Source organism: Trachemys scripta, chromosome 22 (assembly GCF_013100865.1).
Source record: "Trachemys scripta elegans isolate TJP31775 chromosome 22, CAS_Tse_1.0, whole genome shotgun sequence".
Classification (NCBI taxonomy): domain Eukaryota; kingdom Metazoa; phylum Chordata; order Testudines; family Emydidae; genus Trachemys; species Trachemys scripta.
This window is the reverse complement of record NC_048319.1, coordinates 2,162,521-2,232,290: the sequence shown is the minus strand read 5'-3', so window position 1 is coordinate 2,232,290 and position 69,770 is coordinate 2,162,521. Positions and strand designations below refer to the sequence as shown.

Below are 69,770 nucleotides of genomic sequence, written 5' to 3'. Positions count from 1 at the left end.
GAGCACAAAAAAAATGGTGATTTCACTCCACCAACTACATGGGAAAAACTCTAGCTGACTGAAGTACCTTGTTGGTTTACTGTTTCTTTTCTTAGGGAAAATTTTTCCCATCTTTCTCCAACAGAATCAGTTAATCTAGTTGGATGTCTTTTAGCCAAGTGTGTGTTTCTTTGTACTTCTGGGACACCCTGTGGTTAGGTGGCCTACCACCCTTAGTCTCCCACCTCCTTCCTTCAGATGGGAATGCCCTATGGGAAAGCACCCCATCTGGTCTGTAGCTTTCTACTCTCTGCCAAGATACTGGATCCTTAGCTTCCAGAACTCCTCATCCCAACACACTTGCAGTTCCTTGGTTTCCCCAGCACAAAATTAATAGCTGAGTGTTAAAACCTGTTTGGTCAATCCAGCTGCGAACCTACCAGGTTCTGAAGAAGGTTTAGATCTTCTCCAAAGGGTAGTGTTTTAGATATGAAAATATGCTGTTGGTTTTTGTTTTTTTCCCAACTAAAGTTAGCTGCTCTGTCACTTATGGAAAGGCACTTGCCAGAACAGACAAGTGAGAACTGTTTGTGAATGTACTCCTTGTACACAGCTCTCAGGAAAATTGTGCTGCTGTTTTTGGTCTAATGTACAGAGGGAGTTGCAGCTATGTCTCTAGGTAACTCCAAAGCACTAGATTCTTTAATGGTCTCCAGTGCTCTTTCCTTTCTCTCTGGAGGCAAGTCTCAGGCCCAAATCTGAGATTATCTCAATGTGAGTGAGGCTGTCCTGGGCAATTCACCTTTTTGTGTATCACTGTGGTGACCTTAATTGCTGTCCAGTGCAGCTTTTCATTTATTCAAGGTGATCCATGACTCTCCCTTTGGAAATGCTGCATGCTTTAGAAACCATCAGCCTTTCTGTGGACAAGTACTAGTTGAGATGTGGTTAGAAGGCCCACAAATTGGGTAATTTTATCTCACCAAAGAGAAATGGACAGAAGTAATATGTGTGAAGGTTTAGAGGCAGTCCAATGTAATGTTAGCATAGCCTTTTATTGCTGTGTAACAGCAACAAGAACATTTGCCTCCAGGATTGATGCACACAGAGATGTCAATCTTCTTGTATGTGGAGATGGAACAGAAGTTTGAGGCCTGCCTGTGACAGGGAAAAGCTAATGACTAGTCTTGGAAAGGTTCAGAATAACATCCCTTTTCTCCTCTTGGGTTTCTCTTCCTTCTTCCATAGCGGAGATAAGAGATGGGGAACATGATGCCTCCTGCTGGAGCCAGTAGTTACAGAAAGTTCAGTTATGGGAAGCCCCTGCTGGTCTTGCATTCCTCTTCCTGCTTCAGAGAAATGATTTGTGTCAGCTGTGGAGCTGGCCAGTCCTGAGATTGAACTGAGGGAAGGAAAATGTGAAGGCAGAAGAGTTTTAGATGATCACTCTTATAACCAGTCTAATCTCTACCTTCTCTGATTAGTCACTTGTACTCTTGCCCTGAAAGTTATCCCAGAAGGGGGACTCTACAATACTTATCATATCTACAATAAAGTCTTCCTGGTTCACAAATCCATTATTACCTAAGCACCAATGGTTGGCGCTGTACAAGGCAGAAAATGAAGATCGTCCTTGCCCTGAAGTGCTGACAACCTAAAAGATGAAACAGAAGGAATGCATTGGGAGGTCCAGAGGAATGATTAAGCTATGACATGTTACAGACACATTTATTTGTTCCCTGTTGTGGGCATCACAGAAATATCTTTGGGAAGATTTTTAAAGTGGTGACTTGGTGAACTAGGATAGTAATGGCATGTGTCTGTGGGGCATGTGGAAAAAGGCACATTATGGACAGTGGCCTATCCCTGCCAGGAAGCCACAGAATTGTTGAATTGGTTTTATGCTCTTCCTACAGAGAGTTTTCTAACTTGATCTTGCAGCTCCAAGGCAGATACTAATACTGCAGGGATTGCAAGGAAAAAACATCTTCCCAGGACTTGGTTGCAGGCACAAAAGTCCCTGCGGACTGCAAAGGCTCAGTCTACTATTAAGAGTGCACAAATATTCCAGGGCTATATGACCATATACTTGGTTTATGTGGCCATGGCTATATAGTTACAGAAATTAGATAGTGAGGATGGTTTCTTTCTTGATGCCACTTATGCCACCTGAGTTTCCACTTGTGGCACAGCAAGCCCAACTACAGTTCACCAGACCCTGTGGTTGTGTTCAGAGCTGATAACTTGCCCTTTAATTATTTTTTCTCCAACATAAAGGAAGGGGGCTTAGTTCCCAAGAGATCTGGTGGTTTCTGTGCCATTTTGGATTTTAGAAACCATGCTACTTTGGGGTGCCATCATTTTGAATTGGGACCATGTGTGTCATGAATCACATGATCAATCCAGAGGAGTCTGTGAAATTGATCTAGAGAACTACCTATATTTCCATTTATTCAGCAATATCACATGACCTTGGCTTTTTTCTGTTTCTGTCTGTGGGGAGGAAAAGCTATACACAGTTGGCCTGGCATATTAAGGGACACAGAAACTGAATTAGATCCTTACTCTGTAACTGTCTCTCTTTGAAACTATTGTTGTTTTACATCTCTTCTGCACTTTGTCAAATAATGTATTTTAATCAAATTGTGCTAACTATCCATTTTACTCCCTAGGGGTACTACCTCTGCAGGGGAGGGCTTGGGTGCTGCAGGGGAAGAAAATAAAGAAGATACATTTGATGTTTTCCGTCAAAGAATGATACAAATGTACAGGCAGAAAAGAGCAAGTAAATAGGTATGTGCAATGGACAAGTCTGGTTTATGAATTCCTGCAAATATTAAAATACTGCAGTTAAAAAGCCTTGCTTTGAACAGAGGTGTTACTGTGTTTCCACAAATGCACCTGGGTTTTTATTATTTCATGAAAATCCAGAACTACTTTGGACTGCTGAATTACCCAACATCTTACTTTCTAGGTTTGACGCAAGAGACTCGTTTGCTAGAAAACATGGACTCGCAAAAGCTGTTGTGTGAAAGGTTTTCGGCATGCTGCCACTATGAAGAACACTTTGTGCTGTGGCAGTGAACTTGAATACTACTGTACCAAAAACATTTTCCAAGATTAAAGTTAGCCTTGTACTTAGATGTGCAAGCTGACAACTTGGCTGTCATCTTCTGAGGAAGAAACAACGGATTTGCTCTCAGACGTGCCTGTTTACCTTTCACTTTGGCCAAGAATGCCTACTATGTGACAAGATGGTTTGCTCCAAACAATGTAAGCAACACAAAAAATATGAGCTGGAAAACCAGTCTGCCCCTTTCTCAGGCTGAGAAGATTTTCAAATTCAGATCTCTTTGAGAGACGGTTTTCCTCACTACCAAATGTTGCTTTATTTTACTAAGCTTTTTTTGAATGGCTGCATCTTTTGAACTGCTGCTATGATCTGGACAAAGCAGTTCTTGATATTTTTTTCCATTCATAGAACAATTTAAGAACAAAACCTTCTAAAATAAGCATGTAGGAATCCATGCCTACCTATGTAGGACTAACATAATGAATCCATATAAGAACACCCCAACTATACTGCCTAACAAAAATTTCAGCTGCTCAGATTTTCACTGTAACAAGCAAGCAGTACCAATTTCAAGTGTACTTGTTTTTACATGACTTTACAGGTCTTGGTCAATAAAATCTTGTATAGTTTCTTTCCCTCAAAGAAAGAAATCTGCAAACAAGGTGTAACTTGGATTCTGCAGAAGATTGGAACTATGTTTTAAAATAGTATTGGAAGTCAAATATAGAAGATCATCTGGAAGCCGAACATCTGTTTTTGTAAGTCAGAGCATCACTTTAGGGAGTCAGCATATTTCTAATCCTATTGAATATTGCTCTTCAGAAGTTCTTTGACTGCAGGACTCCAGGAAAATGAAACAAAACCTGAAGTTGTTAAAGAACTTTGTATTCCATTGTTCTCTCTTTATTTAAATCAAAGATGAGACTCCAGTAGTATACTTTGTGCTTCAGTAACTACAACAAAAAAGCATTCTTGGTGAAGCAGTTCTGAAGAAATGATGGAAGACTTAGCAATAGTATTGAAGACAAATGTTCAAGGTCTAGTTGGTCATTTATCTTTCACCAGGTGTGCATGTCAGTAAAGAATCCATGACTGGATTGCTCAAAGTGACAATTTAATAATATCAGTTGCACTTTTTAGCCTGCTCCTTTTTCTCCATCGTTACACTTCTAAAAATAGTTGAGCCTTCACTTTTTTTTAATGTGACAATGGCAGATTACTTCCTCTTGAAAGAGAATTTGTCTTGATCTGATGTATGTTTGGCTTACTAGGTGTGCAGGTTTGTTAATGATTTCATCTGGCACTATGCTGCTTGTAATGCAGACAGCTTACGGTACAATCAATACAAGTACCTTACAGTAAAGCACCAGTGTCTGGCATTCCTAAATGATGAATATGCAAGAAAACTTGATCTCTAGTTATCAACTCACCTGTGCCTATTGAGCAAAGGACAGTCATCGCCTCGTTCAAAAAATAAATAAACCTGCCAATTGAAAGTGAAAGGGAGTATCTTAATTTTCATTCTTTAGCACCAAAACCTTTCCATTCCTGTAAAATCAGTTTACTTAGTTTATGAAAGCAAGATTTCTCTTTGCTTTGTGTGTGTGTGAAAGCAATAAGCTACAATATCATGCCACAGTGTAATTTTCTGATCACTCAATTTCAGTAGCTTGAAAGCACATGACCACTAAAAACAGCCAATAGAGAAATGATTGTCATGTTGGTACAGTTAAATTTTTCCATGAACGTCACGCTTCTCCACCTTTACATTACAAGAAGTTAGAGCATCCAGGACCTTAAATACAAATGTATGTTCTCAAAGCTTGCCTGATTCATCATACTTTATTCAAGATATTTGGTGATATTACAAAGATTTATCCCATAGGTTTTGCTTGGAAATGTTTAGAAGCATAAAGCGCACAATCATGTTGGAGAAAGGCTGCCTTTAAGTTCAGCTGGTACAATATTTGGCAGTATTACACTTACCTGATAGGTTCCTATTTGGAGATGTTTTCCACTGCACTTTTTCCCTTTCCCATGATTAATTAGACATTGTGTTGAATGCAAAAACAGAGGGTTTTTTTTTTTAAAAGAGGAGTTCCACCATTCATGGTCTGTTGTAGAAAATGATGCTCTGGAACCAATAGTGTTGGCCGCAGAGTTATTTCTCAGACCCGCTAATCTGGGTTTAACTTTCCTTTGTTTCATTGATGAAGCTGCCATTGTTGCTGTTTTACAATTATTTTATTTTATTCCCACATGCTTCCAGTTCACCTCTTCTTTCACATTTACATTTTGGAAGAAAATCTCTTGACTACATGCTGTGCTATTTGCAGAAAAAGACACAAATCAGTGTGTGGCTTCACACAATGTTGGGATGCATTTTCTCAGCCCCCTCGACCCTGATCATTCTGGGCTGTTCTGGTTTAAACAGATTGGGCACAGTACCATTTGGGGTACATTTGCTGAACACCTACTTATCCAGTCTGGAAAAATTCAGTATCCAGATTGGAAAATGGTACATTCCCTGCTGATTTCAACTCAATTTAGAGCAATTTCCTTGAGTATTATGCACTCTTGAAAATGAATGTGAACAGTAGTTCCTAAGGGAATCTTAATCTGCTGCCCTGGATAACTAGTATGGTCAATCTTTCTTGTGCCAAGTGTTAATTTTGGACAAGATATCAGCAGAGCAACACTGGTGCTAAGATTCCAGTGTTGCTCTCAAGTGGGTTTCTGTGTACCACTTTTATCTTGTTTTACCAAGAGATGACCTTACTCTCCTTTGGCAAAAGGAATTCCCCTCCCCCCCCCTTTATTTTAACCTGCTTTTGCAGGCAGCTCTGATTTGAAAATTTAAATACAGGTACATATGTGAAACATTGTGCGGATACATTGCCTTGTTTACTAGTTTCTTTTCTGTTATTTTAGTTTCCAGGCTCTCTTCCATGAAGACTACAAGCATCAGTGAACATTTTAACTAACTTCAGTGGTGTGTCTGCTGTCTTTTGGTTGTTTTTACTGTTGATGATCTTGTAGAGCAATTTGCTAGTTTTTGTTCTGTGCAAATTGGCAGTAGTGCTAAGCTAGTAATAAGTAGATGCTTATATTATTGGATAACTAAAGTTTCTTTTTAGTACAAGTAAAGATGTTAGCATTGTTAATCTTTTAAAATCTGCAATAAATGTAGAGGTAAACCGTTTCCTTCTGGTTTCAATGATGTTTTGCTTGTGAATGTGGGAAATACGCACCACTTCTTTGGTACTGATACATGAAATTGGGATTATATAGTGTTATATCGCTACGAAATCACCCATTTACAGGGTTGCTTTTTGGATTATTTCAGAGCTATTTGATTTTCCTAGGGTTCTGGTGCATTAAACAAGGGCACCATGGTGTTACCTCTGACTTGAATGCCAGTTCCAGTTTGTACCAGCCAGAATGTGAGAGTTACGTTCTGGGCTCCTACATCCCAGGAGCCAGACCTTATCTCTGTGATTATCGCTGGAGCATTGAGCTGTTTCAAACAACAAGCAAAAATAGCTTTATATATATAAAAAAATAACTAAAATCTGACCATTTGGGGGGCAGGGTGGAGCCACAGCAAGGTGAAACATTTGATCAGTAATAGCTGCTGTACAAGAGTCATTGGAGAAGTAAAGCCTATTTGGTGTTTGGTAATTTGGGAAAGAGATCCAAACCCCAGTACAAGACCTGTCCCTTGCTCCGGTACTGACAGTTCCTGGTAGCTGTACGGAGGTGGGGAGTACTAAGTGTAGGGTCAGGGGAGGGAGACTCCACATTTGTTTGCTTGAAAGGTGCCCTAATGGAGCAGAAGAATCTCCTGTGCAAATAATGCACTGTTATTTGAAACAGATGTGTGGGACTAGTACAACTGTTCTTATTCTGTTGCTTGCATATCTTAAATGGTATGTACTACCAATAATATATTTTCTTCCTGTTTATAAAATTTACAAAAATCTATAGCATCTTTAATATATAAATATTTAAAAATGAAGAAATATTTAGCTTCTTAAATACAGCACACAGTGTTTTTATTTGTATTGATGTTCTGTTCTGCTGTGGCTAAAGTTAGTTGTGGTTCATTTTGCCCAAAATAAGTCTGGCCCTCTTCTAAATATAATAAATTTTGATGCATAAAAATACATTCTTAGATAATTTTTCATCTTCCATCTTGCATGCATGAAGATTCTGTACTATCCTCCTCATTCACCGTATTTCATGGCTGTAGCTGGTGAGTCACAGCCAGATTGCAGGGTTGAACAGTAGTCACTTAAATGAGAATACATTTAAGGACAACATAACGTGATTACTTTTGAAATAAATAGCTTTTGTGAACCTTGTTTGGATAAATTGCTAAATGAGGGCAGGTGTGGAAAATGTTTGCATTCGCTCTGGGCAATAAAGTCATTGCTGTTTAAAAAGCATTGACATCTAGTGTGCTCTGTTTAGCTTTGTGCCAGAAGAATGTATTTAAAAGATTGCAGTTTTGCCCTTGAACTACTGCATGGGCAAAGCCTTAACTCTGAAGGGCTAGTAGCTAAGGGAAGCATTATCCAGCTACTATCTCATTGAGTATTAATAAAGAAAAATTATTTGCATGTATCTTTTTATTCTGTCACTTTGCCTACATGTCCAAGTTTAAAAAAGACCAGCTCAGGCAGAAGCTAACGGTGGAAACATCTTAGACAGTCGGAATCATCTAGCATTCCCCATTTGAAGGAATTGTCGGACCTGTTATTTCAGAAAATACAATCATTTTTCCATATAGAGCATTAGGAACATAATCTATTTAAAAAAATTCCTGACTTTTATTGAGGCTACATAGTCAAATCACAGTACAATCAGTGGAAAACGAGCCACCTGCTATGGTGTTGTTTTAAGTCTGATCAGTAGCTAGGTTATTTACATATCTTTTTCCTCAGTGCTGGTAAAGCATGGTCAACTCTGATGTGCAACACCCCCCACCCAACACGCATACCCCATATATCAAATATAGATTGCAGCTGTATTCTGTCCTATTCTGTAACACTTTAGGTCTGGCTGATCAGGACTATCTAAATGCAAAACCTATGCACAAACCATTTATGTGTATTTATGTAATCTAAAAAAATGTGAAGGGTGTAAATATAAAGGAAGATAAACTATTTAAGGTGTATAACCTGAGATGGGATAAAGCTGAAAAGGAAATGTGCTAAATACTAGGAAAAACTTTTTCCACTCTGTCTACTTTATTTGAATAATATCTTACAAGAAGTGAGTGGGGAAAATACCATCTACTAAAGCACTTAACTGGAAGAGTCAAAACACTAGAAAATGTAGTGCAGTGGAGAAAAAAATCCTACATTATTAAGTCAGTGGAGTGGATGACTAATAGGTCTCTTATCTGTAATTGATTTTCCTTGGGTTCTAATACAGCAAATTTTTAGGGAAACTTTGGTAAATATACATGCAATGGTGTCAGTTTCTCCTGAGGGACTCCTTAGTTACTCTATGGTTATATTTCAAGTGGGAGAAAATGTACCTTTTTAGTTGACTAAACCTTTGAAGGTATTTGGATTTATCACTTGAAGAGGAGTGCTGTGTAGCTCAAAAGCTTGTCTCTCGCAGAAGTTGGTCCAAATACAAGATCTTGCCTCACCTACCTTGTCTCTCTCATGTCCTAGGGCCAGCATAGCTACAACCACACTGCAAACAGCTATTAAAGTAGGTTTTCTATCCAGTGGCTCTTCTGAGATGAAGCTGGAGTGGATAAAAGTTTATTTCATCACATGTATTTTAGTTGCTTTCCATGAGTACTAAAACAGATTATACAAAACAAGTTGACAGTCTAAGTTTCATAGATTCTAGGACTGGAAGGGACCTCGAGAGGTCATCGAGTCCAGGCCCCTGCCCGCATGGCAGGACTAAATACTGTCTAGACCATCCCTGATAGACATTTATCTAACCTACTCTTAAATATCTCCAGAGACGGAGATTCCACAACCTCCCTAGGCAATTTATTCCAGTGTTTAACCACCCTGACAGTTAAGTTGCTGTCCCATGTTGTTGTTTGTTTCTTGGTATAATCCCCCTGTGCTTTTCTAGTGTTCTTCCCTACAGAAAGGGTACAGCCACCAGGCATGAGGGAGGAAAAAAGGGCATTTAAAGAATTATGAAAGAAATTCATACCCGCTCAAGCAAAGCGCCACTTAGTTCAATGTAGTAGTATGTCACCTCCCTCCCCTCCCTACAATGCTTCAGCACTGATCAGTTTGGGAGTGTCACCAATTCCAAAGTGCAGCCTAAAAGCAAAACTGGTAGCCGAAACACTTCTGAAACGTGCCAGGTGCCCTAAATGCGGCAGTTGCAGCCAGCAAGCCCCGCACCCAAACGCAGTGACTCTGGAAGGTTATCCTCCTGGCTGACGCTCCTTGGTGTTATTTTTTGCAAATGAATAGTGGAGAACATACCTCCTTGGCCTTTGGGCGGTTTGCTGTAGCTCCTGGCGGGGTAGCAGTTCTTCGCGTTACCGCACCCACCGTCGCCCCCGGGGGCTGTCCGGCTTTAGGGGCACGAGGCGGGGCTGCTGCGAGGCTCGGACCCACCTTCCGCCTGCTCCCCCGCCACGGGCAGCGGGTGCTTTCATCTTGCGTGGGGCAGAGGCGAGTGGCAATGACTGCCCCTGTCCCGCGGGGGCCGGGCCGGGCCGGGGGAAGCTTGCCCCGGCCGGAGCGCTCCGAGCGGCGTGGGGCCGGAGAGGGCCCTGGGGGGAGCGGGGTTGTGGCGCCGCGGGAATCTGGGGCGCGTGGGGGGGGCCCAACCGTCTCCTCCCGGGTAATGCGGCAGTTGGGGGGCGGGGGTGGCTCCAGGGCTGGAGTGAGGTGGGGCTGGCTGAGGGGGTTCCCTGAGGGTTGGAAGGGGAGCTGGGGGGGGGCAGGATGTGAGATGGGGGGTGGCCCTGGTTTCCTGGAGGGAGGGGTGGGGCTGTGGAGGTTCTTGGGGGATTGGGGGGGGGATCAGGGTGCTGGAGGGGTCTCGCAGGCTCCATTGGGACCTGCTTTGCAGTGTATTTGCAAGTCACTGAGGCTCCATTACCATCTACCAGCCCCTCCAGGAGCCGTAGAAGGGGTTGGATTGGGGGGGCTGGGTGATGGCGAAGGCCCCCCCACCCACCAGGCAGTGTCCTGGCTGCTGGAAGGCCAGCGTGCCCTGGCCTTCCTTTCTCCTGCCAGGGGAAAACTGTGTTGGAGACGCCCCCATCCTGCGGGCGAGCGTGGTTCCCACAGCCCAGAGCCCCTTTCGGGTGCAGCCTGGTGAAGGGGTAAACGGGTGGGAGAAGGGACTGGAGGCTGGGATCGTTTGTTAGAACTTCTACTGAGTAACTGAGACCTTGTGGACTTCACACAATATAGGCTTTTGAGCTCTGTCCAGTGATGCCCTCCTACCAGGAGTGGCATTAGGGGATAGAAAGTGGGGCAGTTGCCAGGGGCCCCATGCCACTGGGGGCCCTGCGAAGCTAAGTTAGATGATCAAGCTTTGGTTTGAGCCCTGGGTGGCGGGGTTCGGGCTTGGACCGCTTAGTTTCTGGCCTGGGCGCCAGCAATCTAATGCCGGCCCTGCCTCCCACCTACCCACACGCCTTTCCGTTCACTTTGGTACAATTGCACAAAGAACATATTTCAGATCCTTTCTCTCCCAAAAGGAGACCATGGATTCAGATAAAGTCTACCACTGTGGAACAAAGACCTGAAACACAGCTGAAACACACAAAAGCAAAAATAATCTAAACGAAAGCTGCGCACATTGTTACGTTATCTCTGTTGTGCCTACTTATTGCAGGATGCAGTAGTTCTGATCAAAACATTCATCCATACAGACAAAGGTTGACTAGTGTCAGGTAGGAATGGCTACTGATGTACAAGGTAGCTGTAAAATACAAACGAAAAAAGCCTTTTAAGAGTGCAGAATACATTTTTGTTAGGAACGCTAAGGTAATTGATCTTTGTTTAATCAGTCGAAGGTAATCAGTTGAATTGATCTTAAACTGCTTTTAATTTTAGGGTATGTCTATTGGATGTTGGTGAAAAAGTTTATTTGCAAATAGAACAATTGAAAAGGCTATTTTGATTTGCACAAGCTTCATAAAATGTTAAAAACTACAGATATTTACATCTGAGACCTCCTAACAAGATATTTTCAAGAACCATACAGAAAATGCTGACTGTAAATATTCAAATTTCAAGGAATTAAAACTAGATAGATTATATTCTAACTGGATTTCTGAAAATGAGTGGCACCCCCGCTGTCCTCTGTCTCTCTCTTGTTTATGGATTAATGCAACAGATGGAAGCCTCTATCCTGAGCTGCATTCCCAGAAAAACAGTAACATACCAAAGTAAGTGTGATAAAACTCTTGTGTTAAAGATACATGCTGAAGAGTAGTAGGGTTCCCTCTGTGTGGTAGGGATGTAAGAATTGCCAGCTAAACTGACTGAAACAACAATTACTTTATTTTCAGTTAGCTTTTGACCAGGACTAGGATACTAGTATTATGAACTCCAATCTCTTGAATGCTATGATATCCTATCTTTAATCCCCACAAATTGTTTTCACATGTTAGGCTTTATGTGTCATCTGAAAGACGGTACTTTCAATAACACAGTGTCACCTAACACCAAGTTGAGGCATTGATTTTCAGTACAGGCTCAGAGAAAAGAATGCCACCTATTGCATAACCAACCCATCTTTTGTCATCCCTTAGCATTTCCCCATCCAAGTACTGACACATTCCAAATCTACTTAACTTGTGAGATCTAACAGGTAGAAGAGTTTCGCTTTTCATGCAAAGAACCCTTTGTGATAATCTTGAAGACAACACGGTTTTCAACACCATTGGTCACTCTTTCTCCCCCAAATTCGTGTATGCATGTTCTGCTGTGATTTACCCTAACATTAAATCTTGTGGCTGGAGACTTTGGTGTCCAGTTAATAATGATTTTGTGTTGGTTATGTTTCTATAGAACAGTGGAAATAAAATATCTATATATAATGAAAATTATTTAAAACACAATCCTGGAAAATGTGAATAAAATATAAGCCTTTGTCTCACTGCTATCCCTTTTTCAGTCTGGTATTTTTGTTTCATGGCAATGGTATTTTAGCAGCAAATAATTTTTAAAATAACTTTATAACTTGTATGTTTTTAGATGGAAATATAAAAACTTTTCTGAAACCAGGATTATCCAATTTTTCCACACTCTTGGTGAGTGAAGAAACTGATATCTTATTTGTTGGAGCCAGAGATGCAATATTTGCACTTGACTTGAATGACATCTCAAGAGAAATAGCCAGTGTAAGCTGAACTATTTATCCCTTTTTAAAAAACCCATCTTGCTTAAGGCTGTATTTTTTCTGAAATTTAATTTTCAGATCTTTAAAGACAACAAAGCAATGTCTTGCAACTGTTAGTAGGAGATGGATGTTCACTCCTCTGATCTGGGGAATTACAACTGTCTGTGAAGTTTTTCCGGTAGGAATATTGAGCACTGTACTTAAGAGGTTACAAATTCAGTGTAGTGCTCAGTGATGATAATGGACCTTTCAGATCTGGGAAAATGTAGAGCAAAGGCCAAATCCTTACTCCTGCGACGGGCCCTTCTGTAAGTAGAACCGTTGAAAGCAGCTGGACTACTTATCCTTATTCACATGAGTAAGAGTTTGCCAGATTGGGATCAATGTGCTTAATGCATATGAGTGCGTGTTGTAATGACAATAAAAGTAAGGACCTTTTTGTATGTTTTGCTTCTTGGTGCTGCAAAATGTTGAGCATCACTGAGTTTAGTTGGAAATGAGATTGCTCAGAACCTCAGGTTTCAGACTGGCAGCCATGTTAGTCTGTATCAGCAAAAACAACGAGTAGTAATAGTGGCACCTTAGAGACTAACACATTTATTTGGGCGTAAGCTTTCGTGGGCTAAAACCCACTTCATCAGATGCATGGAGTGGAAAATACAGTAGGCAGATATATGATGAGATAACTGGCTCTGTGGATGAGGGGAAAGCAGTGGACGTGTTATTCCTTGACTTTAGCAAAGCTTTTGATACGGTGTCCCACAGTATTCTTCCCAGCAAGTTAAAGAAGTATGGGCTGGATGAATGGACTATAAGGTGGATAGAAAGCTGGCTAGATCGTCGGGGTAGTGATCAACGGCTCCATGTCTACTTGGGAGCCGGTATAAGCGGAGTGCCCCAAGGGTCAGCCTGGGGCTGGTTTTGTTCAATATCTTCATTAATGATCCGGAGGATGGTGTGGATTGCACCCTCAGCAAGTTTGCAGATGACACTAAACTGGGAGGAGTGGTAGATACACTGGAGGGTAGGGATAGGATACAGAGGGACCTAGACAAATTAGAGGATTGGGCCAAAAGAAATCTGATGAGGTTCAACAAGGACAAGTGCAGAGTCCTGCACTTAGGACGGAAGAATCCCATGCACTGCTACAGACGCGGGACCGAGTGGCTAGGCAGCAGTTCTGCAGAAAAGGACCTGGGGGTTACAGTGGGGATGAGAAGCTGGATATGAGTTAACAGTGTTCCCTTGTTGCCAAGAAGGCTAAGGGCATTTTGGGCTGTATGAGTAGGGGCATTACCAGCAGATTGAGAGACGTGATCATTCCCCTCTATTCGACATTGGTGAGGCCTCATCTGGAGTATTGTGTCCAGTTTTGGGCTCCACACTACAAGAAGGATGTGGAAAAATTGGAAAGAGTCCAGCAGAGGGCAACAAAAATGATTAGGGGGCTGGAGCACATGACTTAGGAGGAGAGGCGGAGGGAACTGGGATTGTTTAGTCTGCAGAAGAGAAGAATGAGGGGGGGATATGATAGCTGCTTTCAACTACCTGAAAGGGGGTTCCAAAGAGGATGGATCTAGACTGTTCTCAGGGGTGGCAGATGACAGAACAAGGAGCAATGGTCTCAAGTTGCAATGGGGGAGGTTTAGGTTGGATATTAGGAAACACTATTTCACTAGGAGGGTGGTGAAGCACTGGAATGGGTTCCCTAAGAAGGTGGTAGAATCTCCATCCTTAGAGGTTTTTAAGGTCGGACTTGACAAATCCCTGGCTGGGATGATTTAGTTGGGGATTGGTCCTGCTTTGAGCAGGGGGTTGGACTAGATACCTCCTGAGGTCCCTTCCAACCTTGATATTCTATGATACACAGTACATGAAAAGATGGGAGTTGACTGATCCCCACTCGGTAAGGCAACTCCCATCTTTTCATGTACTGTGTGTATATATATATATATATATATATATGCCTACTGTATTTTCTACTCCATGCATCTGATGAAGTGGGTTTTAGCCCACGAAAGCTTATACCCAAATAAATTGGTTAGTCTCTAAGGTGCCGCAAGTACTCCTTGTTGTTTTTTTTCAGAACCTCAGTTGATTTACTCTCGTCCTTGCAGGATCAGGACCCAAGTCATCTTAGTTAGTGATAAAGCTATGGGTTATAAAACCTCAGGGGTGCTGTTAGCAGCACAGTAACTACCACTTAAAACCTCTTGGCTCCCTTACTGTAGATTGCATCTCAACCCATCAATGCCCTCATGTGGAACAATGACCTAAATGACACAATACGATTATTATTTTTGTTGAAATATTTTCATAAATGCAAGGTAAATAGATACCTCTGTTCAAGGTGGTAATATGCATCAGTCATTGGCTACCTATCTCTTTGTAATTCCTGTTTTTAAAACTGAAGACACAGCTGTGCCATGAAAGATACAAATCTATAAAGTCTGCAGCTACTCAGTGTTAGCTCTGTTGGACAGCATTGTATTATTTTTTCTGTTGTGCAGTTCTGTATCATACTGATTTGTGCCTTTAGATTGTAATAGTTTAATTTTTAAGGTGCTGCGTACCCACAACTCTCATTGACTTCAAGTGAAGCGGGTTTAATGATTCTTTTAGGTTCCTCTCTCATGAAACCTGTTTTGTGATATGGCATTTTTTTTATGTACATAATTTACAAGAATAGAAGTGAAAGGACACCAAGATATTACGAGGCTTATAAATTTAGATCCGATTTGAAAGACATGCCTTCTGATGAGGAAGTTGTGTGTTCTGTGGGGTTCCTGTATAAACTGGGGCCCTCCTCTTGTAAGCTGTTCCATGTGGGTGAATTCTACATGCCTGTGCAAAACCCCAATGAAAGTGCGGCGTTTGCTCACACAGAACAACTTACAGGATTTGGGTGTGGCTGAGCATGTTGCGGAGTCTATAGGGGAAACTGCCTGTGCTTCGTGACGTCCACTACAGTATTCTAGTGATGTCATTGGATGTAATTCATTTTCGAAATGTGCTTTTAGCATCTTGTGTCCCACGTGACAACCCAAAGACCTTCCATAAAGGCCAAATCCAGGAACTCATTGCCCAGCCCAGTCAGAAAGCCCTGCTTACATGGGCTCTGTGTTCTTCTGGGGGCACTTACCCCTGGGGTAACTCCTAAATCTAGCCCCCTCTCCTGATGCAGGGGCATCACACCAGCACCACTGCTAGGGGAATCTCCATGAAGGGGGCAGTTGGGTTTGCTCTTTAAACCAAAATGTAGATTTATTTTGGTTTTGATTTTACATTTAGAATTTTAGACCAAAAATCACAGTGTGCTAAATATGGGATCTTTTTTGGGTTCCAGGAGGACTGGTTCGCAACAAGGGATAGACAATTGGAATGCATTCGCAGAGGAAAGGACAAAGTAGGTAAAGTGTTTGTTTTCACTGCCTAGTTATTAAATAAGTTACCATATTGAATAGCATTTTAAAAACAATAAGCAAGTATATAGGAATCTGGTTTTGAAACTTCTATTCCTTTACAGTGACTACACTTCTGACACACCCCACACTGCATGCATTTGGTCTTGCATTTATTTTCAGACTATTGTCTGTTTGGCACTACCCTCTATCTATATAGTGCTATGCATATTTAAGCCCTGATCCTGCAAAACACTTTTGCATGTGGGCAGTAACACTGAAATCAATTGGGACTACTTACATGCTTAAAGGTAAGCATGTTCTTAAAGTGCTTTTCTGGGTTTGGGCTTTGCACAGCTATATACGTGATTAGTAATTTCTGTAAACATACTTTTAAGATCTGTATTGAAAATTGTTGAGTATTAAAATTTGTGTTACTCTTTAATTTATCTGTTGAGCTTGAGCCCAGTGTATTTGGACACATTTTCTGTGTTTTAAGGTCTTGCTTGCTTTTTGTGAAGGCAGCTGAAAGCCTTCATGCACTCGCCTCTAAGGTATGAAAATTTACTATTATTTTTTCTGTTTCAGGTAGATTGCCGAAATTACATCCTCCTCCTTCATAAGATAAATGACACTAACTTATATGTTTGTGGAACCAATGCATTTTACCCAGCTTGTGATTACATGGTAAGCATTTTATATACTTAAATACACCCTTTATTGCGTGTGCATATAATTGTTTGAATAGTTTGGTAGATCTTTAAGCACCTTTCCAAGTAATGTTCCTATGGAAAATTAGTATTAATTATTTTATTGTAATTATTTTTAATTTTAAAAATTAATTATTTTTACTATATGATTGGTCATAATGAAACAAATTTAGCAACAGCATTAAGTGCTTGCATTATGACTTCTGAATTTTCCATCTTTTGCTAGCAAGTTTTATTTCTGGAAACAGTCATTGTCGTTTCTTATTTTGTTGCCTTATCTCTGTGCATATATTTCTGAATGCTTTTCATGCTTACTTACTGTATGTATATTTCACTATTCTTAGTTCTTTCCTTTGTTCATCTAGTCTTGTTTTGCTTTGAACAAATTTTGTTTAAAAATAAAAGTTAAAACAGGATTACATTTCAGTTGAGTGCCAGGAACACCGTTGAGGCTATATAAATAATAATTAATAAATGCTGACAGTAGGTTGCAAATCAGATGAATGCTGTATTTTCACCAAATGCACCTATAAAAGCCTAGCTTTTTCTTTGAACTTACTTTCTCACATAGCAGGCGATTTATAAAGACTGAGGGCTTCGCTGTAGTGGCACTTGTACCAGTTTTTAAATTTGCTCATCAATATTTAGGGAATTTGCATTGTTACTCCCAATAGAAGAGCATGCATTCTAAAAAGAAATACATTTTCCAAACCAAAATGTATTTACTTGGTTTCTTACCCTCTACATAATCTCAGCAGATTTAAACTGTGACTCTCGGCAGGGTGTTTTGACAGTGGCCAATTAATTGAAAGAGGAGTTTTCATAGTCGTTAATTAAAAACAAAGAAGCCCAGTAAAAATAGACTGAATACATTTCTATTTGTACAGATACTCACATTTCCATATTCACTCCATGATTATTCTCTTTTAAAATAAATTGTTAATCATTTTATTTTATCAGATGTGAGTCTTGCTTTCAGCCTGATAGATTGATTGTTTACAACAGGTCATCAACAGTACAGATATTCACCTGCAAGGGAAAGCTGAAGAAAGCAGAGGAAGATGTCCTTTTGAACCTACTCTGAAGTATGCTTCTCTGCTAGTTGGTATGTTTTGGGAATTCCGTGTAAGACTAAATCATTTTTCACTGCTAATCAGATGTCAACTACTATAATTCTAATTTGATGTCGGTGCATGTTCATGAAGTGTTAACCTCTGATCTGTTGTTTAAAAGTTGGAAGAGAACACAGATGAAACTATTATATGAAAAACTAAATGGAGCAGTTTTTAGTGCATTGATATATGTATCTCCTTTTTGGCCTCTGCTGGCTCATTGATAGGGATTTTTTCAGAAAGATTAATTGCTAATGATTTTCTTAGTATGACTCTTGCAACCATATCTGATATCCTTGAATCTAACTGCTTACTCTTGAATTTCTTAGGTTTCAGATGTTTGAAGGTCGCACAGGCACTGTGAAATCTTTCAGATGTAATTACTAGAAAGCCACATGGAAAAGATTTTCTTTCTTGTGCAAAAACTACCCTTGAAACCTTATTCAATGTCCCTTAGCAACATTTGAGATTACCAGAGTGGTCGTCTGGGTCACTTCTCTGAGAGTCCACCTAGCAATTGTTGGCTTTCAAACATTCATTGTATGTTTTGTCCTTTGCCTATTAAACTATATTCTTATAGTTATCCTTTGATCTTACTGGAACTTGAAATTCACGTTGCGTCCTCTCCATGTCAACTCATTTTGGACCTATGCACAAATACAGAGTGAAATCTATTTTTAAGAGACTGCTCAAGGGACTGGCATAAAGTTGCTTAAAAAGAGGTGACCTTCAAATAATGATAAAACAGATTTGTACTTGGTAGGTTTTGGGGATACTTGGCTGTTTCTTAAGAAAACAATCTGCCTAGCAGGATTGATGTCTGGTGTACATAGTTCACCATGATTCATTATAAACGGTGATGAGGATAAATATAGAGCTCACACAGCAATGTTCTTCACATTTTCCTGTTAACTCGTCTTAAGGTCCACTCTAGGGGCCTATAGATACTCTGAACAATATCAATGTATAAAAGTGTCACATTCCGAGATCTTCAGTTACAAGCAACATGTAACTTGTAGCTAGTTGAGCCTTGATTCATTTTAGACAAATGTCTGCAAAGCCAACAAAACAAAATACCTTTCTGCCCCAGTATCTCACAATCTTACGGCCCTAACGCTGCCTGGTGCTGCGTGGACTCAACTCCTAATGAATTCTGTAGGAACTGAGGGTTCTCAACACCTTACAAGACCAGCAGCCTAGACTTTTCAGCAGGTAAAATCATAGCTATAGCTGCTCCTCCAGTTACTTTTGCTATAAATATTTGCATGTGATAAATACATATAACTTATGACCGTTCCTTTGCATTGTAAGAAGAAGTATTTTTTGCACTTTTATTTCTTTAAACTCTTCACAGATGGTGCATTTTATTCAGCCACTTCAAACAACTTCTTGGGCACTGAGCCTATTCTACTTCGCAGTTTGAGAAACCATCTAAGGACAGAGTTTAAAGCATCTTGGCTAAATGGTAAGATGTTTTTATACATATTTTAGCCCCTGCAGGGCAAATAGTCCATCTTGCTTGACTTTTTTTAACACAAAATTAAGAACTGTACCCATTTTTCTTCCCAGTGTAGAGTTCTGAAAGTCTAATGTGGGGTACTCCCCCTTGCTATATATAAAGATTTAGATTACATGTCACTGTTTGTTTTTAAAGGCAGCTGCCACTTTTAAGATGCCTGAAGAAAAGTGACATAGTTTATGACTCTGGAAGCATGGGAGCCAAATGTTAGATCATAATTATTTTCAGTCTTTCTCGATACTAGTTTAAAATTCAGTTGAATTTTATTTTATTATGAAACTTTTTAATATGTTAACACCTTTAACATTTGTTGATTACTGAATAAGTATCACAAGAAAGCAGAGGCTGGTTTAGGACCTCATCCCAATTCTGTCAGTATTGTAACTAACAACCCTCTTTGATAAGCACGGGCAGCAGTAGATTTAGCAAAACAGATTTTGTGTGTGTGTATTTCAAATAAAATGTATATCTTATACACAGTAACAAGTGCTTCACACTGTGAATAGTGTGCCAAGCAAAAACTGGTTGGTGCAGCTTTTTTCTAACCACCTTCCATGGCATGCTAGACTCCACTAATTAATATAGGATAGGCTAACAAAATGCAAATAGACAAGCATCAGTAATGTATTTCAATATTTCTCTAGTCCTGTTATTAATCTTGGATTAATCCATGGATCTTAAGGCATCTTTGTAGGAATTGCTACAGTTTATTATATCAACTTTTATACAGGTCCTAAACTCAAAGGCAAATAAACTGCTAAAAAAATCAGATGTTGACTTTGAATTTCCTAGTTTTTTCAGAATTAAGTCTGTCACTCCCATCTTTAACTTACTTCATCTTGCATATCTGTATTGCAGGGTCTGTAAACACAAAACCTATTCTAGGCGTGCTCACTTTTGTGGAGTGTTGCTTTTTTATTTCTTTAGGCCCCTTTATTATCCATAAAATTGTTCCTCTCTCCATACAAACCTTATTCTGCATAAAATTGGAAGGGAGATAGATGAGCATTAAACTCATCCATAAACCTTTACTTTAGGAAATGTAAAAGGTTCTCATTTAGCATTGGTGGTAATAAATTTCATCTCCTGCAAAAAGTTAATATAGGCATCAGTGTACCTCTAACTGTCTGAAAGTAATATGCATTGATTTTGCTGTGTCCAGAAAAAGCAAGCTCCTAAATTGAGGACTAAAGATAAAAGTGAGCTTATAATTAAGGACTAAGGTGAAGAGGCAATTAGTAGTCCATTTTCACTTATGCAAACAAATTTTTAACCCTTTGATAGATTTTTTTTTTAAATTGTATACTAACTCATAAGCTCTTTCCAGTCCTTTCCTTGCCCACTGTTCTAAGAAAACATTATTTTACTACAGTTTAAAAAAAAAAAAAACTTTTGATATGTATGGTATTTCATTGCCTTAAGTTCTCTACATTAGAAAAAACTGTTGCATTATGTGTGTTTATATATTCCAGAGCCCAGCTTTGTCTATATGGATATAGTGCGGGAAAGTGAATCTAATCCAGATGGAGATGATGATAAAATTTATGTGTTCTTCACTGAAACAGCTGTTGAATTTGAATTCTATGACAAACTCCTGGTGTCAAGAATTGCTCGTGTCTGCAAAGTTAGTATTTGTAGTATAGTAATTTTGTTTAAAGTATGTAAGTAGTTTAGATAAAGCTTCATAGCAGAATGAGCAAACATGGTTCCATCTGCATTGTCCATCTTACCAATTAAAATTCTGCTGCCAGGCTTCTATACTTGAACTCACTTCCTCCTCCTTCCAGACTCTTCAGAACCCCCTATGACATCCGAATCTCTTGGCTTTGAAAATTCTGATTCGTATAGGAAGACTGAACAAGCCCTTGTGTGACAGTGTTACCAAGTCTGTTTATGTGAGTGAAATCAGCCTGCTTTATAAACTCTAAAGTGATGACACTTTCCCTTCATACAGGGTGATCTTGGTGGAAAACGCATATTGCAAAAAAGATGGACGTCATTTTTAAAATCCAGACTTATCTGTTCCGTTCCAGAATCAAATTTCCAGTTTAATATTGTTCAGGATGTCTTTTTACTTAAGAGAGCAGACTGGCGGGAAAGCATGTTTTATGGGATTTTTACTCAACAATGGTAAGATACAAGAAATGCATCTATTACTAACATTTTGAAATAGTTTTTCAAAGCAGAGGTTGGGTGTATCTGAATTGTTTTCAGATATTTTGTAAACCTAAATGTAAAAGCTTTCTGGTACATGAATTGCTGTTGCATTAGTTTCAGCCCCTAAGCAAAGCTTTTCTATTGTGATTCGTTCTATAGGAAAGTTCTTCTTCGAGTGCTTGTCTATAAATATTCCACTCTTAGTGCTCATGCGCCCCCATGCACTCTAGGTCAGTGTCTTTTGGCCAGCAGTCTCTTCTTGCAGTTGTGCATGTGCTATGAGTGTCTTCATGCTCACATAGTGAGAGTACAAAGGTCAGAGATGGCCCAACCACCATTCAGTTCCTTCTCATTGCCCATCGCCTAGGAGAGAGAGCTCCCCAGTGTCCATGTCTTGATGCATCGCTTTTTCCTAATCTTTACTTAATTGTCTATATAGTTGCCTGTTGGAAAACTTTGGGTAGTTTAAGGAATTTCTATCTGCCTTATTGGCTGTTTCATTTCCTCATCTTCTTGGTACTGTGGCTTGGAGATATCCCATTCTGAGTCATTCGATTTTAAGTATTGCCTCTCATGCAAGGCAGCAATTCCAACATAGAGGAAGCATCAAGATCTGATGCTTCTTTTGGTAGAGCTGTCCTGCAATCTTTGTCCAAGTAGACTTCAAGCACCTGCCTCCTTATATCAGGTCACTGTTTCGGAGTCACCAAGAGTGGAATATATATGGACAAACACTCAGAGACGATAGAAAAGTTACTTACCTTTACAGTAACTGGAGTTTTTAAAGATGTGGTGTCCCCATATATACTCCACAACCTGCCTTCCTTCCCCACTATTGGGGAATGCTATAACACCTGGATTCTGCTATGGCGATGGAAGTGAATGGCAGTTGGGTCCGTTTCACTCTTTATGCCTTCCCCATGTATGGCTCCAACAGACACTTGTGGCCAAAAGGCTCCGATCTTGAGCACATGGGGCATGTGCACATCGAGAGTGGAATATACATGGACAACACATCTCAAAGAACTCCAGTTACTGTAAAGGCAAATAACTTTTTTTCCTGTGGTTTTGAGGTGCATTGTTTAGTTATTTACATCATAAAAGCTAAAACTGTTTGTTTATGTTTTTCTCCTCCGTCCCCTATCAAGTCAAACTTCATTTGGAAATTGATTTCACTGAAGATATAATCTTCTCTCTGCATCATTTTCTCTTTTTGTTTTTATCATATGAGGAAATTATATTAATAAACAGATTATGAAAGTACCTGAAGGTTGCTATTATCACCAGAATCAACAATGAATTCAAATCCATCCTCTGTTGTAGAGCTTCTGTCTCTTGTTACAACCAAGCTTATGTGAATTTGGATTAGTTGTGAACCCTTCACATAGACTGTAAACTCTTCGGGGTAGGGGTTGTCTTTCACTATGTGTTTGTACCGTGCATAGCACAGTGCGGCCCTGATCTTGGTTGAGCCTTCTAGAGTAGACAATACTGTAATACTACAAATAATGTAATCCTTTTATAATGGAACTCATGCATGTAGCTATTTAGCCCATCCTAGTTATTTATGTCCTAGGTTTATATCTATTGCTTCCAGCTGGGGAAGTAGCCATTCCAGGGTCTATATGTTCACTGCCTTCCCTCCAATGGTAACTTGTCTCTAATGAATGCAGATTAATCTCAGAATTCAGTAGTGAGCTCTCACTTTCCTGTTAATGGCCTGATTGCAGTCATTTGTCAGGGACTCAGAATAAGAATTGATCATTTATTCCTAAAGTGACCAGATGTCCCAATTTTATAGGGACAGTTCCGATATTTGGGGCTTTTTTTAATATGGGCTCCTATTACCCCCCACCCTGTCCCGATTTTTCACACTTGCTATCTGGTCACCCTACTTATTCCACATATTTGAATGGAACTGACTTGTTTAGTTTGATCTGACTGAGCCAAAATTGCCATTTGCTGAAGCTAGGTGTTTTCAATCTCTGGGCTAAAGCTTTTAGTTGAAGACTAGCCAAGAGCTTTGCCAGTCCAGACACTTGAGTTATGCATTCTCTGTCAGGCTGGTGGAAAAATTAAAACTAACTAAACTTAAATTGACATTGTTTATCACTTAGACCAAAACCCTGACTTCTTCCTGTGTTGTTTCCTCTACCAAATGAAACAGCTGGCTTCCAAGATGCAGGATAAGCAGTACCCTCATGAGAGGAAACCATTGCAAGTTGAAGTACCCTGTTTCCAAATGCAGCATCTGTCAAAGCCCACTTGTCTAATCTAGTACTTTCTGAAAATAAAAACAGGACTCCAAGCTATGTTTTTACAGCTGATGAGTGTGTGTGTGTGTGTGTGTGTGTGTGTGTGTGTGTGTGTGTGTGATATAATATAAAGAGGCACAGACAAAATGTACCAGCAGCAGAATTGTGTATGTCAAAGGGTACCACTGCAAAGTAATCGTGAAAAGGTAGCTTTGGTGGTTTGTAAAGGCATCAAAACCCTGAGATTGATATCTAGATCCATGGAAGTTGCATTACTTTGCCGCTGTATCAGTTTATGCATACTGTATAATTTACACCACCATTCACATCACCATCGATTTTGGGCCACAATATGTGTTAGTGGGATTCTGCAAGGGCTCCTCTTAAATTTCATATTCTGATTGTGGAAACAGTCGCTTCAGCATCATGGAATTCAAATGAGAGGACTCTCCCTACGTACCTAGTCTGCTTTCTCAAGGGCCAGTATAGCTATGAGCATGGGCTAGAGAGGGGGCCACATTCTGCTTTCAGTTGCAGCAGTGTAAATCCAGTGTAACTCAAATAACTGGAGTCTCATTGGACTTAATTGCTGTTACTGAGGCGAGAACCTGACCCAAGCCCCCAATTCACCTGTAATCCATTTAACCTTTCAGATTTAATTTTGAAAAATATTTAAGACTGGATGCAAAGGAGAAAGACATACTTTATAACAGGATGAAATAGTGGGGTTTGGGGAGGAGAGAATTATATATAAAAAGTGGAGAGCAGAAAGTGAGACTAACCACGATGCTTAGATCTGTCTGCTTGCTGTCACCTAATTTATCAATGAAGCGTAAAGAACTAGTCTTAAGGTGTACATCTCCTAGGCTGTTTTTATTAATTTGGAGGATATTACTTGATTTTTAACAAAATATGTATTTTAAATAAAATCCTTTACACAGTGTCTCTTTTTCCTAAGCCTTTCTCAGTAAAGTGTGATTGACGCTTCTTAGATGTGTATTTATGTACACATATTCACTAACCCTAAAGCACAAATAGCAACATGCCCTGTGAAAAGCAAGTTGTTTTTACAGCCTTCCCTTCTGCATAAAGGGCAAAATAACTCACTCACATTTTCTCTTGCTTCTTTTTCACCTCCAAGGGGAAGGTTGGATATTTCTGCCGTTTGTGCATTCAGTATGAAAACTGTCCAAGAAGTCTTCGCCAAAGGAAACTATAAAGGCCCAGTGACTGTGGAACATTCCCATGTTAAATGGATGGTGTTCAGGGGAGAAGTGCCACTCCCACGTCCCGGTGCTGTAAATACTCATTTATTCTCTTCTAAAGAAAACATTCTCTTAATGTTCTTTTCTGCTAGAGAATTACTAGTCCAAATTTTGCCAGTGTAGATGCAGTTCCATAGCCAGCACAGAGACATCTTTCCCCCATCCCAGGTCTGTGTGTGTGTGGAGGCCCCCTGAGTAGGCACTCCTCCTGCTCAACTCTACCACAGCGGTTAGGGGGTGCGACTATCCTTACACAGGTCTTCAGCACCAGGGTGAATTTCATGCATAGTGAATGATGGATTCCCACTGTGGAAGTTGGGTAGAAATAGCTAAAAGTTTAGTACATAGTAACAGTTGTCTGTAAATTGGTGGAATGTAAAAATGGTTGTAATTATGTTTGTTGTACATTGTTTCTAGTGCATTGATAATTTTGCCCGGAGTATTGGATACAACACTTCTCTTGATTTGCCTGATAAAATTCTGCAGTTTGTTAGAGACCACCCTTTAATGGATAATGCTGTAAATCCAATTGGTGATAGGCCAGTGCTACTGAAAAGAGGTTCAAATTACACCACGATTGTAGCAGACAGAATCACTGGCCTAGATAAAAAACCATATGATGTTCTGTTTATAGGAACAGGTAAGTGGTTTTATTTGGGGGTGGGAGGGAGATTTATTATGGAAGAGTTCGTTTTAGAATTTTTTTCTGAGCCTTCAAAAAGTAAAAGGATCTACTGACTCCTAATAATGCACCAAAAATCCTTTGTCTTAATTCACCACTTTATAATGTATCAGACAGCAACCAGGCAGGGGGTTTATATAATGGGCCTTCCGTTTCCTTTTTCCTCCAAGTTATGTTTCTAGCTGAACTGCTTTATTTCCCCAGTGTAAGATACTGTGTATTGTGTGAGGACAGATTTCATCTTATGGGCCCTCCTTCAGTAAAACTCCTAATGCTTGAATCAGTGGGACTTGCGTGGAGCTTTGCTGAATTGAAGCCATTGCGTTTGCAGTTAGATAGATGTAATTTTTGAGTGTAGAGCAGGCCTTAGTGTAATGTTTGATGAATGGTGTTTTATTGTCTGTTTCTTTCTTTTTTAAAGCTTGTGTAGATATAGGTTATGAACTATGTTATCATTTGTTTTATTCAGAATAATAATTTTCTTTGTAGCCTCACTGTTTTCTTTTGGTCAAGAGGTCTGCAATGATAGCTATTTTCTACTTAAACACATTTAATATAGAATAGTGGCACTTAAAAATACACCAAGGCTTTCAAAAAATTTGTCATGGAAATGTCCCCAGCTGGCTTTCCCTAGGTAAGGCCCATTTTGCTGTGACATAAGTGGTGCATAGATCTTGCTGGCTCTCCGCACATGGGTGAATCTTGCACAGGATGAAGGGACTTCTGGTCAAGACTATTACCAAAAGCCATGAATTTCTTGAAGGAAAGGGTAAAATCTTTGTACAAGAGCAAGGAAGCAGAAGCTGACTTGCCAGTCTGGAATTTCCAGCCCAGGTTCTAGGTAAAGTGTGTGTTTGTTTTGTTGGACATTGAGGATCTGTTTGGAAATCTTCCATATCAGAAGAGCCTCAATGTGGGGAAATCTTCCAAAATCAGGGATTTCTCCATTGCTTAAAAAAATCATTACTTCTTACTTACCAGAAAGTGAATGGAGAAAATATTGCTGTGGAACATTTAGGAAATTTCCTGTCCTCAAGATTCATTTTCTAAATCTCTAGAAAAGGCTGATGAATTTGAAAACTGAAGTGAAAATGCTGTTATGTTATGTTTGAACATGTTTCTCTTTAAAAATACATTTCATTTTATGCAGATAATGGATATTTGCATAAAGCTCTCAACTGCGACGGGGAAATGTTCATTATTGAGGAGATACAGCTGTTTCAGTCCCCAGAGCCTGTACAGTCTCTTAAACTGTCTTCCAAAAAGGTAGATTCTCTATCTCTGCATATGCAAAGGGATTGGTATAATGGTATGCTTCAGGCCTTCCTCTTTTTACACTGTGCATCTGGATTTTCGATGTTATGTGTATACTACATACTCTTTTCTAGCATCACACTGATTAATAATAAAAGCATATATGAGATTTTATCTGTGGAAGTAGATTTCTTTTGCATTTTAATATAACTGAAACAAACTTTCAAACACACATTTGGCAATTTATATCACTTTTAGTCAGAAGCAATTCCCAAAGGTTTCATAAAGACTGTAATCTCTTCAGGCCAGGAATCTTGTCTTTTCATATGTTCTGCAAAGCACTGTGTATATTCTCATGCTCTTTCATTAGTAATCTATTATTTCAAAGTATATAGTTGATTTATTGTCAGATCACAGAAGTTGCTGTCTGGATGCCATAAAGTTTAAAAACTTTCACAGTGCTATAAAATAACAGCTCAATGCTACATTTCTAGGGCCTGCTGTATGTAGGGTCTCCATCCCAAGTGGTACAACTCCCTGTTTCAGTATGCAGCCGATATAAACACTGCTTGGATTGTGTTTTGGCAAGGGATCCTTATTGTGCGTGGTCTGAATCTTTTGAGAAGTGTGCTCCAGTGGCTAATCAAACAGGAGACTTGCAGTAAGTAAAAAGATATTGCTTGAGGTCCATACCTGAGCTGATATTTATCTTGCTTTCTAAATTCAGTTCTACAAGTCAGTAAAATGTAACAAAAGCAGGATGCATTCTACAGCTAATATCCTAAAAGTTTGAACATTTTTACATGCCTTCATGGTGTATTTCTTTTATTCATCTCTCTCTTCCTCTAGGGATTTAATTCAGAGTGTTAAAAATGGTGATGCTTCCAAATGTCCTAAAATAGGTACGTGAACATTTATCTTTAATAAAATATTGTTGAAATATAGTAGAATTATTTTCATTTTGTATCATGTGGGTCATATATCTGTGATCATTGAAATGTCTGATATTTTAGCTAAATTAAAATACAACCCAGGGGTAAAAATGATATTGATTCTTGACAAGAAAACACTGAGCTGATTTGGCTTGTTTGTTCTTAATGGTTTTGAACTTGGGGTCAGGATATTCTAGTTCAGACTGAAACCACTAATCTCCTGAAAAGTAGAAAACGTGAGCCATGACTTTTGAGGCTGTTGGTATGTTTCCCCCCATGCTACAGAAGTCACGTGGGACATAAGAAGTCCTGTTAGCTCTGTTACTGCGACTGACACTTGGTATTGCTCTGCAGAAATACAACTCAGATAGTCAGCTATTTTTAAAAAAACTGCTGGTTCAGAGAGAGAAATTTTAAAATATGAATTTGATTAATTTTTTAAAAGTTTTTAATTTTTAAATGTTTGCAGGATTAGGGACTTTAATCTTAAACTGCACTGAAAACTAAGGGGCAGCTATTGCAGATTATAGGTCATCAGTGTAATGTGGTAAAGTCGAAAGCATTTGTATCCTCAAAGCCCTGTCCAAGCAATATCTAATCCTCACAACTGCTTTGTGAGGATAGAACAGCAAGTGTGCAAATTGGGTGTAGAAATTGAGGCACAGAAAGGTGAAGAGATTTACTCAAGGCTACATACTGTGTTAGTCTGTGGCAAAGTGAGAATTTAAACTCAAGTTCCTGAATTCCAGCCCATATTCAGACTGTTAGATATCACTGGGAATAAGGCCAGCTAGAGCCAATCTGTGCTATCATGCCCTTTTAGCAGATGGGAGGAGACAGTTAAATCTGTCGATTTCTCTAGTTTATTCACGCACCTTAAAACACTCCCTGTCCTTTGTGTCATGTTCCTTAATTAATCGTGATGTTTCTTTGAACATAAATGTGGCCAGGCAAGTTAAATTAAGGCTTCATTGTTTTTAATTAAACCACCCTTCACAATTTCAGGAAATAATGTCAAAAACTGTCCCGTTAGCATTGGCAACAGTGTTCATCTTAAATGCGCGCCCATGTCCAACCTGGCTAGGATGGTGTGGAAGTTTAATGGGAGCAGTCTTCAGGCAGAAGATTCTAAATACCTGCTTTATGATGGAGGAATAGTCATATTTAATGTGACAGAGGCTGATGCTGGATTTTATGACTGTCATTCTGTAGAGAGCGCTAATGGGAAAGAATTCCCTGTTACTGTGGCTAGCTACGTTCTTTATACCCAACAGGACAGCGTTTTCATTATTACTGAGAATTACACCACAAATCAACCAAATGCAGACACAACTCTGAAGGTTAAATCTTTGGTATCATCTTCCTTGCTGAATGACCCAGCAAAACAAAAATCCCTGGAAGACCAAAAAGAGAAGCTTATTTTAAAATTCTTGGGAGCTGGATTTGCACTCCTTTTTTCTTCCTTGCTGGTTTGGAACTTTTACAAAGGCCATCTGTCTGTGCCTTGGAAGAGCAGAGAAAAAAGCTCAAAAACAGCAAATGCAGATTGTTTGCCAGGTCCAACATTGGCTCTAGAGGGGTCGGACGCTATGAGGAAAAGTTCAGCCACGCGAACGAACACCTCCACTGTTAATGAATCAGTACCACTTGTGAGCTTTCCTTCAGAAGAGGAACGCAGCGCTAATGTACAACACAACACAAGTCTCACAAAGAGATCTGGCACTTGCAGCTCACAAAGCTGTTTGGTTGAGGATGAGACGATGTTTCCTATTGAGGAATGTGGAATGTAAAGTTTGAGTAGGAATCACAAGCCCAAAATCTAGTGAGCCAAGCTGCTAAACATACATTCATTTTCAGTTGCTGCTTTTGAAAAAGATTGTTACATCAGTTTTTGGTATTTGTTTAACATGTGTTGCAAGAATAAACGTTTGTTAAAAGTTGGTATTGAGCTCCTTTTCTGTAACACTGTGTGTTGCTGCACCATTATAGACATTAAAACTTCAGGAGCTGTTAATAATCTTCAGCACTTAAATAGTGCTTTTCACCTTCAGAGGGTGTCTATTTACTCTACAAATACCACCTTATTAAGTCTTCCAATGTCCCTGTGTAGGTATTATCCCCATTGTACAAATGAGATTAAAGGACATGCTCATGGCCACAAATGGAATCGGTGTCAGAGCCGTGGATTAGCGATTAGAAATTCCTGACTAATCTTCCTGTGCTCACACCACTGACCACGAAGCCTCCATCTTTCTCTCTCTCTCTCTTCTTAGGTCTTTAAATCTTCAAGGCATTGTACACACATTAATCTAAGTTCCTAATGTATTGTAAAGAAGGTCATTAAAAGGTATCTCTCTCTGTCCCAAACAGCCTCATGCCCCAGTTCATGTACTGCATAACTGATGCAAATGTATTACCTCAGAGCATGGCCAAAATCCAGGTACCATAACCCTGTTTGTTAAATATCTTTGAATACCCTATATATTCGCCTGAAACAGTCTCCGTCTCCTCCTTGGAGAGCAGCCTAGGTTCTCCGCACTGAAGTCCCCAAACAAAGAGCTGTTCTGCCTCTCTCCATGTCTAGTGCCAGAGGCATGCAGAGAGTGAGTGGATTCCACTGCTTTCTTCTCTCCTCTCCCAAACATGTACAGTTTGCTTTCTCCAGTTCTCAAGTAGCCTTAGAAGCAGAAGTTTCCAGGCCTGCTTTGAACCTGACTCTCCTGGCCAGAAGCACTTTTCTGCCACACCACCACATTTGCTTTAAAAAGATAATTGAAAAAAGGCGCTTAGAAACCAGGGTGTTGAGCGCAGTATAATGATCGATAGAGAAAAGACCAAATCAGTTGTTGTTTAATGTTTCCTTCACACTGTGGGTTAAAGTGTTTTTACACTAAAGTAGAGTGCCAATCTCTCCTTTTGAATGCATCTTTTATTCCTTAAACTGTGTGCTTTACAATAAGGGCCTCTTGTATATCGTTATGTGCAAATGCCACACAAATTGTGGCCTCTGTTGAAACATACTAAACACTCAGCAATGTTCATGTTCCCAGATCTCTGTTTTGCAGATGCTAATTAATAACCATTTGCACTTTTCAAGGAAAGAGCTAAAGGTGGGAATAGCCATTTGCCTTTCTAGCAGGATCAAGTAATGGGGTTGGAGAGTGAGAAGAGGATTTTACATAAAAAATGTACAGCTGAAAATGAAAAGACTGAAGAGCTGCTGCGAAACCATAATGCTAAGGCTTCTCTGACTGCAATCACCCGTTGTATCAATGAACTGCAAAGAGCTAGTTTGAAGGTGTGTATCTTGGCCAGTGAATGTGATTTGAAAGGGATTGTACTGCCATTAAGAATACCCTTTAGGCAGCGATCTGTTGTGTGGTCTTGACTGAGTTCTGAGACACTGTGTAAAGAGCTGCGGGAAGATTAATGGTGCAAACTTGACAATAGGTGTGTAACTAATGACATGGGGGTGATCACAATATCTCATTTCTGTTCTCTTCTGGAGGGCAGGAAACAATAACTGCCTCTCTCAGGGGGAGAAGGCACAAATGGAACAAAAACCCTGTTAAAGGACACCTCATAAGGTTACTAACACCTGCTTTTAGTGCAATTCCTGCTGATCTAATTACCCTAATTTTAACATGTAAAATAATTAGCTTCTGAGAAGAGCCATAGATAACCTACTGTTAGCAGGTCAATATGAAAGATATTGTGCGTCCTACTTTCAGCAGAGTCTTCAGTGTGGTTTATTTTAGTCCCTTTGTCATTGGTGGCCAGGTTGTGCGTATGAAGGACAGAGAAAATGGAGCAGAAGGAGTAAGGACCCAATTCATCTCTGTCCTGGCGTTGAACTTGGTTCTGGGCCTGGGAGAGGAGGCAGTCCTGGAGCTGCTGGTTCATCTGCCAGCTCAAGTTAGAGAGGCATCAGAGGCTGTTTTCACCTGTTGCTGTGGCCTTTCTGACTATGCCCCAGTGTCCACTTGAGAAATTTCAGAATGTTCCCATAATTTCTAACACTTGTTCAGCTCCACTGGTGTCAGTGCTGGGAGCTCTGGTATAGATGGGTCATTGGCGGCTGCTGCTGCATCATCTCACCTTTCTCAATAGAGGTCTAGCCGTAGCTGACATCATGGTTAAAACATTGGCACTAGGGGTTCCCAGCACTGTTAACGCTGCTGACAAAGGAAGAGGATTTTAGATACATTTCCCTTCTGTGTATACTGTGAAAGGTTGCAGGTGGAGGGGATACCCCGATAGAGAGAGGAGTGGGAGGAGCAGCAGTACTGTTGCAGTATCTAAAGGTCCGAGACAGGCACCAGGCCCTGTTCTGCCAGGCACTCTGCACAAATATAACAAAAAGTCCCGTGCCCCAAAGAGCTTACAGTCTGAGCGAGGGGAAACCTCATGTTTGTCATTTTTATATAAGCTCCGTCTGAAAACTGCTAAAAGAATGGATGTTACCCCAGCATTTCCTTGAACGTGGGCACAGCTTATTGTCGTGCAAGCCTGCAGTGCCCAGAAGTTATTAGGGCATGGAAAAGTTAATGTGCAGAACCGGCTGGAATTAATGCAAACTCTCTTGGGGAAATTCCTTATTAATGCAGGTGACCTAATAAAATCACAAGCAAAAAATGAGCCACGGCTCCTCCAGTAGCCACACAATGGAACACCACTGGCGATCTGGTCAGGCGAGGCCTGGCGTTAGACTAGTGGGGGTTGAGGCACAGTGGCAGTGCTGTTTGTGGGAGCCCTGTGACTAGTACCGCTATAAATCAAGACTGAAGCGCATTGGCAGAGCTGTGTTCATGGGGATGCGGAGAAGTCCTGGAATACTGTCCTGCTGCAGGCCCACGTGCATTGCTAGAAACGTGAATGTGAGCACTTGCACAACTGTTGCCTGCTCTAGTGAGTGCATGTGCTCACACACTCAGACCCAGGTGCAAACATAGCTGCCAGAATTTAATGTGCAAAGTATCTGCAACAGACCATTGATTTCTCCCCCACACACACCTCAAATGTAGTGGATACTGTTCAAGACGAGATGTGATTTATTTATTCTATTTTTTTGGTCCCTATGACAGAAAGACACTGCTGTTCACAGCAGGGGCCTATGTTTGTACTGCATCCAGAATGCTTCCTATGAGTACCCTCCGATCTCTACACGTACAGTGCTACAGCGACGGGAGAGAGCTCTCACTGCAGCATAAAATAACCACCTCAGTGAGCGGCAGAAGCTATGGTGGCGTAGTGCTGTGCACACGAGCGCTTATGTTGGTGTGACTTATGTCACTCGGGGGGAGGGGTTGGAATGCCAACACCCCTGAGCGACATACGTTTTGCTGTCATAAGTGGGGGTGTAGACATAACTGTGTGTTCTTTATCAACAACTTGGAGATAAATATTTAGGGCCTGATCCTGTATTGCTCTGCTCTGTGTCTCATCATTTGCAGCTGAGCAAAGGGAATGTAAAATGCTGCTCTTCTAATCTGGTAGCACTTTGCATTCTGCCCTGGCACAAATGATTGAACAAGGTGCAGGTCATCCAACTATGTAGGGCTAAGTTCATCCCTGGTGTAATGCTGGGGAAGTCAGTGGACTTCCAGCTGGGAAGGGTCTGGCCCATTGTGTTTGGACAGCACCCAGCACGATGGGGCTCCAGTTCTGATTGGGGACTTGAGTATTATCGTAATAAGTATATTTACTGCAACTGCTAAGCTACCTGCTATCTGCATGAAGATATATTTTCTTTAATATTGTCTAATCTATTTCCATCCCTAGATCCTAGTGCTTCTGTTTGTCTGTCTGTCCCCATCTCTAGATTCAGGTGTGTTTTTCTATCCATCCAACCTGCGCTTTATTCATACATCTTCTCTAGGGGCCTCATTCTCCACTGCTTCAAACCTAGTTCAGCTATTTCCACCTGTGCAAATTGGATGTAAAATGCGAGCAGATCAAAATGTCCGTGTTTCACACTCGCTCTGCACAGCTGCAGATGATGGCGCAAGGAACAGGGCAGTAGAGGAATCAGGCTCTGTCTTTCTGAAAGGTTCTGGCTAGATTTAGATAAAAGATGTGGAGTTTCGTTTTTTAAACGTTAGCCAACATGTTTTAAAACGGGTCAGCAACGTGTCCGTGGTAAAAATGTTGAGATCTGTGGTAATTTTTTAAAAAATGGAATGACTGAATGACATAACCCCTTGCCAATGTCCGTCACTAAATCCGGTAATTTTGTCAGGTGTCCATCACACAACATGGTGGTGCCAACCCTTGTTTTAAAATGTTAAGGTAGAAAGGGTAAATTGTATTTTAACATGGACTAGCTGATCAAGCAGCTTTGATCCTAATCTAGACAAACCCAGAGCTTTTATCTATTAGATTTTACAGCTTAAGAAAGTCCAGAAATGGAGGAAGTGGGAAGTGGGGTTGGGACATCTTTGCGCTGGGCTGGTATCTAGCAGCTTGGTGTTGCAGTGGGTGCAGAGTGCAGCTGTGCCCAGCAGATGGTGCCTCTGAGCCAGATGGAACCCATTGGAAATAAAGTGAGGAGAAAGAAAAGAGAAATGTGATCGAGATGGGGCAGTTGGCAGAGGAAGGAAGCAGATAAAAAAAATGAGAGAGAGAACAAAGAAATCGCGACCAAGACGAACAAACTGTGGAGGCAGCTTCACTTTGGGGGCTGTGGAAAGAACTTCCAGGGTATCTCAGTCGCTGGAATAACAGGGAGCAGGCTGCACTGCTGCAAAGGGTTTGCAAAAGGAGCAAATAATCTTGTGGCTGCTGCCCATGCCGAAGGGAAAAAGGGATCCTGTGAGCAAGAGCGAGGAGGAAACTGCCTGCCGGAGACTGCAACATTTCAGTAGCAAAGTGTGCTCCAAAGTTCCCTCCAGGATCCCCTGGGCTGCAGCTCTTGGTGGGGAGAACCCCCACCCAGGAAGGTTGCCCTAGCTCTCACCCCCTGCCCCTCCCACGCATGCTTTGGGATTATAGGTCATTTTTGAACAAACAACAAAACTAGCGGATTTCAGAGTGAAATTCCGGAGGAAATTTAAAGAGCATCCGGATCCGGAGAAAGAGAGAGAGAGAAAGAGGAAGGAAAAAATAAATAAAAACGTGGAGTGAATCTAAGGCAACCAAAGAAGGGACGAGGAGAAAGAAACTGACACAGACGTGGAGATGGGGTGAGATTGGCAGTTTTATTATTTGCGTGTTGTTTATTGTATTAATAATTTAAAGACCCTGATGTGTTTTTAATGCAGCAGAGTTGAAGGGATAAGGATTTCGAGTTGCAGTAAAGAAATTCAAGTTTAAATGTAAAAAAGTCCCCTAAGCTTTAGGGGTTTGGGAAGTAGATAGTTGCAGAGATTTGTAACTTACCTTATGTGACCCAAGGTGTGGGTGGAAGGCTCCAAGGGGATCCATATCTTGTATAAAATTCAGAATGGCCCTTTGGGGTGAAGTAAAGCACCTACTACCTTTACAGCCCTTCCCAGAAGTTAGAGATTTCTGATTTTGTTTTCTGTTGTGTTCAGTAAAGTGGACCCTACTTACATTTGTAAATGGGTAAATAGCTTGACGGAAAATCTCTGGTCATAACCCCTAAATTCTTTCAGGGGTGAAATAAACTCTAAGTGGCTACCAGGCATTGGCATAGAAATGGGAGTTTAGCCTGGTATTTGATGTATGCATTCATAATAAACCCCAACTGTGTCATTTAAGGATCTGACATGCTGCTGTGAGTAAGTTGCTTGTGTAATGAACACTTCTGGGCCACTTAGAAGCACGCTGGAGCTGGAGAAAGCCCCTGCCTGCTCCATCTCTCCAAGACTTTGAGTTTGACATTAGAGGAGAAATAAGTAACATTTTAATGGCTTGTGTTTCTTTTGCTAAGTTTTTGATTTCCCTCTTGGGCAGCCTGGGTTAAAAGACTGAATAGGGTGAAACAGATTCAGGTGGCAGAAGGGACACAGACATTAATTCTGATCTCCGAGTCTGTGAATCTAGAGTAAATCTATTTAAGTCAGTGTGGTTTACACTGGGCCAGCTTAGGGCAGGTCTTCACTACGGGGTGGGGGTCGATTTAAGATACGCAAATTCAGCTACGCGAATAGCGTAGCTGAATTCGACATATCGGAGCCGACTTATCCTGCTGTGGGGACGGCGGCAAAATCGACCTCCGCAGCTCCCCATCAACGGCGCTTACTCCCACCTCCGCTGGTGGAGTAAGCGTGTCGATTTGGGGATCGATTGTCGCGTCCCGACGAGACGCGATAATTCCATCCCCGAGAGATCGATTTCTACCCAACGATTCAGGCGGGTAGTGTAGACCTAGCCTTAGATCAGAAACTGTCCCCTGCTTCTCTGTATCATCTCTGCAATCCATATTGTGACTCCCAAACCCTCAGCCTTGGAATTGCCAGGAAGGGTGCAGCAGGTGGATAGGTTAGGACTAGCATCTTATTTTCCAGGACTATGGGATGGATCCTTCTTCTTGGAACTGTCATGCTACACCCAGTGGCTGTGCAGTTTCATTAGAAGGTTGCCACTTCTCATGCAAAATGCTGGGATTGTGGTCACTGCGACAGAGTTCTTAGATTTCACTCTAATGATAGTGTCAAGGCAGCAACATTATAGTCAACGTGGAGATGACATTTCCACCCAACCCCCTGTCTTCAGTCACAGAGAATTGCTGAGTGGAAAGGTCTTTGTGTTGTGCATAGATTACATGGAAAGGTTGAATAGCCAGCAGCAGGTTAGTCCCCTGGATTCCCAAGAGATTAGGAAAGCGTCACCTTTGAAATGATTTCCCACCAGTAGGTTTTAGTTGATTTATATTTTAAGCAAGGAGTTAGTCCTTACCCCCCATTGACGCTTGTCAGGTTTCCTTGTAACCCTTGTTCCAGTAATATCCATGGTGTAGCTTTCATGGATAATTCATTCCTGAACTCGAACATATCTCTGGCGTACTGTAGGTTTTAGAGCATTGCCTTTGTACCTTTAAATAGCTAGTTGTAAATGTCACTTGGGTCACAAGGGAAGTGAATTCAGTCACCTCCTAGCTGAGCCCATACTGGGCATTTGTCCACATTTCAAACTAGCACAGGACAGGCTGAGGGAAGGCCTAGCGTTGGCTGTTGGTCATGCTTCAGGAGCAACAGAACTAAGGTGCATTGGCAGAGCTGTGCAGGCTTCCCTGTGTGTGACCCCTGCTGTGCAATGAAGACACATGAGCAGAAATGGGTGTGAGCACAGATGAGTGTTAGGGCCTGGAGGTGCATTAGCTATACTATATGGGAAGCCCAGGACTGGCATAGTAGGCGGGCTGCAGGTCAGGGCTGAGGTGTATCAGCAGAGCTGTGTGCACACCTACGCCTGGTACTAGCTGCTGTGATGGGTCTCGCTTTCTGGAATATGTAAATATTACTTAGATACATTCAGGACCCATACCAATGGAGGAAGTGGATTGCTGTGCATATAAGCCCCTTGGTTTGTGTGTGGCAAAGGAGGAGCCAAGAGACCTTGGAAACAGTGGGGGACAGCCATCCCAGAGTGGTAACTGTGCCAAGTACACGGGGCACCCAGCAGCAGCAGGTCATCCCTGCTCAGGACGCGCCCGGTGGGGATAGGATTCTGGTAGAAGAAATGCTTAACAATGTGCTGGGCCTTTAAGTGTCCCTGGTCTCCTTCCCCGTGCCTGAACTTGCATGCTTGGCATTGTGTTCCCCAGGCTAATCCGACTGGAGCATATTCAGCCAGGATTCCTCAGGCGGCTTTTATCTACAAACAAGGGAGCCGCTTTTCATTCTTCATGCGGAGCTTTCCTGGCTAATTCTGCGGAGGGAGAAGCGGCCCTCGGTGCTTCCCACCACTGCATTCCCACAAAGCAGTGGTGTGCAGTGTGGAAGGGAAGCAAGCTGCAGCTAAGAGGGCTTGTGAGCCTGAAGGGAAGAGGCAGTATCTCTAGTGGTTAAAGCCAGGCGCTGAAAGTCAGGACTCCTGGATTGTATTCCCAGATCAGGAAGGACGTGTGATCTAGTGGCTAGAGCAGTCAGGCCCTTAGAGGCAGCTGCCTGAGTCCTGGGGAGAAGGAGCGCCGTGGGTTGTTATCAATCTACGTCCTTTTCACTCGCCCCCTGGCTAACCTAGGAGTAGCTTTGATGGGCTCTGGAGGGGAGCCATATGGTGTGGGGGATCCTGTAGGCTCTCCCCTGCTCCGCCCCAAGCAATGTCACAGGAAAGTCAGCGGGGTTTCAGACTAAACTGAGGAGAAAAGTCAAGGCACTGAAAAGGGCATGTTGGGGGAGGGAGAGAAGGAAAGGAGGAATCAGTCCACATGCCCCACATTGCAGGTCTGAGATCCAGGACTTGGTCTGTCTGACACACACCAGAATCCCGTCCTCCCCCAGGAAAAAACGTCATGTGGAACAGTCCTGCTGTCTGTGGCCTGCAAAGTGCAGGAGGTCAGACTACATGATCGTGCTGGTCCCTTCTGACTTTGGAGTCTATGAATCTTTCCCCTCATTGAGACCTCTGGTTCTGAGAGCTGATAGAGGGGAGAGCAGTGCTTAATTTGCACCAGCAGAGCCTGGCGGTTCAGAGCCCCGGCACCTCTGGGCTTGGCAGTTCAGAGCCCCGGCACCTCTGGGCTTGGCGGTTCAGAGCCCCGGCACCTCTGGGCTTGGCAGTTCAGAGCCCCGGCACCTCAGGGCCTGGCAGTTCAGAGCCCCGGCACCTCTGGGCTTGGCAGTTCAGAGCCCTGGCACCTCTGGGTTTGCTGCATCAGTTATTAATGTAAAAAAATTGCTTGAGCCCCAGCACCTCTTTCATTATAAATTAAGCACTGGGCGAGGGCCCTGTCCCCGCTGCAATCCAGCACAATCTCTTAGCTGACTCAGCAGGACAGTGGGCTGAATTCCAGAATGGAGCCAGGTGACGGTTCTCTTCCCCGGCCCCTTCCACTCCCCTATGAGCTGTTCCACCCAGGAACCAGAGCTAGGGCTGGGGGAGAGAAAGGACGGTTAGGATATGAGAATGTGAGTAATTAATGGGAATGGCTTTAAAATGGAATCCCGTAGAACAGAGCCCATCCAAAAGGGGAGGAGACGGGGGGTCTAAACCCTCGAGTCTCATCCCCCTTAGAGCTACTTCTGATGTCCACCTGGATGCTCCAGTGAGTGCAGAACATACCTACGCCTTCTGCTGGCTGGCACGAACACGGCTCTGCAAAGGTCTGAGCCGAGGCCCAAGTTAGGAGCCCCGTGTCTCTCGTACCTTGCCACAACGGCTGGGAAACCTTTGGTGCTCTCTGAACCTGAGTTTAATCACTCCATGGCTTTCTCATCTGGGGGCCTTTGCCTTTGGACTTGCTGACTTTGGCAGGCAGCAGAGCCCAGGTCTGGCAACCTGCAGGGCACAATGTGAAGACGTGTTTCTTGCAGTGATCCTACTCTCTGTGCTATGAAAATACCCTGCAGCCCAGGTGGAACATGGTCTCGAAATGGCAGCTGGAGCCACAACCCCAGAGCGCTTCCCTGGCCCCCGGCCCGGGAGCTGCTGCGCAAGTCTGGTTTATCTGGGCAGATCATTCTGCTGATCTGATCCTTTGGGGCCTGCCGCAAGGTGTGTTGTGCTTTGGATGGCATGAGGCCCATGTGCTGCCCGGGTCTGGGCTGAATGTTACAACACCAGCATCTGAGAGAAAGGAGAAGCTGCCCTGCCCTGCCCTGGCAGGTAATTCCAAAGCCCTGCAGCGTCAGTGTGGGTTCCTCAAACAGGCCTCACTTGGGCAGTGGGGGCAAGCTTCCTGCAGGCGCCGTCACGTTTACCGGCATGGCTCAACCACAGCAAGAGGGACAGCTCATTCTCCATGGCCCATCCCCCCATCTCTGCTGGCCAATGAGGGGGCCAGTTACTGGATGCATATGGGGACTGGGCTGAGCCCCACCAGCCTAATTTTGCACCAGCGGCTTCCGACTGCTGCCCTAGTGGTAAAATGCCTCATTCTAAATCCCGCAGGCTTTCGCGGGAGTGCCCCAGAGCAGAAATCTCACTCTGAGACCTGCCAGAGCAAGTCTTCCGCTTAAAAATCATAGTTAACAATCGTATCTTGGGCAGAACCGCCCCTCCCCATGCACAGACTTCAGAATTTATAACAGGAGGGCGCTAAGCATCAGCTTCTCTTGAAGGAGCAGCCGTGTTAAGGACCATCACCAGTGCAAAGATTAAAACAAATGTCTGGTCTCCACTCATTCAGCACAGGGGGCTGGGCAGGTGAACAGGACGTGATAAGCGATTCAATGAACCAAGCGTGCATGCCACAGGCTGGCGGGCAGGATTGCTGGGCCAGGATTGATGGCGGCAAAGAACGAAAGAACCTGCAAGGGGAAAACTTCCCCTGGAGTGTGCAATAGTCAGGGAAAGGACGGGGAGAAAGATGGAAGGGAGTGAAATAGCTTGAGCCAAAGGCAGCTTTGTAGTAGACAGGAGAAACCGCTCTCTGCACCCTCCTTTTGTTCCCACCCCCCAAAGAAACCCGTTGGATGCAATAGAGGATCTAAAGCAACCAATAAGAGCCTGCCTCCCTATCTCCACCCCACCCCACCCCACGAGCCTTGGCAGGAGGCTGCATTTTAACACATGCCCTTGTGGTTAGGAATCCACAGCTGCGGGAGGAGTTGGAGAGATCTTGGAAATGTCAGGCAGGAATTTAACAGATTGCTGCTGCCTGCGTTGCACTGGATTGCACTCCTGAGAAAGCAGAGCAGTGACTGAAGAAACATCCTTTCCCCGAGGGCTCAGGCAGGGCTAGGACCCTGCTAGGGTGACCAGATGTCCCGATTTTATAGGGACAGTCCCGATTTTTGGATCTTTTTCTTATATAGGCTCCTATTACCCCCCCTCTCCCCCGTCCCGATTTTTCACATTTGCTGTCTGGTCACCCTAGACCCTGCTAGGCAGCAAGGATTGTGTCAAAAGAGAGAGAACAGAGAGGATGACCAGTGAGAAGCACTATACAAACTCAGCTCCAGAGATAAATGCTACTGAACGGGCTTTTGAAATTCTACCCCTTTATCTGACCTGGTTTATTCCTGACTATGGGAAAACACTGCTTTTGTAGGATTTTGCACCATCGTCCCCTTGGGAAGGGGCTAGCAAATGTTGTTAGTGCTTAGAAGGGGAGTAAATTCTAACCCCAGCTCTGCCACTGACTCCTGTGTCCTGGGGCAAGTCCCTGCCCCTCTGTGTCTCAGTTTCCACACCTGTAAAACAGCTGTGCAGCTCTAATAACGAGGATTAATGAGTGACCACTGTGAGCTGCTCTGATTAAAGGCATCCGTAGCTGCATGCTGGAAGTGTGCGAAGGGGTGCGTGACTGCTCACTCAAACAATCCCTTGGGACGGTGAAGATGAATGATGGGATCTGAATCAGGAACGGGCTCAAGAACTGAGCTCCCCAGTGGCTGCGCCAGGCTCCTCGGTTACAGTGTGTATGTTGTCTTGCTGTAGCCTGCCAGGCCTGCATCTGTGATGCGCGTGTTTCTATAGATCCGTCCCAGTGCGTGCATTACAGACGCGTTCACACAGACTTTCCTGGGGCAGGCTCGGGAGGGTCGCATGTTAGATGTTTCTCGGTGGGTGTGCACAGGGGGCGGGGTAGAGGGAGGAGGAAAGGAAATGGGGGGCCTCTGGAGATAGGGATTCATGTGTGCATACACTACTTAAACCACATGGGGTCTGACTGGGATTCGATTTGATCCCTCTGCTCAGCAGGTTCATCCTATCGCTCTTCAGTGCTGTCTCCTAAGAAGGAGCAGCTGCAGCCTCTCTTGGTGGGGCCCTCACTGGCAGACGGGGTCTCTCCTTTTCCAGCAGGTGGGGGGGTTCAGTTGCATTCTCTGAATGGACTGGGTCAGGGCTATTTAAAAAGATACCCCTTCCGAATGGGCCTGTAGGAGAAGCTGCCAAAGGAGAGGGGGATGCGTTGTCCTGGATGGACCGGACACCCAGCTCTCCCCCAGGGCTCAGTCATGCCATGATTATTAGAGAATAGAGGGGTGAGCATTGGCTTTTAACCCTCTCCAGGTTTTGTCTTGTTCAGTAAATGCAGCACTGGTGAAAGTGCTGGATCAGGAATCCTAGAAATCAGTGTTGTCTCCTTGTCCCTGGGATGGCAGACATTTGGGCATGCGTCCCGCACCGTACCCTGTGTCCTGACACGGAAGGGCTCACCTCTAGGGGCTGAAGGGAATTCAGTCTCTTGGGCCCATTCAGTTCTTAGCTCCTCTGTCGAGACCACCAGCAATGGCGACACACCAATGATTAGCTGCTCTGGTGTTTGTGATGTGGGCACCAATCGGCCAGGAAATGAACTTGGACACTGAGGTGATGGCAGCCATATGAGAACCTAGCTAGAAATAAGGCCAGCAGACAGTTTCAGATAAACTGCCTTTTGGTGGGACGACCAAGCCCGGCCTAGGTTCAAATCAGTGACTGACTCTGGGAATGAGCGACGGAATGGATCACTTGATGATTACCTGTTCCATTCATCCCCTCTGGGGCACCTGGCATTGGCCACTGTTGGAAGACAGGAGACTGGGCTAGATGGACCTTTGGTCTGACCCAGTGTGGCCACTCTTATGGTCTTATGACTCAGAGGTGAATGGGTCCATATCTCCTTGCCCAATCGCCAGTCTCCTCCCAACACCTGCTAGTCAATCTCAGCGAGTGGAGTTTTCCTCCTGGAGGCATCTCCCTCAGGATAAGATCTCATTGCAAGAGGAGAAAACAACACAGCCTTAAGACAGCACTGTGATGCTACAATTCTTGTGTGAGATGCCTTGATTCCATGGTGATGGGCACATTAGAAATCGCTAGATTAGCTAGACCATCTCTTTGTTCCCTTTGAAACTGCTGAGTTTTGCCCAGGAGAGTGGCTGGTTGGATTCCCTGCAGCCAGGACGGTAGAACACATTCATCAGACAGCAGGTCATCTTAAACTAACAGTGGGACATTTAATAAGCAAGCTCTCCTCTTCCCTCTCAGTCTGGGACCAAAACCAGCGCAAAGGGGCCTGACTCCTTTCCATTTGCCGTCATCAGGCACTCACTGATCGGTCTCAGTCTGAGCCAGATCTTTGTCCTTTAACTTTGCTTCTCTCTTAACGATCAGCAAGGGGTCGGCCCTGGGGGGAGGGGAGGGGTATGTGTGTGACTTTATTTACACATGCCCTTTCCGCTGCCAAGCTGAAAGGAACTGTCAGCATTTACTGAGGTGTGTGACATCCAGGTATAGCCATGTAAAATGGGGCTGGGGCAACAGGCAACCTGACCATTCCAGTCCTAGGCACTTTTGAGGCTATTTTTAAATGGTTTGTGGTGCTCCTGGAAAGGAGAGATCGATGGCATTGGCCAGAGGAGAGCAGAGTGCAGACAGGTGCTGGGCAGTCCTGCCCCGCAGCCCTAAACTGCAGCCCCCCTGCTATTCCAGTTCTGGGTTCTCAGGCATAGCCCTGCCAGTGCCTCTCAGTCCTGACCCACAGCCCCCACCCCCCCTTGCTATTCCTGTCTGGGCTTCTCCTGAGCAGATATTGTCATCCGTGCTGACTTGGGCCAGGCAGCGTGGTGGTACTTAGTTGCAGAAAAAATGACAGGAAGGGTTAGGTGGAGCCCATATAAGTCACTGTTGTGTGGCCCCTGGAGGGTTTGCCCTCAGGTCCTGGGAGGTCACTGGCTGTTTCACCAAGACCTGGTGTCTCTCATTGACATGTTTTCGGTTCCTATTCCTCTTTGGTCTTCTCTCCCTTTCAGTTTCCTGCCGAGTCTGTTTCCTTCCTCTTTCTTTCTGTCATTTGTTTCTCCTTGCTTCGTTCTGTCTCTCAGACCCTGGGAAGGCTTTTGTTTCTCAGCTCTTGCTTTGGTCTTGTCAAACGAAAAAAAAAACCGAGAGGCAGGTCTCATCCGCCAGCCGGAGTCCTCCACGATGAATTTCTGTACCCGCTTCTGTGCTGGGGTGAAGAGAAGCCCCCTCCCCCAACAACCCCGCGCCCCAGGCCCCTCTCCTGGTGCTGGAAAGTGCTGCTGATGAGAGAGACGTACTAACCAAAGCATTTCCGTAATTCTCCCAAACTGAGCACGAAGCTCTCCATGGCCTTTGGGCTCTGCACTATCCTGGAGCATGAACTACAGAGAACTAGAAGAGCTGGAGGCAACTGTGAGAGCCTTGAATTCAAAGCCTAAGCAGCCGCTTCCTCAAGCACTGTCCATGTGCCAGAGAGGCATTGTGGCTCCTTCGTAGCTTGGGTACCTAGGGGTAGGAAGGAGCACCCTGGCCCATTAAACTGGCTCCCCCATTCCAGGAAGCCGGCTCCTATTAGCAGGGGTGGAGGAAAGTTTGAGTGCTGGAGAGGGAGAAGATTCCAAAGATTACCACTGTCGTGCAGTGTGCAAGTTAGTTTTGTTTTCTAGTGGGAGGAGAAGGATGGCGAGGTGTCCCTGATATCCCAGCATGCAACGCACGCAACCCTTTCCCCTACATTAGCACTTTCCAGCTGATGTCCTGAAGGTGCATGAGTGACTGGAGCCTCCCCAGGAGATAGGATAGTGTTTTTAACCCCATTTTGCAGATGGGGAAACTGAGGCACGCAAAGGGGTAGGGCCTGGACCCATGGCCACACAGTCAGGAATAGAACTGAGGAGTCCTGGCATACAGCCCTGTGCTTTAACCACCACATCCCAAACGGACATGCAAGTGTAGGGCTGCTGTTCCCAGCTTCAATGAGAGGAGCAGGGTGGGAAGACAGCTTCCTGGATTCTGCATGTTCTGTTTCCTCAGCCCCTCGGAAGCTGCCTTGATGCAGGAATTGCCTCCCTTGCAGCAGGTAAATGCGCATCGACGTGCAGCCTCTGCTGTGCTGCAGGAGCAGCCAACTTGTCCCCTGTTCAAATGGGGAGCATCGGAGGTCATTGGTACCCGTCTGGTTTGGGGAGTCGGTGAGGCTTGGACCTGTGTTGCCTGGAGGGACAGACAACTTTCCTTGTTAGTACGAAGTCTGGTAGCTCCCCTGCCGTTTTCTTCCCCTTCCCTTGGGATCTGCAGGAGGCGAAGCAGTGCTGGCCTGTGCGGCTATTGTCTCACAATTACACCATCAGCAGCCAATCGTATTGTCCCTTGAGTCTTGCCCATCTTGGAGCGATCAATACAAAGATTTTTGGTAGTTTTCAGTCAGTAAACGCCAGCAGTAATCGACCCCTGCCCCCGGGGCAGCCTCAGCAGAGATCCTGAGGACTGAACACCCCAGGGACCTGGCCTCCCCTCTGCCCTGTAGAGGGGTTCCCCCCCAGAGGGGTGGTTCACGGGCTGGCTCCTTTGCTTTCTGCTTTCTGTGGCACACCAAGTGCTGCAGACAATAACCCCGCCGGGACCAGGGGGGAGTTTGCTCCTGCTTCTAATTGACAAAAATTAACAGCAATAAACATCCCCTGTGTTCCAGCCGATCTGAAAAGCTGCGGAAAGCGATGACTAAGGTTCCTCACAGCCCTGGGGCCTGCTGACTTGGGCTCTGCTCTGAAGCGGGCCGTGATGTCAGTTGCACCCTGGTGGGTGGGGGAGGCGTATGTAGCCAGTTCTAGCTCATGACCACCCAGCTACGGCAGCGTTCTCTCTCTGGGGAGGCAATCCCTGTGCAGGGACATCTGGTGTGGATCTGGGCTTAATCTAAAGCCCACTGAAGTCAGTGGGGGAGTTTCCATTTGGATCGCAGCCTCACTGAGGGTGTGAGGAGGGGGAAGGGTACCTCTTGTCAGTCAGTACCATTAAAAGTGACCAAACACCATTTCAGAGCCGGTGAAATTACGGACACACCAATGGAACTAATCCAGACTTTTCACTCCAGTTTGTCCCCAGCACTTATTGCCAGAGAATGTGAAACCAAAATAAACAGGGAAGCGGCTCTGTAGCCAGAGCACTTTGCTACATAAAAATAGCATAGTGCTAAAGCCACGGCAGCCCCTGTGCTCCTGCTGCCGGCACAGGGGCGGTTACTCCGAGTTATATGGCTTCCCCTGCAAGCCGGACCGCGTGTCTAGTGACGAGAAATCATTACAAATTACAGACTTGGAGAGACTGGGACCAAGTGAGCCTCCTAAATGCTGCCCGACTAAGCGCTCTCTGTGCTGTGTGTGACAAATAATGACTGACTTTTCCATTGCCAGGAAATGAATCACTGAGGAGGCCAAACCAAGATCTAGGAAGCTGCTGGAAGACTGATGCATACTAACTTCACTACCTAATAGTCTGTCCAACCGTTACTAACCAATGTCAACAACTAGGTAACAAACTGCCTTTATCTCTGGCTGCCCCTGGCCCTGGGGTCTGGGATCAATGGATAGGAGTGTTAGCTTCCCACCCGCTGGAAATTGTGCCTCAAAGTGGTAAGGCAGGACTTAGGTCCCCCACCCCCACACATGAGCTGGGTATAAAATGCACCATGTGTTAGAGGAGACCAGGGACTTCGAGGGTCATTAGGAAAATACATCAGGGGAGGGCTAGGCGAACTGACCAGAGGGAAATCCCAAAGCTCCCTTTGGAAGGAGCAGGCTGGGTCAGCGTGATGTGCTGCTGTGCAAGGGATCTGAGTCCAGGGTTGGGCAACGGGAAAAGAGCTGAAGAGCTGGGGAGCAAGGGCAGCACTGTACACCACTCTCAAGCCTCCGCTGGAAGGGCAGGTTGTCTCACTGCTACAGTGAGGTCTTGAGCCGGGGGCAGGAAAGTAAGTTTCTGGGTTACAGGGGTCGTATCTGGGCCGCACCAGCTGTTTTCATGCCTTGGAGTGTAGGATGTATCCGCTCGAATTCAAGTTCACCCGCTCAGGCTCCTGCCTGCAATGGCCAGTGCCGGAGGTTTGAAAGGAATGCCGAAAAAGACCTCAAGCCCTAATGCACCTGGGCTATTGCCTGACGGAGACAAATGTCCTCCTGCCGTGCTCAAGTCATGTCCTGAAGCCTGAGATCTGAGTTTAGCTTGTACATTACTGGTCATAAAATCCAGCCCTGGCTTGTGGCTCGCAGCAGCTGATTCCATGCTCTGGCTGTGGAGAAATGTTTCCTTTCATTCATTCTTACATGACCTGCCTTTAATCCCATGATCTGACCTTCGCTGCAGGCTGTGTGGCCCGCGCATGAGCCTTGGGAGGAAGAGACATGTTGAAGGGGAGGCACTGTCTGTGCTCAAATCCCCAACCCAGTCTCCATCCCACACTCTCTTCAGGAGCGCCAAGTCCCAGACCCTGCAGGAAGGAGAGTTAGTGCAGCGGCAGGGCCGTCGTATGATTGAACTCACCACGAACTAGCTGCTACGGTGCTAGGTGCACAACCTTCAAATCAGACTTCAAATAATGTGCCTACCCCAGCACAATTCCCCCCGGCAGACCGTGCTGCAGGGGCCCCAGCGTGTGAGAGCCTGGTGACCTACGTGTGCATATGTGACACACGGACCCTGAGGCCTGCCCTGGGTTACTGCTGATGTGACATCTGATCTTGTCACTAGCTGGAGGGTGGGGAGAGCCGGGAGGTGGCAGGGCAGAGCCCTAGTAATCTTAGCTGGAGGGGCTCTGCAGGGTACAGAGAAGTCTGCTGCCATGGTGCTGCTGGCTGCCACGGGTGGAGGAAGGGGTGGAGGAGGTGGCAAAAAGGGCTACAGGGCCTTTAGTTTTCTTCTCATTGCATCAGCTGATGGCCCCAGAGGTTCATGAGTCCGAGCTAAGAGCATCAGGGAATGTCTGGGTCTCAGGCCCGCTTCCTCTGGAGAAGCACAAAGAATCCCAAAGAGGAACAAGCCTGGAGTGGGAGCCCCTAGGAATAAGGGGTGACCGTGGCGAGTGGGGGATGCTAGAGCCCTTCCAAGCCAGGGAGTGAAGAACCGCCTCCCCTTTGGCTTAGCCACACTGGGCTGGAGGGTGCTTGTTCAGGATGTGCTCCCAGAGGTGCTGGCTCAGTGGGAGCTGGGGGTGCTCAGCACCTCGTGTCCCTGGAGAGGAGAGAACTAGCAGAAATGCCATGTGCTCTGCGGCGTGCGATGCAGATGCCAGGAAGCCGGCTCGCTTCCCAGACTGCGCTCCGCACCCCCCGCTGCCTTGACAGTTCTGTTTGTTCTGTTCCAGGGAGCAGCCGATCTTCAGCACTCGAGCCCACGTTTTTCAGATCGACCCGGCCACGAAGCGGAACTGGATCCCTGCCAGCAAACATGCCCTGACCGTCTCCTACTTCTACGATGCCACACGCAACGTGTACCGGATCATCAGCGTGGGAGGCACCAAGGTGAGGGCCACATGCAGACCAGGCAGCTTGCCAGCAACCGTCCCTCTGGCCTTGATCACTGAGTGCTTCCCGCTTCCCTCAGACACCACTCTGGGCAGCCCTCAGAATGGAGTGCTCGAGCATCTCCACAGGCGGGCATGGAAAGTGTTACAGCCAGTGTCTTCACACTGACGTATTTAATATCCAAGGTGAATTTAGTGCTGATGGAAAGACAGTGCTGCGACTGATAGCCCTATGCACAGAGCGTGCCCAGCCACTTCCTCCCCCCGGTGCCTGGCCTTGTGCTGCGGGGACCCTTCTTGGCCTCTGAGGGCTGCTCTGGTCCTTCTGACCCTTGGCCTTTCTGCTGATGCCAGTTGTGGGGGTGGGTTTTGTGTCAGGCCCTAGACACAGGACCCATTCATGTCACACGGCCTGTCCGACTGGAATGACCTTTGCTCACTGGTAACTTGGGCTGGTGTCCTAGAGGTAAAAGGCTCCTCTATAGCACCATGATGGGTGAATGATAAATGTGAGGGAATTCCCTGAGTCATCCCACGCTAGGGAGCTTTGGAGAGTACAATCCATCTCGCAGACTACAGCAATTCCACTTTGACTGAGGGTCCTTGTTCCTTCCCCCCACAGGCCATCATCAACAGTACCATCACCCCCAACATGACCTTCACAAAAACCTCCCAGAAGTTCGGACAATGGGCGGACAGCCGAGCCAACACAGTATACGGGCTGGGCTTTGCCTCAGAGCAGCACCTCTCCCAGGTAACGTTGCAGGGGCTGATGGCAGGCTGACCCACCCAAGCAATGAGTGGGAGCGGGGGGAGAATCGCTACATAATCTAATCCACCAGGAATGCCAAAGGAAGTATCAACTCAGGTGTCCATGCTCTGAGGAGGAAGGGTCTGGGGACAGAATCAGGTACAGTCTGGTCTAGTGCGGTGTGGGGCCGGGAAGCCCTAAGATATGTGGGGGACAGAATGAACGTCAGGGTCACATTTTCACAAGCACCTGAAGTGACATTTTAAAAAGTGACGTAGGCTGCTAGGACCCAGATCCTCACAGGTATTTAGGCTCCTGACTTTCACTGATTTCAGTACCCTTGAGGACCTGCCTGAGGGTGTAAGGGTCTGTCTACACTGCAGTCAGAGGGGCACTGCAGCATGTATAGGCACACCTGAGCTAGCTTTGATCTGTCCAGCTCAAGTGACAATAGCAGCGACTCCTGTACAGCCCTTCTCAGGCCCCGGTCTCTACTCCCGCAGCTTGCCCATAGGGGCTGGAACTAGGGGTGCAGGGGTGCTGCTGCACCCCCTGGCTTGAAGTGGTTTCCATTATAGACAGGGGTTACAGTTTGGGTCCATGGCTCTCAGCACCCCCACTATACACATTGTTCCAGCCCCCCTAAGCTCGGCCTTACCGCTATTGTTGTTGGCGCTGGCTGGATCAAAGCAAGCTCGGGAATGTCTACGGATTGCACTTAGCCACTTCTGACAGCGTTATTGAACACATCTGTACAGCATGGGCACCCCCGCAGCAAGGACTCAACTCCCCACGCCCCGTCCCAGCAGGCACTGAGCTCAGTGGAAACGCCAGCACGGACTCTTGGTCCTGGTCTGGGATGGCATGGGGCCATTCTCTGGACATTACCGCTAGCTTGGGGCGGAAGCAAAAAACATGCCAGATCCCTGGAAAGAGGCAGAGAGAGGGAGAAATAGCGACAGGAGGAGGGAAGTAAACCCTAGCAGCTGTTCTCGCTTGTCGGACGTTTCTGTAAGACAGTAGAGTGACCCTCTCCCCATCTCCCCCCGTTCCCCTAGTTTGCGGAGAAGTTCCAGGAGGTGAAAGAAGCAGCCCGTTTGGCGAGGGAAAAATCGCAGGATAAAACGGAGCTGACCAATCCAGCCCTGAACATCACGTCTCACCAGGTAACTTTGGCAGCTGCGGTGGGGCTGCTAGGGAAAATGGTCACCATCCCATTGTCCTCTGGCAACAGGGGCAGAGCCCATCACTTTCCCCAGAGCACCAGCCACCAGCCGGAAGGGCCCTGAATGCAAATCCCCATGGGAGGCACCAGGCACTGAGCCAACCGGCCTTAGCAATTCCAATCCCTGTCACTCACGTGCATCTACAAAAGGCCTCCCACGTCTGCGGAGAATGGCCCGTGCCAGGGCTCACTGGGAACGTTTCATTAAGGTAGTGCTGATGGAGTGGGGTAGTCTGTAGCCAGCCCCTCCACTTCTCTCCCGTGGAGGCCAAGCCGCAGCCCAGGTATCCCTGGTGGCATGTTGAAGGCGTGACCGGTCTCCCTAAACCAGCCTCCAGTGCCTGCCCGATGGGGAGAGGACGGGCCGTGGTGCGTTCTACCCCTCTTCTCCCCACGGCAGCTCTTCAGGGTGCCCTGTGGGTGCATCCCAGAGGTGGCTCTGCATTTCCCTGATCTCCTGGCAACCGGAGGGGAGCTGGGGGCTGAGGACAGATGGAGTGGCAGCAGAGGAGGAGGAGGCAGTGCGAACAGCACCTTGGCCTGCAGGAAAAAGAGGAGGAGGAGGCGGCTCTGCGGAGACTGGAAATGCCGTACGTGGTGGAGCAAAGGGAGACATCTCTCCAACTTGACTCCCGTTGTCTCTCCCTAAGGGATGGGAAATGGGGAAGGGAATAGAGAGCAGAGTGAGGGCAGCAGAGCCAGGGCCCACGAAAGCGATGGGGCTAATCGGGGATCTGTCAGTCATGGGGCGGGCTCGGCGTGTACTGGGGACAGAAGACTTCCAGCACCTCGGTGCAGGCTCACAGCACAGCGCTTAAAGCAGCTGCTAGTTCAGAACTGCTCAGTGTACATGCAGCCCCGGAGAAGGTGTCAGCGTCTCTCCTTCCCTACTGCCTATTCGACTCCATAGCACTAAAACTGCACCGAGGCAACCTGACCATATTGGCTCCTGCTCTGAACGGGGGTGGGTGCAGGGCAGGGGGCGTGTGGGATGCGGCATCGGCCCTTTATGCTTCCTCTCCTCTCTCTCCCCCTTCTGTATGTGGGAGGGAGGAGGCAGAGGCAGTGGGCAGCCTTCCCCGCCAGCCTCGTTCAGAGCGCCAGGTCAGGGCCACCATTGTTACAGCACACAACTTGCTGACAGCCTTGTCTACTGCCTCCGTGTGCACATACCATGCTCAAGGCCATGATACCAGTGTCTGGGTGGGGGAAGTTGTGTCAACGGGCCAGGTGCATTGTGGGCAAGGTCACCTTCCTCTGCACCATCCGAGATTGACTGCTGCTGGAAGAGGCGGGGGGGGGAGAATGATCTCCCCCGCCCCATCCTCCCGCCTCCCCCCGACACAGAAAGGTGGGCTGCTCTTTCCTCTGCAACGCCTTGCATGTGTAATTCCCAGCTCCACCCTTGTAGTGCTTAGCTTCATCTCCTGAGATCCGGGCACCCAGCCCTTCCATCCATGGAGCTACACACAGCTCTCCCCGGCTCTGCTCCTTCGGGGAGTGCGGCTGGCTCTTTGGGGTTTGAACCCCCATCTCTTGCTGCCGAGCGCACACCGCCCCTACAGGTCACTCAGCCTCCAGTGCTCCGTAAAACCTCCTCTGGAGACGACACGGGGCCTCATTCCCCTCTCATGCCAGCCTCAACCGGGAGCTGCCCCATCGACTTCAGAGACGCTACCTCAATGTAAAACTGGGGGGAGTGAGAGGAGACTCAGGCTGCCCTCCTCCTCTGTCTGGGTCTGGTGCTGGCAGGCACTCGGCAGGGCCGGGCCTGGGAACGTGCTGGGCGCTGCAGTCTCTGAGATGGAATGCCCTGTCAGCAGCCGACTGATACTCCAGCTCCCATGTCAGGGATTAATATCCCACCCCCGGCAGCATTGCTTGCTCACCCCTGGGGCGTCTACTTGCAGCACAGCCTTTGGGTTTGCACCCCTCGTCAGGGCGTAGCCTCGCCTGGAGCAGCTGCTGCAGCACAGCGAGAGAGATCCATCTACACACACAGTCCATCATAACCCTACTGCCTGTCCCTAGACCCCCGTCACTAGTCTGTATGCGCACACTTGCACTGCCCCTCCCAAACCCCACCAACCTGCAGGCATACGCACACACCCCCTTTCCATACTTCTCACTGTGTGCCTGTACACACATGCACCATCCCATACACCTTGCTGCTTGCCTGTACGGACACACACTCCCTTGCCACTGCCAGCCAGCACACACACGCTGTCCTGCACACCCCTCCACTGGCCTGCGCACACACCCTTCCATACAGTCCATTGTTGGTCTATACACACACACCCCATCTTGTACAAACACCCCAGACATCCTCTTGCTGCTTGCCGTTTTTGGGTCTGTCCATTAGCAGGGCTTCACACGTGAGCCTCATCCATAAATAACTGATTGATCAGGCCTCCCTGATTCCCTGCATTTCTCTCAGCTCCAGCGTCCTTAAGCTTCAGACTTTCAGAGCCGTGGATCTCACTTTGCAGCAGCCCTCCTCTTAGGGCCACTTACCCGTCCATCACTGCCTGCCTCTGCAGACCCAAAGTGTTGAGTTGGGCGCCCGACAAGGCGAGGCCCCTAAAATCAGGGGGCAGTTTTGAAAATGTCCCGAGGTGCTGAGCACCCCAAGCTCCCATTCACTCTGTTGGAAACCTGACTTCCCCTTTACCTGCCTCAGTTTCCCCATCTGTAAAACGGGGGTGATAGGTAAGGGGATGGGGCAAGCAGGGGTGTATGTTTATAAAGCACTTTGGGATCCATGACATTCCTAGTCACTCTTCCTGGTCAGCGCCTTTCTCTTCAGGCCTCTCCACGCTGTGACTTTCAGCATAGCTCATGACCCTGCATCAGCAGATTCCTAGGCCAGGTGGTTGTCCTTACCCTGGAAAGTCACTGAGATCCGGTGGCTGGGTGTTTGCGTGCTCCCTATAAACCCTGGAGGACGCCACTGGTCCCAGGACTGGAAGGAGAAGGCTCGGCCAATCCCAGGCTGGGGGGCTCTGATGTCTAGCACTCACGCTGTCTTTTTATAGATCAGTTTGTAACTTCTGTGCCTAGTTTCTTCCCTTCTGTCAGCAGACGTGCGGGGAGCTGGGGGCTCTCAGGTGGCTGCAGGGTATAGAATCTGCTTGTGCCATCTGCATATACATCCCTGCTGTGTGGTGTCTGTTCTCCCCAGATAACAATCTGGAAGGATCTTTTGATGAATCCCGTTGGGATTCTGTCCTGATGCAAGCAGGGAGCGACAGTGCCATGGAGCAGGGCGTGCGCTTTGGGGCAGGGGCTGCATCTCCCTTGTGTTCAGAAAGTGTCTAACGCCTGGCTCCCCTGGCTACTGCAGTATGAGTGGCTCCTGCCTTCTCCATCTTGGGGCTTCAGGGGCTCCCTTCTTGTCCGAGCTCACCGCTCACCTGCTAACCCAAGGAGCAGAAACGAGACTGGGCAGCTGAACTCAGCGTCCTACCCAGCGGGGCAGACACCAGCCACGGGCCCCTGCAGGAGCCACAGTCTGCGTCTCCCTGACAGGTTTATAGGTCACTATGTCTTGGAGCCCCCCGGGGAACAAGGCAGAGACGCCTCTGATGACAAAGGGGCCACTGTGGTAGGGCAGCAAGGCCTGAACCCCTGAAGTCACTCACTGTTAAGTGATTCAGCACCTCGTGCATGGCCTTCAAGGGGTCAGGTTAGCGGCCAGGACCCCATCGGCATTTACCAAGGGCAAGTTTGGGGCCAAAGAACTTATCACCTTAAAAAAAATGCACATAAAGAGGGAGGAACATCTGGTGAGCTCATCATGGAGCAGCTGGACTCTGAGCCCACCAGCTCAGAGATTTTTGTGCTAGGACTGCTGCCAGAGGCACAAGACAGTCACCACGGGCTGGGGCAGTGAATGGGGGAGCCACTAACCAGTGCAGAGAGAGGCTTATTAATCTGAAAACAAAGCTGTGCCTCTGTCATCCATCTATCCCTCCATCTGTCTATCCATCCATCTGTCTATCCTTCCCTCGCTTGCTCCCTCCATCCATCCATCTCTCCCTCTGTCTAGTTTGTGTGTCTGCCTGGTCAAATCTTTTGCCCATCCTTTGGTGTCTTGGGCATCAGTGCTGGTGTCAATCAAACAAAGAGACCAGGTGGGAAGGAAGCACACACCCCTCCCCAGTCCTGTTCTAGCCCCTCCAGCATCCCTTTCTGGAGATTCCCCCACATTAACCTCCACAGTCTAAAGCCCTGCAGCCTTTGGCAGCCTTCCTGGAGCTGAGATGGGATCTCTCCATTCAGCGCCTGTTGAGGTCATGTCTAGGCAGGCCACAGGGCGTTGCTGTTGGTGATATGAGATGCTCCATCTCCCCCTTCCCTCCCAGGAGATGAGCACCCCCAGGAGCTGAATGGAATCTGGGGTCACCCCACGGCAGTGCAGAGCGCTGACCCATGGGGCCCCACACCTGAGCTCTTCTAATGAGTCACCCTATGTAAGAACCTGGGGACTGGCAGAGACGCTGGGTGACCACGTGTCCCAGACCTGCCTGACGTGTTGTAACCCCCCTGCAGGTGCTGCCAAGCACTGTCATCAGCTCCAATGGGCCAGGAGACGATAAGCTGTTCCGGAGCCAGAGCGCCGACGTCGAGATAACAACGGAGAAGGAGCGGCTGAAGAAGATGCTCTCCGAAGGGTGAGGCGTGGGCTTAGCTGGGGCTTTCAGGTCCCAGCCCAGCTGTTCAGGGCACTCTCAGGTCCAGTCCCCAGTGGGGAAGGGGGATCCCAGCATCTCCCATCCAGGGGGGAATTAACTCTTCCCTCTGCCCTGGTCCCCAGCTAACGTTGTTGCTCCCACAGACTCAGGGCAGGGTATAAACCCCGGGACCCACCACCATCTCGAGCCTAGTGCTCGGGGCGGGACCCTTTTCTGTTGTTCTCCTTATGGCTGCATGCTGCCCCTCAAAACCCACTGCTGCCTTACATGAGGACATAAGAACAGCCATGGTGGGTTGGACCCATGGTCCATCTAGCCCAGTGTCCTGTCTTCGGACAGTGGCCCCTGCCAGGTGCTTCAGAGGGAATGGACAGAACAGGACAATTATCAGGTGATCCATCCCCTGTCGTCCAGTCCCAGCCTCTGGCAGTCGGAGCCCCCATCCAGGCCATGGGGAAATACATCCCTCCCCATTCCCCGACCAGGGGAATCCCTGCAGCTCAGGGGTGAAGCATGTTCGCCAAGCAGCTTGTAGGCACAGTGAGTCATTGGGCCGGGTGTCAGAAGATGTTCACACCTGTCTAGCTGGCCCAGGGCTGGGCTGGTGGTAATTCCGCTGGGGATTCCAGGCGGAACCTGTCCCTTTCTCTTGTAAAGTCTTTCGGCCGGATTCTGCCCTGGGACTGCCTGGGGTGGGGGTGGGGAGTAATGCCAGTGTTTGCATGTTAGGATGTGTTTGAAGCTAAGTGTCATTTGACCCCCCGCAAATCCTCTGGGCTTTAGTTTGGTTCCATCGAGTCACTTTACTGCAATGCAAACTCGGAGCCGGAGCGGCTGGGTGGGTTCCAAGCTCCAGGCTGCAAAGCCCCTTCCTGGCAGCTCAGCCTCCTCGCCGTGGCTGCTAATCTGGCAGTGGGACGTCCCCAGCTCCAGCACCATGCAAGCCTGTTGGTCCTGGGCAGCCGAGTCATCCCGTCAGCTGCTCCTCTGCTCAGGTGGAGCCATGTGGATGGTCGCTCATCCCCTGCCCCCTCCTGATTCCCAAAGCCAAACATGGCAATGGCAGGAAACAGACACAGGCTCGGGCCTGGCACAAGGGTCCAGATTCGGGAAGTGAGATTGAGGCCAGGCTGAAAGCAGCCTGGGCGGGCGTAGCAGCCCCATCCCTTCTGCCCTCTGGGAGTGTGTGGTCAGCACTGACCCGTGGATCGGGAGAAGGCCTGGGGGTCCTGTAGGTCAAAGCCCTGCCATAGAGATGAAAGACCAGACTTACAGGTCGTTTAACCCAGCCATCGCTGGCGAGGGAGGCTTCTCCCCAGCCACATTCAATGGCACGTCCCAGGCGGAACGTCCAGAGGAGAGGACAGTTAGGCAGGGCAGCAGTTTGCCCAGGAGGAGGCCATGTCCCTGTCACCGGTGTGGCGGGTGGGGGACAGACCTGCGCTTCTGACGGGAGCTTGCAGTGTTTGTCGTGTGTTGGAACTCACCGTTGCTCAGCGCCGAAGCCATGGCTTCCATGACAGCCTCGACCAGGCTCCTTCCCGCCTTGATGTTCTGAAGGGTGCAAGGGGAGGATGGGGCAGGGTCATGGCGGCCTGAGGTCCCGTCCCGCAGGATTGGCTCTGATCAGGACATGTCTGCATTGGGAATTGGCTCTTCAGGACGCTGCCCAGTGGGGGAAGGGAGGCCTCTCTGCTGAGACACCCCCGGGGAAGCAGAGACCTTTCTCCCTCCCTCTCACTCCCGGCTTGTGGTTCCATGCCCCCTCCTGCAGCTCAGTGCCCGAGGTCCAGTGGGAAGCTGAATTCTTCACCCTCCAGGACAACAACAACAAGCTGGTGGCTGCCCTGCAGGAAGCCAACGCCAGCGTGGAGCAGTGGAAGAAGCAGCTGGCCGCGTACCAGGAGGAGACGGAGACGCTGCGGCTGCGGGTGAGCACAAGGAACGGGGCAAGGCGGCACGGCCCCCATAGCTTGTGGGCCACATGCTGCCTTCAGCCTCCATGGGTGCCAGTGGGAGATCGGCTGCAGCTGGAAGGTGCTATCTGGGCGTCTGCGGGATATGGCTGATGCCATAATGGATCAGACCATTGGGCCATTTAGCGTGCTCTCCTGCCTGCTGGTGAGAGTGAGGGCGACAGAGAGTTAGATCCCCATGTCCACCCCCCAACCTCAGTCCCCTTCCTAAGGGCCCCGCAGGACAGGATCTCGCATCAGACTGGGGGGGCCGAGTGAGGGCAGCAGCTCCAACAGATGTTACTGAGCATGCTCAGTACAAGCCAAGCAGCGACTCTGGGGGGACATGTGACCCCGCATGCCCCCCACACATTGCCTCTGCACAGCATTTATTAAAGAGCCAGAGATGATGCTGAGTGACAGCAGGTCCTGCTCCCCTGCCCTCCCCTCCTGCAGGATGACTGGTATAGCAGGGTGGGGGTGGGGAGGGGAGGGGAGCATGTGGGAGTGTTTCTCCCTCGCTCCTGTTGCCTGAGGTCCCCCAGCTGCCACCCATGGTGAGTGAAGGCTGTGCTCCCCTTCGCATTCACCTCCTGCCCCTGCGCCGGCCACCTGGGCAGCCGCCTGGCCTGGCAACAGACGGGGTGAAAGACACTCACGCTGCTAAAATTAGCTCCGAGCCGAACAGCAGCAGTGTGATCCCTGACAAACAGGCCCTTGTATCCAGCCTTTGGTGGAACAATCGGAGCTTTTGACCTACCTAGTGGGGGAGAGATCCCGGATCAGCTGAGCCTGCGGCAAAGCGGAGGAGTGCCAGTCGCACGGCAAGGCTCGCTGGGGAGAGGAGTTTTGGGAAGGGGGCTGTAGAGTCTTAGCAGGATTTGGTTGGGAAGGGGCTACAGAGGTTGCAAAGGGGTTGTGGAGCCTTTTCGCCTCTAGGCCAGTGGTTTGAGTTACATGCAGATCTGTGGGACGCAGCAGTTGTTCCCATGCGAGGTAGGGCTGTTTGCTAGTCCCTTTCGTTTCCAGCCCAATACCCAGTGATAGTCACCAGGCCTGATGCTAATTCTCAGCAGAGATGCCAAGGACTGAATAAGCCACAAAGAACGAACTTCCCTCTCGCCCCTAGAGGAGCCCTGCGAGGCGTGGCTGGGACGTGTGGCGGGTGTGTGCACGTGCAGGTGGTGGGAGGGGGAAGCTTGCGTCGCCTGCCTCTGCCTATGGGGATAAACCAAGGGCTGCCGATCCCTCCCCCCTCCTCCGATGGTTCAACATTCTCCCAGTCCAAAGAGATGGTCGTGGGTCTAATGAGACTGGCCGACCTCATAAACCAGGGCTTGGAAGAATCGGGGAAAAGATCGAGAGTCAAGAGCGTCCAGAGCATCTGCTGACTCGCTGCAAGGCGCACCCATCCTGGGGCCAGGGGTGGCCTCCAGGGGGCCAGACCTCTGGGGATCATGACGGCAGCGATCCTGGGAATCTGGCAGCTCATGGTCACCAGCATCAAGCTAAGCTCAGTGCAGGCCCGGCCTAGCCCACGTCGCCTGCTGCATCCCACCGCTGCACATGCCTGTACTAGAGCTCCCCTGTTGGAAGTGCACCAGCAGAGCTCCGTGCAGACGAGGTTGAGGGTTTTCATCCTAGGTGTGGGTCCTGGGATGAACTTTTCAAAGCAAATCCTCTGCCGATGAATTATTTAAGCTTCTGTGCAGCATTTTTCAGAAACGGAGAGCGCCTGGGCCAAGCCCTCCCCCTCGTTAAGACTGGTGTAAATCACTCCACTGACTGCAGCAGGGCCTCACAGAGGCAGGACTGAGAGCAGAACCTGGCCCTCTGCACACATTTCAGGGTGGTGCGGCTGGTGTCAGCTGACCCAGCTTTGCTGGGAGCGTGAGACTGCAGGGGAAGGGGGGAATGGGGCTATAGATAGAGCGTGGTTCTGACGCTTGCTGGAGCGTGTGATCTGCACCGAGGGGAGGGAGGAAATCTTTGTTCAGGGTCAGCCCGGCAGGAGCCACTGGACAAGATCTTGCTTCTGTGCAGTGAGACTGAGGATTCTGGTCACTGGGCGTGGGCTGAAGGGCTACCAGAAAGACCCCCTGTCTGAGTCTGGGGGAGGGGAGAGTCTGAGGAGGGAGGGAGCGGTACCTGGTTGGACTTGGAGTTTGGAGGAGGAGCAGAGGGACCCTTGGGGGAAGAGGAGAGGGGAGATTCTGGTGGAAGAACAGAGGGGTACTTTTGGGGAAGGGGTACGTCAGGGGAAGAGGCAATGAGTATCTGTGGGGAGAGGGCCTTGCGGGGGAGATTTACCTGGCAGGAGGGGAGGATTTCATGGCTGAGTTTTGCCTGGTTAGGGACTGTCGCGTGCTCCTGATCCTTGGGTCCCTGCTGCCATTTGCTAACGTCCCAGCACAGCAGAGCTGCAAGAGACTCTTCCACGCCCAGTGCAGCTCCCCAACGGGGGGGAGGGGGTGGGTTCGACATGGCTGCCGCACCATATTCCCTACTGCGCGGCTGTAGTGTTGGGGGCTTGTGGAAGCCTTTGCTCTGTAGAGGCTAGATACCAAGGTGACAGGCACTCCGAAATCCCGTAGATTTCAGGGGCCAGCTCTGGAGAAGGGCTGGTAGCCACGATAGCGAGTGAAGGGCCAGGTCATGGAGAACTGAAGTCTCAGATACCTTGTTCCTGGTGGGCGCTGGGGTGGAGTTTCCCCGCTTTCCCAGCCCATGTTTACACATGGAGCGGAGAGGGACAGTGGGAAAGATCCTTCCCCTTTAAATATCCCCCCAGTCCGGCCAGGAGAGCTTTAGGGCGGCTCCAAGGAGCAGAGTCTGCGATTGTGGGGTGGGCATGTTCTCGTTAGAAGCCACAAAGCTGCTAGAGTCTGGGGGCTCCTGGGCAGGAATAATCACTTTGCCCAGCAGCTGGAAGGTTTGTCTCGACCTGCCTCAGCGCTCAAGCCCCTGGCCAGCCCCTTAGCTGCATCCCCAGGCCTGTGTGCCTGGCTCCGGCAGGCACGCGGCACTGGGACCCAATTCCCTTCTCCCTGCATATCCATGTAGGTGGCTGAACTGGAGCTGCAGAAAGCCCACGATTCCTCCAGCGAGGGCAGCAAGGAGGAGCTGAACCAGACGCTGGAGGAGCTGGAGCTGTTGATCAAGGCTAAAGACGAGGTAACAGCAGTGGAGCAGACGAGGGCTCGGAGCAGCGGCTGAACGACCGCAATGCCCCAAGGGAGGCGGCTAGGACATGCCCAAAATATGAGTGCATCCTGGGCTGCTGTCGCCACCCCCCCCAACGCTCCCCTTTTTCCCCCCCCCCCCCCCGGCCTGTGGGCCCCCCTGGTCCACTCCCGCCGCTCTTAGAGCGAGTTCTGTCCCGGGCCCAGGGAGAAGAGCATGGAGCCGTGTTCGTGCTCAGATATTGACCCCCAGATGGGAGAGTGAGAACGCTTTGTTCTGTGGCACTGGGCCAAATCTTACTGGGACGGCCCCAGCCTCCATCACGTTCGATGGTTTCCTGCCCCGTAGCAAACCCCTGCTGTTTTCCCCACTCCCTGTTGGCTTTGTGCCCATCGCTCTAGCTCTCTCCAGCGAATGTAGCGGCTGTTGGGGCTACACTTCGCTGCTTAGCCAGGGGAGCAGATGTCGGCCAGACGCTTCCCGAAGCATGTTCTGCCTCCTCTGTGCAGAGTGGTGTGAAAAGCCCCTGTGTAGGGGAGGGCGGTTTCCCAAGGAGAAGAGGGTCACAGGTCAGCACTGGAGGGGCCCCATGTGGCCTCCTGACCTGCTCACAAAAGAGAATTGAGGCTGAATAGGTGTGAAGCCTGACGGTCCCCATGTAAAGGTTCCTGATCCCAGGCCAGGGCATCAGACAGCCCCTGCCTCACCCCCCCCCCCCCCCCCCCCCCCCCCCCATGACAGCCTCTGGTGTAGCTGGTTCCTCTGCAGATGGCACAGCCTGCCCCACATGCCCACCCCTCTCCTCAGCAGCTATGTTTAACCTCTGGCCTAGTTATTGCCTCTTGCTTTCACAGCATGTACATTAATGATTGAAAGCAGAGCTTTAATTACAGGGGCTGGGGGAGGGGAGATGTGGAGAGAGTCTCTGGGATTTGTTCATTTGCACCTTCTTCCCTAGCTGTGCCAAGCGGGTGGGTGGCAGCGCCGGGGGATGCACTTGGCAAGGGGTGGGGGTGGGAGTTTGTTCTGCGCATCATTCAGTGTGTGTCTGGAGCGAGAGCTCTGTCTGCCCCCGACACCTGCCGAGGAGAGAGGGGAAAGGCCGTAGTGTGAGGGGTGCGCAGGGAGGCCCTGCCCCTGGAGACAAGACGACCCAGGGGTCTAAGATGCAGTGGGAGCAGGAAAAGATGGTGTGCAAGCAGAGGGCGGGGGAGTGGGGGCCGTTAATGTGCTCTTTATTTTGTTAAGACCTAAGACTCCTGGGCTAGTGAGGGTCAGAGGAAAGGGTGGGCAATAGGCGGGGGCGGCACAGACAAGGCCTGGATGTGAGCACTGGAGCAGGACACTGTGGGTGCATCTACACCTCCAACCTCAGGAGACAGACTCACCCTGGCAGGGCTCGGGTGTGGACAGTGCGGCCGGGTAGCAGCTCACGCTCCCAGCCAGCCCCCAGGCTTCAGCCCCAGCTCCAGCTCCAGCTGCACCGTCCGCACTGGGATTTCTAGTGAGCCAGTTGGAGCCCCGCTGGTGCGAGTCTGTTCCCCCCGCTGCCGTGTAGACGTGCCCTGTGGGGGTGCTCAGACGAGCAGCGTGGGCTGAGCCAGGAGGGCTAGTGGGAGGGTCTGAAGCCAGGGGAGGATTGAGGGGGCTGCGTATGTGTATCCCCTGTGGTGGGGTGTTAGCGAAGCACAGTGTGGCACCGGTCTCCTGGCTTCGCACGGCCTGTGACCGCGCGGTGGCCGGGGAGCATGGGGCTGGCCCGGGCAGTGATTCTTTTCCTTTCCGTGATTCAGGAAATTCAGCAGCTGAAGAGGCAGAAGAGTGGCCAGTGGGAGGCGGAGGGGGAGCGCGAGGAAATGCTGCGGAAGCTGCAGGTGACAGAGGGGAGGTCTGCCGGGGAGACCCCGTATCGAATGACATCACTGCGCTGTCTAGACTGGGGGACAGCCAGCTACACCCCTCTCCCCTGTGCCCGTGAGAGGGGGCAGGTCTGGGGTTCTCACTCTGCTTCCAGCCCAACTAGGCTGGGCCCCCCTTTACCTCTTTCTGCAGAGCTGCTGATAGGGGAATGATTTCCCCAGCCATGGCCAGCCAGGGGACCCCATCCTGTGTGTTCCTGGGGTGCTGCTGGGTGACAGGATTGGGATGTGCTTCCTTCTCCCCTTCCTCCCAGGCCCCACAGAAAGGCAGTCACACCCAGCACCCAACGTGCACTGAAAAGATAACGAACCCTCTCTGCGTATCACACTTCCCCCAGAGCCTGATGCGTCCTGCTGGACATGTAGCTAGGGCAGGGCGGTGCCTTGCAACCCTCCATCCCCTGGCAGCCCCGCGAGCTGGGCACTCTGCTCACTGGCTGGGCCCCATTCTGGGCAGAGGACGTGCCCAGCCTGCAGGAAGGGGAGCTGCAGAATCTCTTGCCAGCTGACCCCCTCAGGGGTGGAGCGCTGACTCCAGCGGGTTCACAGGGGAGGGCAGGCAAGGAGGGATGCAAGCTGCTCTGTACCCCTAGGCAGGACGCAGATGGCATCTCTCATTCCATTTATCCAGGCTCTGAGAGGGCTGCCTGCTTGTGCCCGTCAGGGCCCGCTGGGGCTGGGACTCTGATACAGGCTCTGCTCACAGCACAGGACTCCGGTTTTACGGGACAAAGAATATATTCCTGCTCAGCGACCGGGTGCTGGGTGTGGGGTGGAGAGAGACCTACGTGGTCTTATCCTAGGCCTGCAGCTCCGAGGCTGGACAGAGGCCAGGAGAGGAGAGTTTCTGCTGGGCCAGTGGACAGCTCTGGCATTGCATCTCCAGAGGCTAGTCCGATCAGTCAGCTGGCATGTGCCGAGGAGCTGAGCTCCCAGACTCCTGCCACGGTCAGTGTGCAGTGGGGTGATGGTCAGAGCACACGGGCAGGGGGGACAGGCCCAGGTACCAAGAGGTGAACTCCAGCCTGATCTGCTAGGGCCAGTTCCATGATGGGATCAATAAAGGAATGTGTTTTCCGTGCACCTGGTGTGCAGGTGTGAGAAGGGCCGTGGCAGGGGATTATGCACATGGGTATGTGATGAGTAGGGGGGAGGACATGGGCATCTGTGCTGGTGTAGGGGATAACCTGTGTGTGTGTCAGTGGAAGGGCACAGGTGTAGAGAACAGGTGGGGCGTGTGTGCGCACTGGTGTTCAGGTGCAGGGGTAGCCGCTGTGTGTGTTGGCTGTGGGGGGTGTGTACGGTTAAGGTCCAGGGCTAGCGGCTGTGTGTGTGTGTTGGCTGTGGGGTGTGTGTGCGGTTAAGGTGGAGGTATAGCTGCTGCTGTGTGTGTTGGCTGGGGTGTGTGTGCGGTTAAGGTGGAGGTGTAGCTGCTGTGTGTGGTGTGTTGGCTGTGGGGTGTGTGTGCGGTTAAGGTGGAGTTGTAGCTGCTGTGTGTGTGTGTTGGCTGGGGGGGAGTGCGGTTAAGGTGCAGGGCTAGCTGCTGTGTGTGTATGTTGGCTGTGGGGTGTGTGTGTGGTTAAGGTGCAGGGCTAGCTGCTGTGTGTGGTGTGTTGGCTGGGGTGTGTGTGTGCGGTTAAGGTGGAGGTGTAGCTGCTGTGTGTGGTGTGTTGGCTGGGGGGGAGTGCGGTTAAGGTGCAGGGGTAGCTGCTTCATTGTCCGTTTGTTTACTAATCCTTTGCACCCTGGCCAGGAGCTGGAGGGACGCAACGCGGAGCTGGAGCGACGTTTGCATGTGGCTGAGCAAACACTGGCCGAGCAGCTGGCCGAGAGGGAGAAGATGCAGGGCGAAGTCACCAAGGTGGGCGAGCTAATGGATGTGAAGATATTTGAGCTCAGCGAGCTCCGGCAGGGACTTGCCAAGCTGGTGGAAAGCAACTGAGCAGCCCTGGCCACAGAGACGCCTTCCAGGAGGGGCAGAGCCCGGCTGAGGCCGGTTACAAACTGCAGCAGGAATTGGGACCTGGGCGGGGTCCAGCCACAAACCAGCAGATGCCTGCAACTGACTGTGGAGACTGGCCAGAGACGCCTGATGTGCATTGAGGGCAGACGTGGCGCCCGTGGGCAGCTGAACTCGGGGGGGTTTCCGCCCAAGGAGTGTCCATGAGTCACGTCCAGGCCTCTCTGGATCCTGACCATGTCGGCGTGGCCCGCAGGTGGCAGGGTCTCCATGCTGCTCCGTGACGCTGTTCTCCTGGCCTCACTCACTAACGCATTTCCCTGACACGTTTACAGAAGGAAACACTCCTTTTCTAGGGATGGGGCTCACCTGCCTGCCCATTTTTCAGTAGTTTTTCTAGAGAACCGCTTGCTTCTTTGAACCAAACTGCCTGGCTCCAGGAAGAGACGACCCATCGCACCATGGGCGGTAGCTGCTCCTTCTCCCCCTTCCCCACCGTACTCACATCCCATCTTTTGAATAGACTCTAATCACCATTTATTCACGGTCAGGGGCTTCCAGAACCCCCATGGGCAGGGACAGCTCCTCACCTGGCCCCATTCCCTTGTGGCTGCCCAGTCCCAGCCTCCAGAGGGGAAGAAGTTGCAGGATTTCACGACGTTTTCTATTTGAAGGCAGTGGGTTTTCTTACTTCTCAAAGCTGCTTTAAGCTGGGAGGAGAAGGCAGAGCTGGGGAGGGGACTAGGCTTTGAGAAACGGGATAGCTTGGGGGGTGACCGGCCAGCCGTGGAGCTGGCATCTGTCCAGGCTCCAAGGGCTGCCGCTCCCCTGAGTTAAATGCAGCAAATCCCAGTTGCTCTTGTTGCCTCTTGGGAAGCGCCGTCCAGGGAGACAGCAGGCCCCATGAGCCGCATGGCCCCCGGAGGGTGCAGGCCCCCATGCTATGCTCCACCTTGAGCTGCGCGGCTGGATACAGCTAGGGCGTTGGCTGTTTGGAGCGCGTTGGGCCTGGGCTCCCTAGGGGCTGTGGGACGTTTGTGGGTCCTTATGGGTGTTGTCGAGTAATGTAAATCCAACAAGGCCTGTAGGGAGAGGGGCAGTCACACTCCCCCACCCAGGCCCTGGGGAGCCCAGTAGTTGCTTAGTAGCATACTTAGCCCGGTGTCTAATGAGGAAGCAGTGTGTGTAGACGGAGCCGGTCGCCCAGCAGGACCAGGACCGGGTCTGTTTTTTACGTTTCTCCTTGCTGCCGTAGGTGCAGTGTAGACGGACGTAGTAACTGGAGAATGTTTCCAGGGATTGTAGAGACGCTGCAGAATCTGCCTAAAACTCCAGCAACCCCGGCGGCCGAGTCCTGCCTTCTGCCCACTGGGTCAGACCCTCCGTCTGCGTGTACCTGGGTGAAAAGCGTTACTCACCTGGGGCCGAGCTGCCTCTCGCTCGCGCCCCCGGCCCGAGAGGTGATTGCTCTGATTTTCAGTGGATCTGCCATTGCCCCGGACCGCCTCAGGGCTCCCTGGAACCCTAGCCCCTGCTTACGCCTGGGTAACTGAGCCTAAGGGCAGGAGCAGGCGCCGGGGAGATCCTGAAGGAGTGGAGCTGTGATGTCAGGGTTACAGAGCTTGTGTCTCGGTTAGGCCGGCCCCCTCCCTCCCGCCCTCCCTTTCAAAGCTTAGGAGTTGTGGGGAAATGTAGATTTCTGAACCTGCGCAGCCAGGAGAACTTTTTTGCATGAGCTGCTCCCACGCCTGTGTGGGGGCTAGAACTAGCTGTAGCGTGTGCCGCCCGCAGGGTGTTCTCTGTGTGTGTGTGTGGGGGGGGAGACAAGACTGGCCGGGGTACGTGCAGCACTGCGTTCCCGTTCCGGTGCCAGCTGTGGCCCCTTTGGAAAATAGAGATCGGCTGCAGGAAAGGTGCCTTCGCTCTGACTGCTTCATTGTGGGGCGGCGGTGGGTTAAGCAGGCATCTCCCCTGCATGTTGTCAGCCACTCACCCACCCACGGGTCCTGTCTGTGTCTCACGCCACATGCAAACTACCAGGAGAAGGGGCATGTTAAAGGGACTGGGTCTGACTTCCCACCACTGTGTCCTCCATGTCTCCGCCCTCAGCCTCTCTCTATTGTGTGGCCTGTGGCAAGATGGGAGTTTCCGAGTGATTGGGGCTCGCTGGACCGGCTTGAGCAATTTCCCAGGCTGAGTCAGCAGGACTGATTCTGACACAAGCCCCAGCACGGCACTGAGACTGCAGCTCGGCCCGGTTCCCACCTGCCTTCCACACCTGTGCGTTCGCTAGCCCAGACTTGTCGCTGGCGGCAGCACCGTCATTAGCCAGGGTTTGTAATGACCCGGTGCCCCTTACACCTCGCAAGCACAGCCCCGGTCGCTCCCGGTGTAACGCCCTCAGCCCTCCAGTCAGGCAGTGACGTTACGACGATGCTGACAGGAGCTCCAGCCTGCACTTGGCCTAGCTTTCCCCAACAAGCACGGCTCCGGAGCCTTTGTCTCAGGCTCACGCTCCGGCCTGCTTCCCTTGGCCGCAGCTGCTTTCCTTCCTTCTGTCCTGTAGAGACACCGCACCATGCACTGCGTCTCTGCATCCAGCTGTGTCACAGGGCACCAGGACGCTCTGGGCTGGGCATGGTGAGTCACGGCCGAGGAGCTGCCCGAAGGCAGGAAGGGGCAGGCTCTGCCCAGTCTGCCTGCGAGGGGACGGGAGAATAGAGCCCTAGAACTTGTTGGCTTGCTGATTTAAAGCCATGTGCTGTTAAGGCTGGGCCCTGAACCAACCAAATCCATTCTGAGAGCTGAGTCCCCCATTGTCTCCCCCCGTCTCCCCCGCAGAAGTCTGAAGCTCTGAGACACCAAGGCTCCAGTTTAAACGATGTGAACAGAAAACCCCTCCATGAATTACCCTCAGGGTCCATGTAAGGACACACCCCACCCGCCTCAGCTGAGGGGGCGCAGCCCCTAGTCATGACCCCGCAGCAAGACGATGACATGAAAGGCAGGCCAATGCATGCTGTGATTGAATGCTGCCCCTCAAGTGGCTGACAAGGCAGAGGGCAATGGGCCAGGGTGTGGAGCCCCCCCTCCTGGGGTTAGCCAGCTCATCTCCATTTGGTTTGGAGGCCTGAGCAGAGTCGGAAGCACGGTGCTTCTCCAGCATCTCGCTGCCCAGCGAAGGCACCTCTTCTGGTGCTGCATTGCCCAAGAGCGGCTGGCTACACCCAGGGTGCCAGCCACGAGTCCCTGCCAAGCTTGGCTCAGCCCCGGGACTGCCGCAGCAGCCACACCGTGCTGGGCGAGGCTCCGGGCTGGCATGTGCACCTGCCGTCCAAGGAGTCTACATAAGAACGGCCGTTCCGGGTCAGCCCAAAGGTCCATCCAGCCCAGTGTCCTGTCTGCCGACAGTGGCCAATGCCAGGTGACCCAGAGGGAGTGAACCGAACAGGTAACGATCAAGTGATCTCTCTCCTGCCATCCATCTCCATCCTCTGACAGAGTCTAGGGACACTATTCCTTACCCATCCTGGCTAATAGCCATTAATGGACTTAACTTCCATGAATTTATCTACTTCTCTTTTTACCCTGTTATAGTCCTAGCCTTCACAACCTCCTCAGGCAAGGAGTTCCACAGGTTGACTGTGCACTGTGTAAAGAACTACTTCCTTTTATTTGTTTTAAACCTGCTGCCCATTCAGGTCATTTGGTGATCCCTAGTTCTTATATTATGGGAACAAGTAAATAACTTTCCCATAGTCACTGTCCCCACACTGCTAGTGCTATGTCCAGCAAGCCCATCCAGGTTGTAGCACAGCCTCATGGGTGCAGTCGGGGCTCCCGCCACACGGACCAGACCAGGGCAATGGGCCGGGGCTTGTTGGAGTGGGGTGTTCCCTCCACACTGCTCCCCAAGGGGTGCCCCCTCTGGGCTGGTGGGGAGCAGAAATCCCTGAGCTGCAGCTGTTAGAAAGATTTCAGTGGGTTTCCACACTACCGGCCTACATTTTGGCCATGACATCACGACTCACTTCCTCATCTGCTCCTGGGAACCCCCCTCCCTTACAGGCCTGGTGACCTAGCCTGCAACACCAAGTGATGAGACGCTGCAAGCTCCCTGCGGGATGGACCTGTCAGCATCCAGGTGGGGCAGGCCTGGAGCAGTGCTGCCCCCAGAGAAATGAACAACCCAGGGCTGCCAGTTCTCCCTTGCTGTGACGCTAGTGAGGCCGGTGCCATGAGCCCCATGAACCGCCTGACTTGCTCTCAATCTGATACTCTCACCGTGGACGCCTCTGGCTGAGTTGCCCCACTGCCACCTCACAAGTGCGCCTGCCCGTGTCTGCCTGGGGGGTGCATGCAGCGCACTGGACAGTCAGCCCTGGCCAGCCTGTGCTACACCGCGCTGCCCTCCTGTTGTTAGGGCCCCAGCGAGAGCGCTAGCCAGTTTCCTTTATGCCCTCATTTCCCCACAGGCGCTATTTGCAATTGCCAGCTTTTCAGTCTGCTCTGCCCTGCAGCCCCTGTTCATTAAAAGCCTTTTACTGCGGCACGTGCTGGATGACTCTGGGGGGCCCCTCCCTTTGCAATCCTCAGCTCTTCCAAACCTCATTTATCACCGGCTAGTTCCAGAAAGGCCCTAAATCCAGAGGAGGCAGCCGGACGGCAGCTGGGTGCAGCAAAGCACGGCTTGGCTCCTCCCCACTCAAATGAAGCACTGAACATTTGAGATGGACTATGGGATCTGTTAACACAGCCCACAGCTAACACCAACATATGCTTCCCAGGCTTGGGAAGCGCTCCCATTTCAGCACTCAGGAGAAACCCGAGGGGGTTCCCCAGACTTCCATCTCCACCACTTGAAAATCACTTCCTTATGCAACGCGGCCGCTTTTATTATTGCTTCTCTCGCCCACTGGCAATGATTGTCGAGCAACCCAATACCGGGCTTTGCTGCTGGCAGGAGGAGTTCTGCTGACTGCAGATAACTCAGTGCGTGAGATGCATCTGCTGGCAAATGGGCTTCTTAATTATTTCTGAGGCAATGCATGTAAAGCACGGCCGGAGCGGTGATTGGGGTGGGGGGGCTGTTTGTATGTGAGATTAGCCTGGGCAAAAACAATCTTCAAGGTCTTCACTCCTAAAGATCTGGGCTGCACTTCCCCAAGGTAATTCACTGAGCAACTCCCACTGACTGCGGTGGGGTTTGGCTGCCAGACGCCCCACAAAGTCCCAGTCTTGGGCACCTGCCTATTTTTCAGTTCTCCCGCTGGGTTCTTAGGTGCTAGGTTTGGAGCTCTTCCTTCCCTGCCCCCATCCCAGATCACCCGCCTGTAAGAGTTCTGGTTGAAACCCTTACATCTGGGGAACAAAGAGCGGCTGTGTGATTCGTCTTTCCCAGACAGGTGGCCGTGCAGCCACCAGGGCAGTGGAGGGGAGAGCAGCCGCTTCAAGAAGCCAGACGCGCCCAGATGAATGACTGGCACGTGGCTTGCTAATGCCCCACATTCTCACCGTCTGACGTGATCCTCATTTTAAGACGTGTTCAGAGGAAGGCCAGAGTCTCCCAAGGCTCTTCCAGCCCTGCTGTCCATGCGTCAGGATTGTAAGTGTGTCAGTTCCAGCTCTGTGTAACGCTCCCCCCTTGCACAAGCGTCTCACGACTAGCAGGTTACAGGGTCAGATGTGCTGCAGTTGGGAGTCTTGGGTACTGTCCTGAAGCGCTGCACAGTGCGAGTCTCTCACGCCCGTCTGCAGGAATCAATATAGAGAAGCCGTCTGGCCTGTGTGCTACAGGACGTCAGACTCGGTGATTGAAATGGTCCCTTCTGGTCTCAGGGCAGGTCTTCACTACAGGGGGGGGGTCGATTTAAGATACGCAAATTCAGCTATGCGAATAGTGTAGCTGAATTCGACCTATCGGAGCCGACTTACCCCGCTGTGAGGACAGCGGCAAAATCGACCTCCGCGGCTCCCCGTCGACGGCGCTTACTCCCACCTCCGCTGGTGGAGTAAGAGCGTCGATTCGGGGATCGATTGTCGCGTCCCGACGAGACGCGATAATTCGATCCCCCGA

The 69,770-nt window shown here is 48.4% G+C and overlaps 3 protein-coding genes across 11 annotated transcripts in view; all 3 read left to right on the top strand.

Annotated features, from left to right (window-relative positions):
- The window catches only part of SUGP2 (SURP and G-patch domain containing 2), a 20,231-nt gene extending 13,976 nt beyond the window's left edge, over positions 1-6,255 (top strand). For 2 of the 4 annotated variants that reach the window (XR_004643753.1, XR_004643754.1), the window contains exons 9-10: positions 1-2,772; positions 5,984-6,255. The exon at positions 1-2,772 is cut by the window's left edge and continues 832 nt beyond it. Coding sequence is in view for 2 of the 4 variants with exons in the window: in XM_034755462.1 (XP_034611353.1) it covers positions 2,652-2,772 (121 nt within the window). In the remaining 2 variants the exon portion in view is untranslated. Of the gene's footprint in view, positions 2,773-2,953 lie in introns of all 4 variants that reach the window. The other 2 variants (XM_034755462.1, XM_034755461.1) reach the window with 2 other exon arrangements.
- Positions 6,256-10,112: 3,857 nt separating this feature from the next.
- Positions 10,113-29,633, top strand: LOC117868764 (semaphorin-4E-like). 5 transcript variants are annotated; one of them, XM_034754971.1, is made up of 14 exons: positions 10,113-11,450; positions 12,262-12,407; positions 15,753-15,812; positions 16,396-16,494; positions 17,523-17,622; positions 18,984-19,094; positions 20,621-20,772; positions 21,103-21,278; positions 24,702-24,858; positions 25,243-25,465; positions 26,658-26,773; positions 27,256-27,422; positions 27,611-27,663; positions 28,699-29,633. In XM_034754971.1, the coding sequence occupies exons 1-14, from the start codon at positions 11,342-11,344 to the stop codon at positions 29,481-29,483; spliced, it is 2,454 nt and encodes an 817-aa protein (XP_034610862.1). In that variant the 5' UTR covers positions 10,113-11,341; the 3' UTR covers positions 29,484-29,633. The 5 variants fall into 5 exon arrangements, with proteins under 5 accessions (XP_034610862.1, XP_034610864.1, XP_034610863.1 ...); XM_034754972.1 differs by lacking the exon at positions 10,113-11,450 and adding an exon at positions 15,933-16,118 and having other exon boundaries at positions 12,366-12,407; positions 16,400-16,494; XM_034754975.1 differs by lacking the exon at positions 10,113-11,450 and adding an exon at positions 15,933-16,118 and having other exon boundaries at positions 12,370-12,407.
- Positions 29,634-34,221: 4,588 nt separating this feature from the next.
- On the top strand, positions 34,222-65,606 carry HOMER3 (homer scaffold protein 3). 2 transcript variants are annotated; one of them, XM_034754976.1, is made up of 10 exons: positions 34,222-34,874; positions 45,903-46,019; positions 47,849-48,005; positions 48,630-48,761; positions 49,817-49,924; positions 54,535-54,656; positions 56,452-56,608; positions 59,696-59,806; positions 61,609-61,689; positions 63,488-65,606. In XM_034754976.1, exons 2-10 carry the CDS (start codon positions 46,006-46,008, stop codon positions 63,674-63,676), a joined length of 1,071 nt encoding a protein of 356 aa, XP_034610867.1. In that variant the 5' UTR covers positions 34,222-34,874; positions 45,903-46,005; the 3' UTR covers positions 63,677-65,606. The 2 variants fall into 2 exon arrangements, with proteins under 2 accessions (XP_034610867.1, XP_034610868.1); XM_034754977.1 differs by lacking the exon at positions 45,903-46,019 and having other exon boundaries at positions 34,223-34,874.
- Positions 65,607-69,770: the final 4,164 nt, after the last annotated feature.

Coding starts and splice junctions, on each gene's coding strand:
- LOC117868764 (XM_034754971.1), top strand. CDS start 11,342: ATGAGTGGCACCCCCGCTGTCCTCTGTCTCTCTCTTGTTTATGGATTA. Junction 21,279..24,701: donor GGGATTTTTACTCAACAATG/GTAAGATACAAG, acceptor TTCACCTCCAAG/GGGAAGGTTGGATATTTCTG. Junction 27,664..28,698: donor TTCCAAATGTCCTAAAATAG/GTACGTGAACAT, acceptor TCACAATTTCAG/GAAATAATGTCAAAAACTGT.
- HOMER3 (XM_034754976.1), top strand. Junction 59,807..61,608: donor TGATCAAGGCTAAAGACGAG/GTAACAGCAGTG, acceptor TCCGTGATTCAG/GAAATTCAGCAGCTGAAGAG. Junction 61,690..63,487: donor AAATGCTGCGGAAGCTGCAG/GTGACAGAGGGG, acceptor CACCCTGGCCAG/GAGCTGGAGGGACGCAACGC.